At 33.8% G+C, this 72089-nt stretch overlaps 1 protein-coding gene across 3 annotated transcripts; it reads right to left on the reverse strand.

Annotated features, from left to right (window-relative positions):
- Positions 1–26696: 26696 nt before the first annotated feature.
- Positions 26697–33808, reverse strand: LOC139839473 (uncharacterized). 3 transcript variants are annotated; one of them, XM_071829538.1, is made up of 14 exons: positions 33647–33808; positions 32063–32362; positions 31599–31965; positions 29973–30552; positions 29845–29885; positions 29634–29702; positions 29451–29551; positions 28718–28796; positions 28525–28623; positions 28378–28446; positions 27995–28044; positions 27285–27366; positions 27116–27210; positions 26697–27014 (listed from the first exon to the last, which is right to left on the reverse strand). In XM_071829538.1, exons 1-14 carry the CDS (start codon positions 33709–33711, stop codon positions 26927–26929), a joined length of 2085 nt encoding a protein of 694 aa, XP_071685639.1. In that variant the 5' UTR covers positions 33712–33808; the 3' UTR covers positions 26697–26926. The 3 variants fall into 3 exon arrangements, with proteins under 3 accessions (XP_071685639.1, XP_071685640.1, XP_071685641.1); XM_071829539.1 differs by lacking the exon at positions 33647–33808 and having other exon boundaries at positions 32063–32765; XM_071829540.1 differs by lacking the exon at positions 26697–27014 and having other exon boundaries at positions 27111–27210; positions 28378–28442.
- Between the last annotated feature and the right edge of the window lie 38281 nt (positions 33809–72089).

Genomic DNA, 72089 nt, shown 5'->3' on the forward strand with positions numbered 1-72089 from the left:
TTAGCATCACCAGCATAGTCACTGCCGTCAGCATTGTCAGAATTAGCAGCACCTATAACATCACAAGCTCCGTCAGTTCAAGAATCACCGTGGACATCATTACTAATCAACAACGCGTATAATGAAGTATTTATCACAGTAGTGAAATACTCTGTGAAGATTATGTAATCTCTAATGTTAGAGATTATTCATTTCTAACTCCTGCCTAAGATCAAATGAGCTTAATTTAGTATTAATTCATCAAATCTATATTACATCTGAAGAAAATATACACATGTATATTTTCATAAAGACTGTAATAAATTTCTTTTGTACAAAATATTAATTGTGAAATTTTTTTTAACGGGTAGGTAATACTCAAGAGATATATAAAATTCACAATTAATATGTTACATTCTTCGAATCTGATTCAGAAATCATCAACTATACTCTCTATTGTCATAACAATATACCTTCTTTTATAGAAATCAAAATAACCATACTCATTCAAATCCAATTACATATTCTGATTTTGAAATCGTAAAATTTAATTCGAGATATAGCCAAAAATCATCACTCTTAAATCCTTACATCTTGCAAAGCTATACTTTGACTTTAAAACTGTGTTAGAACATCATAGGTATATTAACGATTACAATCTGTGTCTAAACCCTTCGAAATTCCTGAAGATGCTTCAAATAATGAACAATCGAGATGATGATCCAACCACATGTTACCCACAGTAAACACCTGAAAAAATCTCGAAACTAAAGTCATAGTTTAACACGTATCTGTGTCAGACTCTTTGGCATTTATTAGCAAAAATGACCTTTCAATTCCTTACCAAAGTAGACAGTTGTGTCACAGCTCCAAAAGTCAACTTCGACTTTTCAATTAAAACGGTCTTATTATAATCTCGATATATACGATGCCCTTTCGCCATCGTTACCGGAGAACCGTTTATGTCCCACCACATTAGCAATAAACTTACCAACAATTTCACTGATCTTTGATTTTCAGAAAAATCGATATATTCATTAGAACCCTATCATATACTCATCCGCACTTTGTAACAAGAATTGTCATACCAATTATTGAGAATCAGTAATCAGTATTTTGAAATCTTGCAGCATGTCTACATCAACAGTTATATATACATATAACGTCTACCTCCAAGACTTACATACTTTGAATGTGAAGTTTCTGAAAAACGCCTAAACTGCGAACTAGTTCTCGAAATTTTAAAAAATGCTGATGAAGCAGCAGAAGCTGTCAACGATCTTAACAGTAAAAAGTTTGATGATAAAAAATAGTGTGTTGGCAAAACTCAGAAAAAGAGAAGGTTTGGAACTGGAAAACGGATTAAGCAAAGTATGAAGGAGGCTGTGGACAAATCACAAAGACTAAACCTGCCTTCAAAGAATCCAAATAATTCAGTATCATCATTATCAAATACCTTGCTCCTGACTCTAAACCCTTGTGGATAATATTCTTCATCATCCTCTTATCTTAAATATTCTAAGATATCATCATATCTTTCATTATAAATATCCTCCATATTTTTGAAGATATTTTCATAACTCTTCTTAACTGAAATCTTTTATCTCTTCGCGATATCAGTGATACATTATAAAGGAAACTGTATTAGTTTCTAAATTCTGAAAAATTCGAATTTAAATTATGAATGTTTTTGAAGTAGTGTTGGGAACTGAAGCATGAGTTAGTATAATATAATGACACCTGATCAACGTGATTATATTACAGTAAGTCATGCTGAGTTTCTAATGGAAGGTGATGATTCACAGATTATAACATCATCATGTGCCATGTTACACGACTCTTACATTCTACCTAATCTCCAAACATATCGAGAACATATTCTTTCTGATAATTCTATCTTTTCTCTTGAATTTTGGTAATTTGACAAATCAAGATCATGCCATTTCAATTTTACTCTTAGAACATTAACTATGTTCATTCTGAAATTCATATCTACGAAATCTGGACCATTATATATGGTGCTTAATTGCAAGAAGAGGAAATGAAAGAATGAAGCTCTGAAATAGAAATGGGAGTATAAATCGCAGCAAATAGAATGGAGCATTAACTGTAGATGACAATGATTATAGAAGACAGAAGCAGGGACTTGGAAATATAAGGGAAGATATAAAGCCCAATGACAACCCGAAAATTATAAACCATATATATCGATGCATATAGCAATATAAAGACACGGGAGAACTAAAAACACTATAAAACCAAGAGTATAGTAGAAGTAAATAGATTCTTCCGGTGGCAGATGAAAAAGAAGAACGACAGATATGAAAGTGAAGAGTATATCAAGAATCAGCACTGGATGGAGCATATTGACAAATAATTTAAAATATGAGTTGAGGGAGAAAGAATAGAAGGTGTGAGTTGTAAGGAAACGAAGATGGTGGATTTATAGTGAAGTACCAGATAGAACAATCAGGACAGATCATCGCATTTAACCAAAGAGGATTCTAATTTCCTTAATTATCGAAGAACCCAAATCTTATGACGAAGATTTCCTCTAAATCTGAAAATCAACCGTGACTACGTCACTGGTTAAAACGAATCTGCATTTATTCATTTCACTCTTTTGTGATAGCTTCACTTATACTCTTCGCGTAATCAAATTATTTTATCTATATTACTCAATGATTATAAAACTCTATTTATCAACTCATATTCGTCATGAAAACATTTTTATGGTTAGCCATGACAATCTCGATCAAATTTCGGGACGAAATTTATTTAACGGGTAGGTACTGTAACGACCCGAATTTTTCCGATCATTTTATACCTATGAGATTAATATTTACATAAATTAAACCTTACCAACATAATAAGCAATCCAAATTGTTGAGACTTGTGTTTTTGAAAAGAGTTTTACACGACGTTTGACCGTCCAATTTGACCGATGATATCACGAACTATATAACATACGATAATTATACGTTTGTGTATATATATGTATTTATATATGTTTAACATGATTTAAGGATGGTTTAACATCTCATTGTGTACTAATGACAAAGAGTTATAAGTATATTTTGAAAATACTAACTTAAGTTTTCAAAACGATAACTATACGTAACGTTCTTTGACTTAAAACTTATAATGTTTATACATGTATCGTATAGATATGTATTTAATCACTTTTAAAGGGCTTTTATACATAAAATAATATAAGTATATTTACAAAAGATAGCTATATTTGAATCCTCGTTCCGTTTCCTCAAGATTTCTATACGTATATCTAGGGTATATGTACCCGTATCATACCCAGCTTCTATACATATTTACTATTGGTATATACACATCAAATCAACATCCTAATCAACATTATTACTGCCCTAGATATGAGGTAACTAGGATTTGTCAAGTAGCATGAATTATTAGTAAGAAAACAAAATTAGGAATCCTTTTCTTTCTTTATAAACTAAAAACGTTTTTATGAATGAACACCATTTCTTCACTCCCTCTCTCAAAATACTCCTAACTTCATACTTGATCATCTCTAAGCATTTTACCCATCATTTAGCTTCAATTACAAGCCTTAAACACCATAAGAAAACTTTTTCAAGAACATATCAAAATAACCACCCATTTGAAGAAGTATACTTCCAACCTTTTGATCTAACTCCACCACTCTTTGATTCCAAGATTTTTTCTTATCTTTTATAGTAACTTTGTCCAAGTAACTTGAGGTAGTAACCTTGTTCATAATTTTATTCGATTCATATTTACATAGCTATCTTATTTTATGTTGTAAAATTTTAACAACAAGAACATAGTTTGAATGATTTCAAACTTGTTTGCAAACTAAATAGATCCTTCTAACTTAACTTTTAAAACACTTCAAGACCTGTAATATATCATAATGATATGCTAACTTAACAAGATATAACTTGGTTTTACAAAGAACATCTTAAAAACTGAATCTACATCGTCGGAGTGCAACCGGGGGCTGTTTTGGGTTGGATAATTAAAAACCATCTTGAACTTTGAATTGGAAGTTCATGTTCTGGAAAAATGATATTTCTTATGAATATGTTAACACATAAAAATTTCATGGTTTAACTCAAAGTGTAAGTATTTTTAGAAAAATGATCATTAAATGTTGTTTTTATGATGGAAAATGATCACTTTCATAAGTTTCATCAAAGTTTGACCTATAACCTGTGATTTCAAATACAAACTAAGGTATTTTCAGTTCATATTCTTAAAATGTGACTCGATCTAAGGAAGTGGCAAGTTGAACCAACAAAAACGGAGTTGTAATGAAGAAACTACGACTAAAACAAGATTGGGTATCCGAAGCTAGTTTAGCTACGAAAATATTTGGAGAAAAAGTAAATTAATCATATCTTTTCTAATTAATATAATATTTTATATATATAATTACTTATGATTTGATTTTATATATTTCAGGACCACCCGTAAACAACACGAGAAGATTAATCATAAGACCTCATGATTGTACGCAACACGTCATTTGACAACACGGTACTTTATGTACGCAACACGTCATTTGACAACATGGTACCATGGGTCGAGATTAATTCTGATCAATACGAATACGATGGGGTCTTTATTTATTTTATTGAGCAACTAATTGTGGACCACTAACATCGGACTGCTAACTACGGACTAAGAAAACATTAAAAGTATTATAAGTACATATATATATATATATATATATATATATATATATATATATATATATATATATATATATATATATATATATATATATATATATATATATATATGTGTGTGTATATATATATATATATATATATGTATATATATATATATGTATATATATATATGTGTATATATATATATATATATATATATATATATATATATATATATATATATATGTTGATATATTATATATATGGTTAGGTTCGTGATATCTATCGAAGACCAAGTCGTGTTAAATACCTTCAAGGCAAAAGTGAGTTTCATTACTCCCTTTTTATATATATTTTTGGGCTGAGAATACATGCACTGTTTTATAACTGTTTTACGAAATGGACACAAGTACTAAAAACATATTCTACGTTGAGTTGTACCACTTTGCATATTTTTCCCTAATAGCTTGGTAACTACCATTTACATGCGGTATTGTAAACGCGAATCCTATTGATAGATCTATCGGGCCTGACAACCCCAACCGGACTGGACGACCAGTATTCAACGGTTGCACAGTACTTCGTTTTCAGTGACTACACTTGGTACAGTGTAGTGAGATTTCATAATAAAGGGAATATGCGACGTTGATTAAATGTTAAGTATGGTTACCAAGTGCTCAACCACTTAGAATATTTTTATTAAAATGTTTATGTATATGAAATCTTGTGGTCTATTACTATTACGGAAATGATTGATTATGATAAACTAATGAACTCACCAACCTTTTGGTTGACACTTTAAAGCATGTTTATTCTCAAGTATTAAAGAAATCTTCCGCTGTGCATTAGCTCATTTTAAGGATATTACTTGGAGTCATTCATGACCTACTTTGAAAGACGTTGCATTCGAGTCGTTGAGTTCATCAAGATTAATATTAAGTCAATTATAGTTGGATGTAATATGAAATGGAATGCATGCCGTCAATTTTTGATGTAAAGAAAGTTTGTCTTTTAAAAACGAATGCAATGTTTGTAAAATGTATCGTATAGAGGTCAAATACCTCGCGATGTAATCAACTATTGTGAATCGTTTATAATGTATATGAACGGGTCCTTTCAATTTGATGAAAAATGATGAAAAATGGCGAATTTGTGATGATTTTTCGTAGGTTTTTCGGGTGAAAATATGTGTGTGTGTGTTTGGAACTTGTCTGTTCGACCAGATAATCCATTTGGATTTTGTGACCTCCGCGAGTGCGGTCGTGGGCCCGTTTAAATCACCGCGAGTCGCGGTGGTCTGCTGTTTTTTTTTAATAAAAAAAAACCTTATACTATTTAAAACATAAATTAAATTTAAAATTTTGTTTTTCCTTTTATTTAGGACGAGGTTGTTTCGGAACGATGTCCTAGTCCGTCCCTCGACAAAATTTTAAAATTTCGTCATTTCAAAGCGTTGATTTAAAAGCAAAGATTTTTTTGGTTTTTTTAATGTTTTTGGCATACTTTAATTCAATAAGGTTAAAAATAATGATAATAAAAGTTCTCGTCCCTCCCTTGGGTAAAGCAATTTCGGTTCAACGACCTAGTCTTCAACTCACGACGAATTTTAAAAATCATATTTTTAACTTAGCGAAATAAAGTAAATTTTTGTTTTTAAATTCACACCAAACTTAAATTTAAAATGCATAAAATTGAAAATTCATATTAATAATTAAAAATTCACACCAAACTTATATTATATTTTTGTTTTTATACATACAAACTTATATTAAAAATATTAAATTTTTCAAATATTTACAAACTTAAATATATTGATTTTTAAAAAAAATTCACAATATTAATTTAATATTTATATATTAATTTTAAAAACATGGTAAAAATAAAATTAAAAATCTTTTTGGCTTTTATCCCACTTTAATCAATCAAATATTATCAAAAATATGCGCCCCTCTTTTCGGTAAAGTAATTTCGGTTCCATGACCTAATTTAACTCATGACGAATCTTTGAAATATTTTTGGTTGATTCATTAAAGATATTTATACCTTAAGAATAAACGTTAAATTTCGCAGTGATGTAATAAATTTTTGTATGATATCAATAATTTCGGTCGCAAGACCTAATTTTATCGAATACCAATTTAATACTTTATAGCGAACAATTTAGCGTTTATTATCAAAAGGTTAAAAATAAAGATAAAAATAAAAATGAAAACTGTACAAACTTACCTGTGAAAGAGATTACTTAGTGATATGCTCTAGCCCACTCATAAGATAGTCGGACTAATTGGTTTTTCATAGCTACATAGGCGTAACCTCGAGCATTTATCGATTTTTCTTCTAAACATATGAACGGTCTGTCTCTGCATAAAGTAACAAATTCGGTGTTTGAATAGGTTTGATTATTTGAACATTTACCTTTGTGTGACCATTTTCCGCATTTGTGACATCTTTCAAGGTGTCGTGCTCTTCTTTTCGCTGCGGATTTTGATTTTCCTTTACCAAATTGTAACTTATTATTTTTGCATCTGGATTCTTTTCTTACTTCGTCCAATTTGCCTCTGATTAATGATACTATTTCACTTGGAAGGGTGTCATTATTACGTTTAGTAATCAAAGCGTGTAGCATTAGACCATGGTTTAATTCACAAGAAGTCTTCATTTCGTAAAACCTAAAAAAAAAATAAAAATTTAGAATGGGAGGAGAAGACTAGTTCTTTAGGGTCTGCTAGGGAAAGACCATTCGGGTTCCATTTTCGAGAACTACACGAAAACAGAAAATCTAACTCTAACAGAAATACATATTATCCTTAAAAGACTTGATTCTCCCCACACTTAGTTAGCTGTGGTGTTGAAATTGTGATTAACTTCGTTGTCAACTTCCATCGGACTATCTATGTAATGTTTAACTCTGTGACCATTAACTTTAAATTCAATCCCATTTGAATTTATTAATTCTACTGTTCCGTATGGGAAAACTCTTTTGACTATGAATGGTCCAGACCATCTTGATTTCAATTTTCCAGGAAATAGCTTGAATCGTGAATTGAAAAGAAGAACTTTGTCTCCTTCCTTAAATTCTTTTGAACTTCTGATTCTTTTATCATGCCATTTCTTCGTTCTTTCCTTATAGATTAGTGAATTTTCGTATGCTTCTTGTCTTAATTCTTCTAATTCGTTTAGTTGACTTAATCGTAGACGTCCAGCTTCTTGTAAATCAAGATTACATGTCTTCAAAGCCCAAAATGCTTTGTGTTCAATTTCTACTGGAAGATGACATGCTTTTTCGTAAACGAGTTTAAAAGGTGTGGTTCCAATTGGAGTTTTGTAGGCTGTTCTAAAAGCCTAGAGTGCATCCTCCAATTTAATGGACCATTCCTTCGGATTTGATCCTATAGTTTTCTCTAGAATACGTTTTAAAGCTCGGTTGGTATTTTCAACTTGTCCACTTGTCTGTGGATGATAAGCAGTGGAGATTTTATGAGTTACTCCATATCTTTTGAGAACTTTCTCAAGTTGATTATTACAGAAATGAGTACCCCGATCACTTATTAAAGCTTTCGGTGTTCCAAACCTTGCAAAAAGACGTTTTAAAAAGTTGACTACAACTCGTGCATCGTTATTTGGGAGAGCTTGTGCTTTCACCCATTTAGATACATAATCAATGGCTACGAGAATATAGAGATTATTATGAGATTTTGGAAATGGACCCATAAAGTCAATACCCCAAATGTCAAATACTTCACATACTTGAATGACATTTTGTGGCATTTCATCACGTTGACTTATTTTTCCGGCCCTTTGACAAGCATCACAGGATTTTGCAAAGAAGGTGTGCGTCTTTGTAAATTGTAGGCCAATAGAATCCAGCATCGTAAACTTTTCTTGCTGTTAGTTGAGGCCCATAATGCCCTCCTGTTGGTCCTGTGCGACAATGGTTTAAGATTTTACTAGCTTCATCTCCAAATACACATCGGCGTATTATTCCATCGGGACAACTTTTAAACAAATGTGGATCTTCCCAAAAATAGTGTTTTATATCACTAAAGAATTTCTTTCGTTTTTGGTACGATAATCCTTTTTCAAGGAATCCACATACTAAGTAGTTTGCATAGTCTGCAAACCATGAAATTTCATTATAATCTATATTCAATAGATATTCATCAGGAAAGTTGTCTTGTATGGCCGATTCATTTAGAACTTCTAATTCGGGATTTTCAAGACGAGAAAGATGATCAGCGGCAAGATTTTCTGCTCCCTTTTTATCTCGGATTTCAATATCAAACTCTTGTAAGAGTAAGATCCAACGGATTAATCGTGGTTTAGCATCTTGTTTCGAAAATAGGTATCTAAGAGCAGAATGGTCGGTATAGACCACCGTTTTAGCTAGAACGAGATATGAACGAAATTTGTCAAAAGAAAAGACAATAGCAAGGAGTTCTTTTTCAGTAGTTGTGTAATTTGTTTGTGCTCCTTGTAACGTCTTACTAACATAATATATAGGTTGAAATCGTTTTTCAATCCTTTGTCCTAAAACGGCTCCCATTGCAAAATCACTTGCATCGCACATAAGTTCAAATGGTAGATTCCAATTTGGAGTTATCATAATCGGCGCATTAGTGAGTTTTTCTTTAAGAATATTAAAAGATTTGATACATTCATCTGAAAAGATGAATGGAGCATCCTTTTCTAGGAGTTTATTCATAGGACTGGCAATTTTAGAAAAATCTTTTATGAAACGTCGGTGAAAACCGGCATGCCCTAGAAAACTCCTAACTCCTCTAACATTGGTGAGATGTGGAAGTTTAGCAATTACATCTACTTTAGCTCTATCCACTTCAATTCCTTCCTTTGAAATTTTATGTCCAAGAACAATGCCTTCTTTAACCATGAAAAAGCATTTTTCCCAATTAAGAACTAGATTTGATTGTTCACATCTAATAAGCATTCGTTCAAGATTAATTAGACATGATTCAAATGTATCACCGAAGACTGAAAAGTCATCCATGAAAACTTCCATGCATTCTTCTATCATGTCATGAAAAATCGCCATCATGCACCTTTGAAAGGTTGCAGGGGCGTTGCAAAGTCCAAATGGCATGCGTTTGTAAGCAAAAGTACCATAAGGGCACGTGAACGTGGTTTTTTCTTGGTCCTCGGGTGCTATTGGAATTTGAAAATATCCGGAAAAACCATCAAGAAAACAATAGTAACTATTTCCGGCTAATCTTTCCAACATTTGATCAATGAAAGGTAAGGGAAAGTGATCTTTTCTGGTGGCGTCATTTAATTTTCTATAATCAATACATACACGCCATCCTGTTACAGTCCTAGTCGGAATAAGCTCATTTTTCTCATTTGTGATGACAGTCATGCCACCCTTCTTAGGCACGCATTGAACCGGGCTTACCCATGGACTATCAGAAATTGGATAAATTAAACCTGCATCTAGCAGTTTAATAATTTCTTTCTTAACAACATCTTGCATATTAGGATTTAGTCTTCGTTGGCGTTGCACATACGTTTTATGACCTTCTTCCATAAGGATTTTATGTGTGCAATACGAAGAACTTATTCCTTTAATATCATGAATCTTCCATGCAATAGCTGGTTTATGAGCTTTTAGCACAGAAATGAGTTGAGATTTTTCATTTTCGGTAAGAGAAGACGATATTATTACAGGTAATTCAGATTCACCATGTAAATAAGCGTATTCCAAATGGTTTGGAAGTGGCTTTAACTCTAATTTCGGTGGTTCTTCTATCGATGATTTATATCGATATCTGTCTTCTTCTTTTAGCATTTGAATTTCTTCTGTTATTGGTTCATATCCATTAGCCATAAGTGTAGCTAACATTTCAGTTTCATCAATTGGTTCAGTTCCTTCTCCTAAAGAACATTCTCCTGTTCCTTGTAATTCTGGAAATTCTTCTAACAATTCTGCATGTGTTTTTATAGTTTGAATATAATAACATGTATCATCTGTAGATTGCGGTTGTTACATTGCTCTATCAACTGAAAAGGTAACACTCTCGTCCTCTATACTTAGGGTTAGTTTCTTACCAAACACGTCTATCATTGCTTTAGCCGTGTTTAAAAATGGTCTTCCTAATATGAGAGGAACTTGAGAATCTTCTTCCATGTCCAGAACAACAAAATCTACTGGAAATACTAAAGTACCAACTTTAACTAGCATGTTCTCCATTATCCCTCTAGGATATTTTACTGATCTATCGGCTAGTTGTATGCTTATTCGTGTTGGTTTCAATTCTCCAAGGTCTAGTTTAGTGTATAGTGAATACGGCATTAAATTTATACTAGCACCTAAGTCTGCCAATGCTTCTATTGAACTAAGACTACCCAGAAAACATGGAATTGTGAAACTTCCTGGATCAGATAGTTTTTATGGTATCTTATTCAACAGCACTGCTGAACAATTAGCATTCATAGTAACAGCCGAGAGTTCTTCCATTTTCTTTCGATTTGAGATTAGATCTTTCAGAAATTTAGCATATCTAGGCATTCTTGAAATCACATCAATGAAAGGAAGATTTACATTTATCTGTTTAAACATATTCAAGAATTTGGATTGCTCGACTTCAAGTCTCTCTTTTCTCATTTTACTTGGGTAAGGAAGTGGTGGTTGGTATGGTTTAACATAAGGTTTTGCCTTAACTGTGTTATCTTCATTAACCTTTTCAACTACCGGTTCTTTTTCCTTATCTTGTTCAGGTTGTGGTTCTTGTGGAGTAGGAATAGCTTCCTCAGAAATTACAGGTATTTCAGGTGGTTTAAGTGTAATACCACTTCTTGTGGTAATGGCTTTAGCTGTTTCATTCCGGGGGTTAGCATTTGTATCACTAGGTAAACTTCCCGGTTTTCTTTCACCTATTAACCTTGCTAGGTTACTTACTTCTTGTTCCAGATTTTGAATAGAAGCTTGTTAATTTCTAAATGCTTGAGCATTTTGTTCATTTGTTTGTTTCTGAGATGTGAAAAATTGCGTTTGAGATTCAACTAGTTTCGTCATCATATCTTCTAAATTCGGCTTTTTATCATCGGTTTGTGGTGGTTTGTTTTGAAAATTAGGTCTTTGCTGATTGTAAGTATTATTGGATACTTGTTGATTACTAGGACCTTGTTGGTTGTTGTATGGAACATTTCGATTATAATTCTGGTTTTGGTTGTAAATCGGTCTTGGCGGTTGATAATTATTCTGATAATTATTTCTAGGCCTTTGGTTTAGATATGAAACATTCTCTCTTTGTTCCATTGTTAGTTCAATACTGAGACAATATTTTGTCAAATGTGGTCCTCCACACTGCTCACAACTAATTCGTATTAAGTGTATATCCTTAGTCATCTTTTCCATTCGTCTCTCGACAGTATCTATCTTTGCGGAAATGGAATCTAAGTCATGGCTAGAATTGGCTCTAGCTGCTTTAGATGATCTAACGATATCTTTTTCTTGGTGCCACTCATGTGAGTGGGAAGCAGTGTTATCAATAATCTTATAAGCGTCAGTTTCTGTTTTCTTCATAATGGAACCACCAGCTGCTATGTCTATGTCTTTCCTTGTAGTGATGTCGCATCCTTGGTAGAATATTTATACTATTTGACAAGTTTCTAAACCATGTTGTGGACATCCTCTTAATAACTTACCAAATCTTGTCCATGCCTCATATAGAGTTTCATTTGGCTTCTGTATGAACGTAACAATTTCTCCTTGAAGTCTTACGGCTTTAGATGCCGGAAAGAATTGTTTAAGAAATTTTTCAACTAAAACGTCCCATGTATCAATCGCCCCTTCAGGTAACGACTCTAACCAATCTTTGGCTTCTCCCTTTAAAGTCCAGGGAAATAACATGAGATATATCTGTTCATCCTCCACTTCTCTTATTTTAAATAAAGTACAGATCCTATTAAAGGTACGAAGATGTTCATTTGGATCTTCCTTCGGTGCACCACTAAATTGGCATTGATTAGTCACCATGTGTAGAATTTGTCCTTTGATTTCATAATCTGGCGCATTAATGTCAGGTTGAGTAATTGCGTGACCTTGGCCAGTGCGTTTAGCTCTCATTCGGTCTTCCATACTTAAAGGTTCCAGATTCTCCATGACTGAATTTGTTGAATCTGAATCACTAGAGGATTCTGATTTAATGGTCCGTTCCTCAACAATCTCTGTTTGAATGATTGGTGGTTCCAGAGGAAATATTAGTGGTTCAGGATCTCGGAATCGTCCCTGAATATTCTCCGGATTCTCAATTGTGAGGTCGGGTTGAAAAAATGGATTATCGGAAATTTGAATTGGAGTACTTGGTCGACTGGATGACGATTCTAAAGAAAAATCAACGGCGACAATATTTGCTAGATGTCTTGATCGAGTTACAGGTGGTGAACGTACAAAAGGTGGTGAACGTTTTGCTCGGTGCATTCACTGAATATCTTATTAGTTTTTAAAAAGAAAGAAAAATTATATAAGTTATCCAATTAATAGACTTTTCTGATTTTGCCCACGTTTCGAATAGCCAAAAGATACAGCATAGGGGCAGGATTCGTTTGGTCTCAATATAATTGAGTACTGTTTGGCTCCAATAACCCGGTCGACGTACAAATCCAACTATTACTACGAACCAGAAAATTTTGATGTCTATCAATTTAACCGCTTAAAATAATTTTTCGTTGAAATTTAAGAAATTTAGATAAGAAATAGAGAAAATTCTAAGTCCTAAAAACTAGAATGTCGAGAAATAAGAAAGAAAAAGAGCGCGTCGAAAAACGTCGAAAAATAAAAGATTGAAAAATAATAGGCGTCGAAAAATAAAAATAAGAAAGTAGCGCGTCGAAACTTAAAAAGGAACTAAAAACTAAGAATTAAAAGTTGCGTCTAAAAATATTAAAGCTTACAAGGAATTCTATATCCCAAATGGCATTATCTTAAAAAGGTACTAAAAACTTAGAACAGCGTCGCAAAATTCTAAAGCACCTAAATCTTAGTCTAAAGAAAAAGCACTTAAGGGATTTTACGGCAAAGCCTAAAAATCTAAAAATAAAAATAACTATGGCAAATACAATGATTTAAAACTAAATACGAGCGAAAAATACAAATATTACGCTAAAACGAATAAAAAAAAGTACAAAATATAAAAATATACTTAAAGTTGTAAAAAGTACAATTTTTATAAAAATATTATTTTTATATTATTTATTTAATAAAACTATTAATTTTATAAATTAATTAAACTAATTATAACTTAATAATACAAATTAAATAAATAACTAAACTAATTAATTAAATAAAACCCTAAAAACTAAATAATTAAATTAATTAAACCCTAATTTTGTATTAATTGCAGTCCTAGGTTGACCTGTCAGATTGACCTCCGCGAGTGCGGTTAGGTCCAGTTCAAAAGCTCCGCGAGTCGCGGAGGGTCAAATTTAGGCTGAAAAGGGGTTCGTTTTTGCACAGGTTCAGTTTTTTTATTTTTATTTTTTTATGATTTTCTGTTTTATCAAATATATATAAAATATAAATATAACTAAATATTTTTATAAAACAATAAAATACTTATTTTTAAACTCAAAAGTAAAAATACTTTTTTTTTAAACTTTATATATTTTTTAACAAACTCTTTTTGTATTTTTATATTTTTATATTTTAAAAAAAACTTATATTTTTATACAAAGGACTTAATAAAAACTTTTACAAAATTATATTATTATTTTTTTTTATATCATTAGCGTTGCGCTTTCGGCGTTTAAGTTCCCCGGCAGCGGCGCCAAAAATACTTGGTATTTTTGCGAGGTGTATATGAAATAGCTTTATTTTTACTAGGAAATACTATTAAATACGATACAATTTTACACAAGATATTTATTTATTTATAGAATGGATATACCTAAACCTTGCTACAACACTTATAGGTAGTGTACCTAATCGTACAGTAGTGTAGTTTTTAGTAAGTCCGGTTCGTTCCACATGGAATTTTTTAAACAAAGCTTAACGCTATATTAGTTTTAATTTATAAAAATACAAATATATATAAGTAATATTATTATTATAAAAGGGGTTTTTACCATTTAATGACCAGTTTGTCGATTTTAAAACTTTAGTCTCAGTTTAAACCTAATGTAAAATATTAAATAAATAAAAGACTTAATTTAAAGCGTAAAATAAATAACGATAATGAAATTGCGATAAATAAAAGTGCGATAAAATAAACTTGCGATAATTAAAGAGTACGATAATTAAAATTGCAATTAAATACAATGACAATAAATAAAAGTGCGATAATTAAAAGTGCAATTAAATATGAAAATAAAGGAATTATGCTTATTTAAACTTCCGTAATCATGATGTTTGACGTGTTGATTTTAGTTTTATGCCCATGGGTTAATTGTCCTTTGTCCTGGATTATTTAATATGTCCGTCTGGTTTTTGTCCATAACAGTCCATCAGTCATAAATATAAAGTGCGAGTGTCCTCGTCAAATTATCCTTATACCCGAAGTCAAATATTCCAACTAATTGGGGACTTAAACTGTAACAAGATTTTAATACTTTGTTTAATAATTACACCAGGTTATCGACTGCGTGTAACCCAAGGTTTTAACAATTTGTTATCAATTATGCCAAGTGTCCTTGTACATAATTTCACCCCTGTTTTGATAATTCCATAGACTATTAATCCATTCCCGTGTCCGGTTAAATGAACGATTATTCATACATATAAATATCCCGCCCATCGTGTCCGATTGAGTGTATATGGTTATTTATAGGTACGTCCAATTATAAATCTTTATATTAAAATTAACAAACTATCATTTAGTTAAACAAATATAAAGCCCATTAATAGCCTATATTCTAATTTCCACAAGTGTCGTTCTTTTGTCCAAACCCCAATTATGGTACAAAGCCCAATTACCCAAATTTAATATTTAGTCAAACATCACGATTACTTCGGCATTAAATAAGCATAATAATAATTTAGCTACGAGATATTAATGAAAATAACATAAACATAACTTACAGTGGGTATTAATTGCGTAGCGGTACACGGACGGAGTTTCGACTTACAAAACCTTAAAACATTCGACTAATCGAACCTTATTATTATCACTAACTTAAAATTAAAATTACAAATTGTGATTACGATTTGGAGTGACACTTGATACATAAATTGGGTAAAGAAAATATAAATATAAATATATATCTGTCCCTAAAATCGTTGAACTGCATCCCTTTTTATAGGAAATGGGACCTCCGCGAGTGCGGTCCCTTTTGTTCTTCAGACCTCCGCGAGTGCGGTCCCCTCAATTTCAGCTCACCAAACAAAGGATCCAAGGCTGCCGACGGTTTTTATTATAAATATAATATAAATATATAATTTATATAATTAATTATATATTATATTATATTTATATACAAAGTTAATTTATTATTTCCGATCCGTTGCGTCGTACGTTGAAAGTTGGTTCATGTCTCGGTTCCGGATTTTCGAACGTCCTTTCGTATGATTTAATATCTTGTACTTTGCGTTTTGTGGCTTGTACTCTTGTCATTTTTAGGCGTTCCTCATCAATAATTTGAACCTCTTTGCTTGTACTTTGTACTTTTTAGCTTTTTGTTCGTTTGCGTCTTCAATTTGTCAAATCTGCCTTTTGTCTTCACCTTTTAATATTTAAACGAATATTCCTTGTAAATAGGACAACTGCAACTAAAAGTTTGTCTTTCTTGAGGGATAATGCTATGAAATATATATTCATTTTAGCATTATCAGTACTCTATAGAACTATCAAACTAGAAAATTTTGACCTCGTGGTTGAAACAGACTATTTACCGAGGTTGTTGCAACTAGAAGGCTAGTCGAATTCCTCTTACCAACAGTGAATCAATGATGGTGTATGGAGAGAAGATCAATACACCATTGTGTTACATTAAATTGCTCGAAGGTCCAGAAGTACATAAGATAAGGATGTCTCGCAATACTGGCACATGTGAGCAAAGTTGAACCACCAATTAAGGGACCTGAAGATGCCCCAACTGTTAGAAATTTTTCTTAAGGTCCTTCCGGAAGAGTTACCTGGTCTTCTACCTCACCGTGAAGATGAATTTCAGATTGATCTAGTGCCAGGAGTGGCCCCAGTGGCTTGCGCACCGTATAAACTTACACCCCCAGAGCTACAAGAGTTGTTGGATATGAATGCCAAGCTGAGGAGCAAGGCGCTCACATAGAATAGGAACTCTCCATGGTGAAGAACTTCAGAGTTGTAATACTCTGATTCATGTCTGGCACAAAAAGACGGACTTTATGAGACTTTGTATTGATTTCAGAGAACTGAACAAGCTGACTATCAAGAATAGATATCCTTACCGAGAATCGATGATCTGTTTGATCAGGTCCAAGGATCTGGATGTAACTCTAAGATTGACCTGGGGTCAGATGAGAGTAAAAGAGACTGATATACCAAAGACAACGTTCAGAACACGCTACGGACATCATGAATTTACAGTAATGCCGTTTGGTTTGACGAACGCACTGGCAGTGTTCATGAATTTTATGAACCGTGTGTATAAGCCATACCTAGACAAGTTTGTTATTGTGTTCATTGATGATATTCTGGTATATTCAAAGAACGAGAAGTAACATGAACAACATCGCCGTTTGATAATCGAGATGCCTTGGAAAGAGCAGTTGTATGCGAAGTTTTCGAAGTGTGACATTTGGTTACAAGAAGTTCAATTTTTTGGGTCATATTGTAGGTATCAATGGGATTCAAGTTGATCCTGCGAAGATAGAAATGGTCAAGAAATGGGAGACTCGTAAGTCGCCAATGCAGATTCGGCAATTCTTAGGTCTCGCCGGTTATTACAGGAGATTTATTGAGGAATTTTCTATTATTGCTCGACCATTGACAACAATGAATCACAAGGGTAAAAAGTATGAGTGGACTGAGCAACGTGAGTCTGCATTTCAGTTGTTAAAACAGAAATTGACTACTACTCCGATTTTATCTTTACTCGAAGAAAATGAAGAATTTGTGATTTACTGCGATGCTTCATGACAAGGTTTTGGTTGCGTGTTGATGCAACGGAAGAAAGTGATTGCCTAAGGATCACGATAGTTGAAGATCCACGAATAGAATTATATGACACGCGATTTAGAACTTGGTGTTGTGGTCTTTGCACTGAAGATGTGGAGACACTACTTGTATGGTACTAAGTTTACAATCTTCACCAATCACAAGAGCTTGCAACATATCTTTGATCAAAAACAACTCAACATGAGATAGAGATGTTGGGTGGAACTGCTGAACGACTACGGCTGTGAAATTCATTACCATCCTGGCAAGGCTATTGTTGTTGCAGATGCCTTGAGTAGGAAAGAGAAAGCTAAACCTCTCCGAGTTAGAACGCTGAATATGATTATCCGAACGCACCTTACTTCTCAAATTCGCGTTGCACAACTTGAGGCTTTAACACAAGAGAATATTACTACCGAGTCTCTTAAGGGCCTAGATGAACAGTTTGTCATTAGAGATGATGGAACCCACTACTTTGCTAATAGAATCTGGGTGCCGAAATTTGGTGGACTAAGGGAACTAGTGCAAGGTGAGTCACATAAGTCAAGATACTCTATTCACCCAGGATCTGACAAAATGTATCAAGATCTTAGGGTACTATACTGGTGGCCCAATCTGAAGGCCGATATTGCTACCTATGTTGGGTTATTGTTGATCGTCTCACAAAATCAGTTTATTTTCTACCGATTAAGGAGACGGATAAGATGAAAAGGTTGGCACAGGTTTACCTAAAGGAAGTGGTTTCCAAACATGGTGTGCCTATATCGATTATCTCTAACCGCGAAAACAGGTTGGCAAACATTGCAAAAGGCAATAGGAACTCGACTTGATATGAGTACATCGTATCACTCCCAAACAGATGGCCAAAGTGAAAGAACCATCCAAACTTTAGAAAATGTGTTGAGAGCATGTTTTACTGACTTTGGGAACGAATGGGATATACATCTACCACTAGCAGAATTCTCGTACAACAATAGTTATCACACGAACATCAAAACCGCGCCTTTCGAGATGCTATACGGGAGAAAGTGTAGTACGTTTTAGAAACGTGGCAAGTTAAGTCCAAGGTATGTTGGACCATTTGAGATTACTGAATGGATTGGACCCGTAACTTATAGATTGAGTTTACCTCAAGAGCTCAGCGAAATTCATGACATGTTTCATGTGTCGAACTTGAAGAAGAGCTTGACCGATGAGAATCTTAAAATCCTTTAGAAGAAATACAAGTTGATAGTAGACTTCATTTCATGGGGAACCTGTTGAGATCATGGACCGTAAGGTCAAACGCTTAAAGCAGAGCAACATACCGATTGTTAAAGTTCGGAGGAACGCACGTAGAGGACTAGAATTCACGTGGGAACGTGAAGGCCAGATGAAACAAAAGTATCTGCAACTGTTTCCGGATGAAACAACTCCAGCCGACATGCACTAAATTTCGGGACGAAATGTCATTAACGGGGGGATAATGTAATGCTATTCTCGTTAAGCTTCGTTAACTGCCCGTTTAGTTATTTAACGGAACTTACTTGAATTTTGTGTATTTAAGTTAATTAAATGCATACTTGAGTTCATGATGAAGTACTCTATTTAATATATGGTTATATTAGCCGAAAAACCTACTTCATGTTTTGACATATTGAGAAAACGATACGGTTTTGAAAACTACAACAGAGGTCCGGTGAGACTACGAAACGCTCGATTTTTAATAAAATAATTATTTTTAATAATTATTAGCTTTAAGAAAAACTTATTTAATTTATTCTATATTTAATGAATTAAACTTGGTGGGATGCGTTTTAACGACCGATTAACGTTCCGGGAACTCGGTACGGTTAACGGCAAATAGAAACGAACCATACTTAGCGTACTAGCAAGCCAAAACATAATACAATTCACTTTTAATAATTATTTTATATAATTATTATGATTTAAAAATACTTTTGATTTATTAGAATATTTATAGATTAAATACGCGAGAAATTAACGATTAGCTATTCGGTTCGCGTTTTCGGCCAACGACACGTAACGGAGGACCAAGAATTTATCTAGTGACTTAGAGGAGTCCATGGACACTTCATTTCAGCTCCTAATTGGCCACCCCCTTCTAGCCCATTCATTTGGATTATTTTTGTGGCCCAATTTACTAATAAGTGGTCCATTAGGCTCCTAACCTCGCCCTAATCCATCATTTATCAAAATTATACCCTCCTCCACCTAAATCATGACCAAAATCATTCTCTCATTCATCGTCATCATCGACACCTTCATCGTCCTCAAATCACCATCAATTTTTGCTTGTTTGCTCTTGCCTTCTACACGAAATTGATAGCTCTCGTCGTTCTCTACATGATAGTATTAATTGATTTGTTGCTAGAGGTATAAAATCACTAACCCTAATCTTATTATATCTGATTTGGATCAATTATGTAGTGTACAAGGGTCTAGTGCTCAATTGATTGTGATTGCATACGTTATTAGTCGTTATTTTGCTCGATTGATGTGTTTTGATTGAACCACGAATTGATTTTCTATGAATATGATGAGATGAGTTTAGCTACTGTTAATATAAGGTATCTAGATGGATAGATCTCGAAAAATTAATAAATTTAGACTTTGGAATTATATGATTTCATTACCGGATTTGCTAGTTATGATTGATTGAAGTTTTTGCTAGGGTTTTGCATGTAATATGAATTTTCTGGTGTTTGTGCTTTATGAATGATTTATTTATTGGCTAACCATTGGATTCTTTGTTAAAAATCACTCAAGTTAGACTTAAGAATCATGTTAAAAGGTTATGTATAGCTCTCGGTATGATTAAACAAAAAATGGTGACTTGTATGGCTCGAAAACTGTTTTCATATGTACACGAAATGACCCCACATGAACTAGAAATTATTTGAGACTTTGATCTTCTGTAATATTGTCATTTATATGTTCATAAACATATTTCATTTGTATGATAGATTCTGAAACCATTGTTTGCTATGTGTTATATGTGTCACCAAATGACATGTCCTGATGTAGTCTAAAACAGAAGGTCTGTAGAGTTATGCAAAATTGTGCAAAATGGCTACATGAATTTCTTTGATTATTTTACCACTGAAAATTTAGAGTGTCAAGAGTCATCTCCAATTGTCCGTTCGTTAATTAATATTTTCTAAATTAAATGAGAATTTTTCTAAAACTGTTGCGCGAGGTAAACCTTATCTGAACCTTATCGGAAACACGACTTGTAGACATCGTATGAGGGCATGGCTAGGATTTTTGGAAACTTTTATGAGTCTAGTTATGATATGTAGGTTTCCATATTACCATGACTTTTGTGTTATGAATTATGTTCGTTGTTTGCAAGGTGTTCATGAATTTTATGCTATACGATAAACTGTGAACGTGTACTTGACAAACTGTGAGCTAAAACATGTTAGTTGACTTAGGATTGACATGTTGACTAATATTGCATTACCTACTGATATGGTTGACTTTATTTGACCACTTTGACCAAGTTTGACTTTTGTTTTTACTTTGGTTGACTTTTGTTGACTTGCTTGGACTAGTTGACTTTTGCTTCCATGTTGAGTCAGTCTGAGCACTAGGACTACGCGTACACTATGGGTTGACATAGTGTGACTTATGTATTTACTTAAGGTAATCTAATTGATTAGGTTGCATTATACGGTTGTGATCGTCCGGCTACTGTACCGTTCACTAAGCTTTTACTGTGCTTTTCAAGGTGAGTCTACAGTCCTATTTTCTTTAATATTTTTAGGATGACATAACATGCTATTCTAAATTGTTTTACATATTATGCATAAGTAACTTAAACGAATATACATGAGTTCAGATCAAAAATCCCTTAGCTTGATTATATTGATTACTTTACGTAAGCTCGACCTATAGGGACGGTACCGTTAGGTTTGACAAACCTCGCCCCAACACACGGGGGTGCTTATTTAGTTGTAACTTGTACACTTGATCGGTGTATGCTTAGAAAGGTTAAAAGGAATACGTGTAGCGAATGAGCTATCCGCAGGTTAAAGTCTTATAATCAAGTGCTCATGACAAATGTATACTTTTACGAAGCTTTCAAAGAAATCTCGTGGCCTAACTTACGATAAATGTTAACAAAGAATTATTACACTGAATACTGTTTTTCAGACAGTGCTTTATGCTGCTTAAACATGTGGTTTACGAACTAGAAACTAGACATGGTAATGTCTACAAACATTGAAATAAAACTTTTTTTGATGTCACACACAGTTGAAACATGACATCGCTGATTACAAATAGTTTAATACTTGACATTTGATGTATGCAAACTTTTGACATTAAACCTTGGTGGTTTTGTACTGATAAATGTTTACTGATTTCTGAATATTGATTTTCGGATACCGATTACTGATAAACGATTTTGATAATTGATTTTCGATAAACGATTTATGGAAACTGTTTTCTCAAACATATGATGAACTGTTACTTAAACATGTAGATTCACTCAACTTTATGTTGACCCTTTTGCATGTTTTATCTCAGCTATTAATTGCTTCTACTGTAGAAATTTGTTGTTACATAGAATTCAAGCCAAGCACTGGGACCAGAGTTAACATTACCGTTAGTGTGTTCTGACGGGGTGTTATAGTTCAACCAAAGAACCATTGTTGCTAGGTTTGATGTGTTACCCCAATCACATAAGTTGTTGAGCGGTTAACGAGAGTTAATCCGCAATATATGATTTGTTCTTCAACACCTCTGGTGATCTAGACAGTTTCATAAGTATTCCTGAGGGATCGACATGCAAGTGTGATTGGTGATTAGTTGGTATTAAAGCCTTGTAATCGTGTAATCGCAAACGGGAGACCGTTGTAGTTTGTGGTTCTACGAGAGTGGAACTGGGTTGAGTCTCACTGTCATGGAAAGATCAAAAAGAGTTAGTTGACTCTTGCTAGTTTAGGTCGTGTGATAATTGGCTTGTAGTCATAAGACTATGTACCTTATTTAACAAAATAATTGGTTAAACTGTTTTACAATCCACGTCTAGGGGAATTGATTGAGTGAGAACCGCTTTTTTATTATTGTTTACTTGTCATTATCTTATTTAGTTATTCAAATCATTATCTCATTATTGAGAAAAGTTCCCCCCCTTTAAGTTTAATTAATTGTGTTTCAATTGTGTAAGCACACTAGTCCTTGTGGATCGATCAGATTTACATTTAACTAGCTACATATGATTGGGATTCGTTGCCCATTTGTGTGTTAGTAAAGGAATTGTTTTTGTCCCATTATTATAAGTAAAGTAAATGCAAATCAACGATATTTGGATAAAGGTAAAGACTTTGGTGGATACTTATTGGATCAACTGCTCAAGTTGGAATGAATGGCTGATATGGTTCGATGCTTGGAGGTCGACGAAAGAGATTAAGAGCAAGTTTTGCGTGATTGTTACTACCACTCTTTGTCACATTTGGAGGTTTAGAAAAAACATCATTTTTGCAGATTCACAGTTGAAGAAAGAGCTATTGTTTGATTCAATTCGTAATTATTCTTTTAATTGGCATTATAATAGATGCAAATGTAATATTAGATGGAACGATTGACTTGTAAAGTTGTATGTTTTTACTCTTCCTAGTTGCTCGATCGTTAGGAAAGTTGGCTTCTTAATGGGGATGGTTTATTCACGGTAAAGGACACAAGAGAGCATATTGATCGATCGATTCCGTATTCACATCAAGTTCCTACGTCGTGGGTAAAAAATCCCCCGAAGACGGTAAATGTTTTTTGGTGGCAAATCAAGTTAGATGCTCTTCTGTCACATTAGAACTTATCCACAAAAGGTATTACGTTGGATTCAGATAATTTCCCGGTTTGTGACCTGGACGCAGAACGGTTAAACCATCTTTTTTTCGAGTGTACGGTGGCAGCCGACATTTGGAGGTCGGTTCGTATTTGGCTAGATTGTGGTTACCTAGCCTTTCGTGTTAGTTGGATTGAAAATTGGATCGAATACGCAAGGTTACCGACTTCTTCTAAGCTTCGGATCACTTCGATCGTTGTTACTCTTTTGTGGGCTATTTGCCGTTATCTTAATGGTGTAGTTTTTAGTGATATTGTAAATCGTAGATGTAATTTGTTTGATGTCATAATTTTTTTTTCATTTCTTTGGCTTAAAAACCGAGGTCATGAAGTTTCATGTTGAAACTCGTGGCTTCAAATAAAGGCTGTTGTAATTTTCTCTTTTAACACCTTACTAAAAAAAGGGTGAGATTGTGTCATTACTCATTAGTGTGCTCGCGAGGATATGATGAGGACATAGTGAGGGTAGTATCGCTGGTAGTGCTCTTATGCTTCCTATGATATCAACAAGTCCCAATATGTGGGCGTCACTATGTATTTCAAATTAGTAAGCAAGTATCTGAAAGTCAAGGATTGACAATTCTTTATTCTTTTAATGTTCTGAAAAAAGTGTTACTTCCAAATGTTAAGGAAAATATCGCAATAATTTAATAGTATAATATATATATATATATATATATATATATATATATATATATATATATATATATATATATATATTGTTATGAGTTGTATTCCCTTGAAACCAAACATTTGCTTGAAATTCAATGGACCAATCAGAGCGCGACATGTGGCGCGACAATCACATGTGATTGGAAAAAAAATTAAAAATTTTAAAAAAAAAAAAAAATTTTAAATTTAAAAAAAAAAATTTCGAAATTTTTTTTTTTATGAAATTTTTTTTTTTTTTTAAATTTAGCATGTCAAATCCAATCACATGTGATTGTAAAACCCAATCACATGTGATTGTGGAACTCAATCACATGTGATTCTGCATATCAAATCCAATCACATGTGATTAAAAAAATTACAATTTTTTAAAAAAAATTTCAACCGGAAACATACTTTAATTCGGTGATTTGATCAAGTTTGTTAGCGTTTCGTGATCAAAAAAATTAAAAAAAAAATTCGAAAAAAAAAATTTTTGATATTTTTTTTTTTTCGAAATTAATTTTTTTTTTAATTTTTTTTTTCAATCACATGTGATTATCGCGCCACGTGTCGCAATCTGATTGGTCCCTTGAATCTCAACTTAAAGTTTGGTCTCATTTGAATATTCTTAATATTGTTATATGTATATGTAGGTATATCTTCCATAAGCGATAGTATTAAAGATAAGCATAGGCATAGGCATAATATGCAAGTATCACCTCGATCAAGTTGGTCGGTAGGTGCAAGTTGTGTTTAATTTTTTTTTCAGGTATATTTTTCTCCAGTATTGACTTTATCACTATTGTTTGATTGATAATCCTTACACAACTAATATTCATTAATCTATAAACTATCAATTTAAAGCATTTAAAGTATTACATAAAATAACATCTTAAATTCGTAAATATGTTTGATAGTGTACGGATAAAAATTGATAGTATATTCAATCATTCTCAAAAACATGAAATATAGCTTATTTTAAAAAAAAAATTAACAGCAGTTTGGGATCACCAAGGGAGAACTAAACCACCCACCCATTCATTTTCCTCAGTTGCATAACTCGCTCTCAACTGTTGCTCAGAAGGAAACAGACCCAATCCGAGGGCATGGGCGGTAAAACCTCACCCCCCACTGCCCCCGCAACGCGATGTGCGTAATACACCCTTGGGTGGAATTAAGGGGCAACCTTGTGTGCAATGTTGCACCTCACGTGAGTCGAACTCCTGACCTCTCGTTAAGAGAGACATGTCACTACCACATGAGCTACAACAACACAGGTTATTTTAACATGTCTGCAACTCATTTATTTATTAAACATTAATATCAGCATTTTTATTCTTTATATTTATTCTTTTATGTTTATGTTTATTATATTTATTATATATAACTAGAAAAAACTTTGTTAGGCTAATCTTTTTTTGTTAAAAAAATAAACTACATGAAATAATCCTAATAATTAGATGAAACTTTAACTTCTTAATTATAGTAATATTTGTCTCTATTTTCAACTAAAATTTGTAAAATTACTATTTAACCACTGCCACATAGAAACCATGAATAAAAAAGATTTATTAAATTAAATTAAAAATTAACTGTCATAGAAAAAAGATAATAATATGGATATGTTTAGTCTAAGTGCTTTGTTGTATACGTTTATGTTATATTACTTTGTGGTTAATTAAGTTAATTTATGCGATTATATAAGGTGGCCACTTAAAGCGGTTTTAGGAAGAAAAGAAATTTTGTTAGTTAAAAGTACATTTGATAAAACATACTCGTAATAATTATGAACTCAATGGTTCGTTACCTTAATTATTCGTTGATTCTATTAGCCTCATGCTGAATAAAAATAACCTATTTGATAACGTTTAAAAAACACTCAAAATGATATAAAATATCGTATTAACATTTTAAATGAATAAATATAAAAGAATGTAATTGCTTAATAATTACTACGTATTTTAGATATAAATATAAGTTAAAATTAAAAATTAATAATAGGTATTAAACTAAAATGAAATTAATGTTAAAAAATAATTTCAACTTTGAATGGTTTTTCTCAGTTAGCACCACTTGTCATTCAAAACTTACAAATAAGCTCGTTATTCAACATTTTGAATCATTACATTACATTACATTACATTGAGATACAATCAAACACAGACTAAGTCAAGCGGTTAATTAAGAAGTGTTGCAAGTGAGAATATTTAAAGCGCTTACGAGTAAAGTAACTTACATAAAACAGAGAACGCACATTTTTGAAAGGAGAACTTACACACCCACATGTTTGTTTCTACGAATATATACATATCCACCTCTTGACTTAAACCCACAACCTCTGGGTTGAAGGGATCACCTTAATTTGGCTCGACCAGTAGTCCTTTGATAAAACACTGAACGTACTACCTATGCTTTATAAAGCACAGAGTGATAATAGAGTGACATTCTTAGTCATTTTGTTTAACAAATTCATTAAAGTATGTATTTACTTGAGCTAATCACTCAAAATAAATTAGGCAACTCAATTAAACAATGAGTTTGCAAAACACTCAATGAGGTTAAAGAAGCCTATGCAAGTGCGGTACTCCATAACAACATGATTAAACAAAACAATCTTTGCATCTTTTATCACCTATGAAGAAACCAAGTGCACATTTATACATTTTGTTTTGTAAATAGTTCCTTAATTTCCGGCTATTATCTCCTACGCTCAACGGCATACTTCCTATGCAAATCCTTAAGTTTATAAAGTATTTCTTGGAACGTTGGTCGGGATTGTGGCTTGCTGGCGACAAAAATCCAAAGTTTTCAATCAATATTCTATCGTAGATTATAATTATAGATCTTTAAAAAATATACTCATAAATCGTTATCAAAGAGACCAACCTGCACCAACAGCTTTCTATAAGTGAAACCCACATCGAATCCACATCTTTTGGGATCTCTAATCTTTTATTCATGAACCCCACAGCTGCGATAACCTGAAAGTTTAATCTTTATTTATACCGAAGACTAGGAATAACAAGATTGAGCTTAACATTTCAGAATATCATACCTGCATTGCATTAAGATCATCCCAAGGGATCTTTCCTGTTATGATTTCCCATAATACCACACCATAGCTGTACACATCACACCTACAAATTGCCAACAAAACGAATATTGGTTTCACATTATGTAAGCCTCAAACCATTTTTATAGATATATAGGGATAAGTGTCTGCAAATGTATATACCTATGACCCAAAGTGTATTGTCTATATCTAAATTCATTTTGATCTATTGTGTGATTCAAACTTTTCAATTATTGCTATTGCGTGTATCATTCCTCTTATTACTTGTAACATATGATGCAGCACTCCATTTTTGATTACATGGCTATTTAGACAGTTGCCACACTCCATTTTTGATTACATGGCTATTTAGACAGTTGCCACATCACCAAAGAAACCATCTACGGATAACTAAGTCACCGAATACATACAATAGCAATAAATGAAAGTATGATACACAAAACGTTTCTAAGGTTTTTACTCTTCGGATTACTCGGGAGGGCGAGTAATCGAACCCCGTACTCTACTGTACGCAGCCCATCAGATTACTTCCCTAGCTGTTTCCAACCCTTCCCTTGCCACCACAAGATTCAAACCTGAGACCTCTTGCATACATATAATAGACTTTTAATTATATTACGTACATTTACTTATCCCTTTTACATATTAACATGAATAAAAATATAAGATAAAGTATTAAAATAGGGCCTTACTTCTCATCTGCTTGCTCATTACGAAGAACTTCTGGCGCCATCCATTGAGGCTACAAAAAGAGAATAATCCTGAAGATCAATATTGACAGACAAACAAAAGCAAAAGCTTGTCCTTTGAAGTCGATTACATTCACATCTAGCCTGTTTGAGCACAAATTTCTTACCTTTTTTCTTGTTTACAACACCTTTTCATGTCAAATGTATTGTAAAAAAATTACCGGCCATGCCCTCGGATTGGTCCGGGTTTTCTCCAGGGCAGTAGTTGAGTGCTGGTTATGCAACAATGGGAGATGAACATGTGGGTGGTTTAGTCCCCCTGGGTGTTCCCAAAATGATGTCCAAAAAAAAATGTATTGTAAAATCAGAAAAGAAGATTTCAATACCGTTCCTTTCCCCGACTTTGTGTGCAGGTACGTATGATGCTTGATATGAGAGAGACCGAAGTCACCTACCTAAAAGATGGTACTTTAAGAAAAAGACTTACACAAAAGGCACACAAACACAAAGTGAAGACTTCAACAAGAAGATACCTTCACAGTCCAATTCTTATCAACAAGAAGATTTGAAGACTTCAAATCACGGTGAACGATGGGTGGATTGTAACGGTGAAGATAATTCATGCCCCTTGCCTATGGAAAAATCATGAATAATAGATGAATAAACTCGTAGAAATCATAGATGGAATAGATTATAGATCACTAACATTCATGGTAATGTACTTACAATATCCATAGCAAATTGAAGACGACGTCTCCAATCTAACTGATTTGAATTTCGCTGAAGTATCCGAAACAAACTACCGCTACATAACAGAACTTGTTTTTAAACTATACTGATATTGTTATTGCAAATTGAATCTATTCTTTAACCTCTACCACACAAAAAAAAAAAAAATAATAATAATAAAAATAATAAAAATAATAAAAAAAAATAAAAAAATTAAATAAAAAAAAAAGAGACCTTCGAGCAGCGAGTCTTTAGCTGACTGTTGTCACCCATTAACTTTAATATGGGTTGAATTGGTTACTATCCATAACAGGACGAATAGGTACAATATAAAACATAGTGAACCATGAAATGGATTGAAACTAGCCTAAAGTTTATTAAGGACAATACCTCCTAAATCATATCATTGGATAACATTACATTATTATTTGATCAGTATAGTTACCTTGACCTATATAACACATTAACTATCTACTTCTGGATTTAACAGTGTTTATATACAACGTGCACTAGCATTTCGCAAAGCGTTTGGTTATGTTCTACTCGTACAGCAGTACTGTAAACTGAAAGAAAGATAAGTACTACCCTTTCAATTATTTGTCATTTGTGACACTTTCAAGAGCTTTATTAGTTTAAATGACCCGAAATTAAAAGAGCCCAAAAAATCTCCATTACTGAAAATTATTTACACACTAAGAAAATAGATCCAAATAGTGTTTGTAAGACCCACCGAGGAAGAAACTCGGAGACAATGCATAGATGCTGAGGTGAAGTTACCGCGCCCATGAAGAGCAATATATTTGGATGGCGAAGCCTTTTCATAAGAGATACCTTAAAAAACCGGGAAAAATTCAAAAAGATTATTAAAGTGAACACTCAAACGGTTGAACTGAAACGTTGATGAAAAAGTTACCTCCTTTTTAAATGATATCATCACATCATCCGAATAATCTTGATATGTAAATAGCTTGACCGCAACATCCTACATGAATTCACATTATATATTTTTAGCCTCTGTTCCTAGATAACATGAACATTGGTGCACAATTACATCCTTTTTGTTTAAAACTATCAAACCATACACCTTACGAAAAACAATAACGAGCGTGAGATGTAGAACATACTGATCCATACCATAGTCCATGATATACAGTTCCACATGAACCTGCCCACATATAAGTGAAATTATAGAGTATCAAAAGATTTTAATAAATAAGCTAATGTCTAAATTAAATTAATACCCTTTTGATACCTTGCCCAATCTGTTCTTTAGTTACTAAATCTGCCCACATGATTTCATAATCCATACTATCGATTTCCTTTTCGACTTTGATAATGGCATTACTATTTTTGCTACTTGTGCTTTTAGTTCGAGATGCAGAAAGTGACATTCCTGAAGGTTCCATCTTATTGCTACCAAAGTTTATATTTCCAGAACTTATATGAGGACCCAGCTCGTGTTCATGATTGGCTTCTAAACGTTGCCAACCAAAATAACCGAGTTTAGCGTTAAGAGACTCCACTTCTCTTTCGTTTCCTTTCCATGGCCACACGGTTCTCTTCTTACCTATCCATGCCGCCTCTGATTTTGGAGACAAAAGCTTGGAGATCGCAGGTTTGTTTTCACTTTTGTGAGCAGATTTTGATGTAAAATTTCTGGTAACCATATGCTCCTTGGTAGTTATAGAAGTAAATACTCCGTATATTGACGGACCAAAATGCCCCCTCGGGGTGCTTGATTCACCTTCGAATGCAGTCTCAGAATGAATCGATGTAACATCATCACTCCGACCTTGATGATATATTTTCATCTTCAACTTCATCTTTGAAGCCTGTTTTAGTTTTCTCATTGTAAAATAATAGAACGTTCATTTGGTACACGGGGTCTCTTATATCAGTGTAGTACTCATTTAACAAAGGCTAAATTTACCAAATTTTAACCAAAGTTGATATATTTAAGTTAATTTAGTTAGTGAATCAACACATAGTTTATTGTTGGTTTTGAATCTATTTGGATGAATGTAAAGTGATCATATTCTTATAACATTGGTTGTCTCGGATTTTTGTTTAAAAATGGCTAAGACTGCGTTTGATAAAACATAATGATTGTGTCGAATGATTCAAAATCTAATTGATTTAAATGTTCTGGATAAACTGGGTCTTGATAAACTGGGTCTTGAATGGCAATAACATGTTTGGTAATTATTTGTGAATGATGTAAAATTTTGTATTAACCTTTACATAGATTAATAAAAGAATATAGTTGTTTGATAATTGCCGTTCTGGATATAATTTAAAGAAGGATATTAAAGGAAAATGGAAGTGCCGAATGGTTAAAAGAGTAGTGCGACTCTGAACCGCAGGCATTTTTTGTATTTCATCATCGTCATCTGTCATTCAGAGGTTACAAACAAATGCATGGAATACTAAATAGTTTACCATTCAGTGTTGAATCTTTTGAATAAGAGGCACTCAAACACAACTTAAAAGTGCATTTCATTACCTTTTAATTGTATGGTTCATCACTGAATGGTGAACTGTTTAGCATTCAACGCGTTTGTTAGTGACATCTGACTCACAAATGATTTTGTCAATAAAATACTCTCTTAACCATTCAACACCTCAATTTCCTTAATATACTCATTAAATTAAATGCAGAACACTTAGCAAACAATTATAAACTTTTATGTATAATAAAAGGTTAATACATTAATTTTACATTGTTCATAGTTTTCATTCAAAATGATTATCAAACATATTATTGTAGTTCAAAACAAAGTTCAAACAGAATTTTGAATCATTCAGATTTTGAACCATTTTAGCGCTTTATTATTATGTTTCATCAAACGTACCCTACGTCTAAAAAATAAATACTAACCAAATTTGATATCTTTGAGACTACGGAAGTCTTCATAGGTTGTTGTCGAGACTCGATCCTCGTCGGCAGACTAACGCTCAGGCCAGGCTTCATTATTGTATATGGACGTGAATCACTTGATATACATATACCACCAATTAATCTTCTATTTTCATCGCGAAATGGTGAGTTGGTACAAATAACCACAAACCGTTCTCCTCTCTTGTTCGTTATAGGAAACTCCCCTGACCAAGTCTCTCCCCTAACAGTCCGTTCCAACAAATAATCAGCAAATACAGCGTCTTTAGGATCCACTAGTATCTCTGTTGGAGTTTTCCCATAAACTTCATCAGGTGTAAGACCATAAACTTCTTCTGCAGCTCTGCTCCTGGGCGCATGATTCAGGTATTGTATTAACCAAATAATTTAATAAAAATAATAAAAACTATGTGTATATATATGAATGACTAACATGATTGGCTCACCAAAAGAATATACGATGTTGGAGATCAAATATATGTATAGCCTGTCCCAATGACTGCACCATATTCAGATACTGCATTTCTGTTAGCTTTGTAGCTAAAGGCTCCATGACCTCACCATCGTTACTCGGTTCACCAATGGCTCGTCGTAGGTAATGAGATGCTGACTTTGAGCTTTGGTGGTCAGGTTTTGGCCGATTATTGGAGATTTTAATTTGTGATATGTCTTGTTTGATTTGAGCATGTCGTGCTTCGAGATCCAAGATCTTTCTTAACAGCTCATCAGCTGTTGGGTTCTGTTTGCTTTTATCCATGTTTACACCACGGAAACACACACACACACACACACACTCTGATTAATGGATCAAAAAATGGTTCCTTAAAGTTCAAACCCCGAGACACGATTTTGGAAGATTCCTTAATCGGTAAACCAACAAAACCTCAAATTTGTCACAGTAAAATAAACACCGTGATGATTTGAGCAATCAATTCATCATCATCATCCAACTAATTTACGCCAAAAAGTTGACATTTCATAAAATGGGCACATATATGTAGATATATAGAAGTATCTAATCACATCACAAATACTCTATAAAAAAAAAAAAAAAAAAAGAACTTACTACTTTACTGTTTCTATAAATCAATAAGTGAATTCCTCTTCATAAAATAAATAATCTTCATATTCAGGGAAATACCAAATCAAGAAAGTAACATAAAGCCAAAGTATAATATTAAAAAAAAAAAAAAAAAAAAAAAAAAAAAAAAAACTCAAATTGTTGAATTATCGTTTATCCCTTCGCCCATCAATAAAGAATCAAGAATCAAGAATTTAACTTAAAAGAACTCGCATAAAAATTAACTATTGTTTGAAAGAAAGTCAAAAGTAGACTTAAAAAGCAAATACTAGTATATTTTTAGGCTTTCATACACATTTTTCTATAGAATTAACTAGTGTTCGAACCCTCGCTTCGCGCCGGGGGTTCGGTTTTCAATGTATTTTATTGCGTTTAGTTTGTAAATTATTTCATGGCGAACGATGATGTCGTTGAAGCGCAACTCGAGTCGAACTAAAAGGTATAACCCGTGAAAAATTTAAATGTTATTTTAAATTAACAATATATGTGCATCTCCGCGTTTCGCTATGGAATTGCCGATTTTTATAAATATAACGCAAAATAAACGTGTATGAAAAGTACCCCAAATATTTAGCGTTTTTTAAAAAGCGTCCGTTTTGCATATAGCTAGTGACATTGTGCTCCTAAAATTATTTTGAGTTTAACGATGGTGTCGGAAAAATTTGACTCGATTCGAGCGAGAAGATATGGCCCATTGTATATTTGGGTGGAGTTTATTTAAGATTTTTTATGAAAATAATAGTTTGACACTTTACCCCCCTCTATGGGGGTCGATTTGATTTTTTGAGAAAAGTGTGAGGGGCTTTGTTGTGCAAATGAAAAAAAATATTGAAAAGGCAAAAATGCTCTTACTATTCATTTCCACTATCTCTTTTAGAGTATAGGTATAATAAATACCAAATCAAGAAAGTACATAAAAAGAGTGAAAGTCTTATACGGAGTAACTTACTGAAAGACACGTGTTTGATCTACGTGTTCAGATATATTTGATGTCGATGATCGTTGGAATAACATGCAAACAAAGGCTGATTATGATGGATCGAAATAAAAAATTGTGTGCGCGTCTATTCGTGTGACTGGAAACACATCCCCAAAACCTGTTGTTCTTCAATTTTACTGAATACGAGTATATTTTAGGTTCCCACCTTTTAAGTTAATAACAAGACCACTTGTTTAAGGTTTTTACGGTGACGAGTTGAATTCTCCACTTTTTTGAGGATGTGGCGGTGTTAAATTTTAAAGATGCATTATGATATGTTCAGTCACTCAAATTATGAGTAAATTTTTTCCTTTGTTTAACTTATCAAATTTGGCTATCAAATTATATAGGTCCCATAATTTTCAATTTAATTTTCTTTTATTTTAAAAATAAGTAAAATAAATAATTAAATTACAAACTATATAAATCATAAAAATTACATAAATTAAAATTCTTGAACATAAAAATTACATAAATGTGGAGTCTTACAAAAATAAAAATTACATTTTTGGCGGAAGATGCCAGATATGCTCGGCAAGATCATCTCTAAGTCGATCGTGCACATGTTTGTCTCGTATTTTCCGTGTAGTTGCATCCCAGTCTCTTCCTCTGTCTATAATACGTCTTAACATATTTGATGGCTCATTAAGCAGTTCTTACTCGATCGAACTAACATCAAAACTTTATCTTATGTATCATATTGTGTAATATAACATAAATGTCTATTACCCTTCTCATCTTGTTTACACTCATTGCTCAAGAAGGTGTCTTCAAAATTGCAAACCGACCTTGGATGTGTAGTTAGACTGGTGTTGCTAGTTAATATTGTATGACATGTTTGTTTGTGGTCAATTGCTTGTACCTTTATTATTTATTCTATCGTTTTGAGTTCATACATATCGCATGATCTGTCACAATTGTAACTCAACCTCATCATCAGATCATTATATATATATATATATATATATATATATATATATATATATATATATATATATATATATATATATATATATATATATATATGTGTGTGTGTGTGTGTGTGTGTGTGTGTGTGTGTGTGTGTGTGTGTGTGTGTGTGTGTGTGTGTAATCAAGATGGAAGTCAATGTTTTAGAAGGGAAGGGGGAAGTAAATTTTTACTTTTATTTATTAATTTTTATAAAAAAAAAGTTTATTATAAATGTCAAGATCCGGTGAAAATATGAACACCTAAAAAAGACACTTTGTGATGAATGTTATTATTTTGATCAGAAAATGCTCGAAGAATAACATTTATCACGATGAATGTTATAGCTGGACGTCATCAGGAATAACATTCATCGTGATGAATGTTATCTTCGAGTGTTTTATGATCAAAATAATAACATTCATCACAAAGTGTCTTTTTAAATGTTTATATTTTTACTTGATCTTAATATTTGAAAAAAAGAACTAAAAATAAAAAAAATTAAAATTACTTTCCCTTCACTCTTAAAATTACTTTTCTCTTGATTAAAACACTATATATATATATATATATATATATATATATATATATATATATATATATATATATTAGTTATTTTTTGAAATTGAACAATTATTTTGAGAAAAATATAAATAGTAAGATGAACACTTATTTTGAAACGGATGGAGTATATAAACTAGGATGAAATTTCACTCTAAAATCAGTTGCTGACAAAAGGGTAGCTCATGAATTTATTACATGCTCTGATTTTTTTTCCGATGTGATATAAATTCGTAGCGAACGTTGTGCTAATATTATTAATCTATCTATCTATATCTGTAACAACCCAAACCAACCCGCGAACAAACCACGTGAAAATACAAAATAAAAATAAAAAAATTTTGCTGCACAGTGAACTGGCGCGGCGCGCCAGGATGGCCGCGCAGCGCGCCATTCGGGTCTGTCCGGAAAGTCTCAAAATGCGAAAAAGATTGACTAGTTCCCGACACTTTTAGACGAAACGCTTTTAACCCCATGTTCCATATATAAAAACTAGCACGTTCTATTAATAAAATTATGTTTACGAAGCGGGGCCCACATCGACCTAAATTACCCTTTAAGTATCAAAATACAATTTTCGACCATAAGACTTTTAATACAAAACAAAGCCGAGCATGGCGATTGGGGATACGCTACCCAATCCTAATAAATCCAAAAGCAAGCCTTCTACGCAAGCTATGCAAGTCCTCTAATCCTCGCGCTTACCCGAGCCACCATCCGCATGCAATCTATAAAAAGAGTCAACAACGAGAGGGTAAGCTAACGCTTAGTGAATGATAATATACTACATACATATATATGTATAAAATGGACACGCCACAAAATAACAAATACCGCATACCGATGCATCCATATGAGGCACTACACTAAGCATACCGTACGATCTCTAAGCAACGAGCTAAAGATACAACAACAATATAAGTTCACCAACGACGATGTGAACAACGCCAAATAGCTACACCCGGAGGGTTAGCTACAACACAACAATACATTAATATATAACAATATAAACGAACAAGGTTAACGCCTTAACCCAATACCGAGAACCAAATACCACAATGAAGATTGGCCGAACTACACGAGCCTTATTATCCGAAACCACACGAGATTACTATCTTCACAACATCGAGGTTGGCCGAACTACACGAGCCTTAGTAATTCGAAACCACACGAGATTACTACCTCAATAAGATGACCGAACTACACGAGTCACCATGAATCCGAACTACACGAGATTCATTTCCACAATACAATAAGATGACCGAAACCACACGCGTCATCGTGAATCCGGATACACACGCGATTCACTTCTCAACATTATACCCTTCGCCATTGGGGTTATATCAACCACATCACAACCACGTGTGATAATGTACACGCGAACGCGTACCTCGCCAAAGATGGTCAACCAAAACGCACAACCGTACCAATTGGACTCATACAAAAGTCCATCAAATCCATCTATATGTGAAGTGAGCTCTATAGCCGAGAATCACTTCACCCGACCCGCACCTATCCTACACATACATATGCACATAGGATATTATCACTCACCTTGAAGTCTTGAAGAGTGCTTCCAAGTAATTCGCAACTCGCCAATGGAAAGTACCTATTCCATTATCACAATTACAACAATACACTTAGAGTGGATTTACAAATCAACCCAATTCGTCACTTAGTGCAATTTCGACCCAAATGCACTTCCAAGCACAAACCGTGCCCAAAACTAACCAATAATCACTAACACATGTGAGAATGGTCCTAATACGCCAATTAAACCCGAACTCAAGTGTTAAACACGCGTCATACCCATTTTGACACTAAAACCCTAGTTTTGACCCATTAAGTCAAAATCTCACCATTTACAAGTTTTAACACCAAAACACATTTAACTCGGTTTAATACTTCAGCTTAATCCATTTTAAGTTTATAAACCTCATTAAATCGCCAATTGGGTCATAATCACCACCAAACTCTAATTTGACCCAAAGTCAAAGTTAGTCAACAAAATAACCTTAAATGGGTTTCAATACTTCCATAATCACTAACTTAAGTGATTAAACCCAATTTCAAGCTCTCAACATGGCCAATTAGTTCACCAACCCACAATCCACCAACCATTAACAATAAACCCAATTACTAGCATCACTAAACCCATTTCATCATCTAAAAGGGTTTTACAACAAACTAACTCAAAACCCTAACTTGAATAACAAATCCAATAAATGAAATTCGGAGTTTGAGCTTACCAATACTATCACCGCGTAGCCAAGAACGAGAGGAACAACTTTAGAACCCGAGCTTTTGATCCAAACGGCCTCCTTCTTCTCCAAAACCCCAAATCTCTCTCTAGAATCTCTCTCTCTCTCTCTAGATAGTTGGGAGTGATGAATGGATGTGAAAAGGATCCAAAACTGATCCAAACCAGCTAATATGGCTCACAAATCCGGCCCCAAGTGAAATTACCCAAATACCCTTCATTTAAACCAATTAAAACAAAGGATTCTGTCAGCGCCAAATGGCGCGGCGCGCCCCAAACCCGCGCGGCGCGCGATCCTACTGAAACAGTTTCTTTTGCATTTTAATTTATATACAATAAAACCCACACCCTTGAACACCATAATACACAAGTAAGTAAGATAATTATTCGGGTCTTACAACTCTCCCCCACTTAAACTCGATCACGTCCTCGTGATCCTCGTCACTTAACCAAACGGACAACACTCCACGGTCCTCAAACATACGTCCCAATCCAACTTTCCTAGGCAACTCTTCCCAATGAATCACCTCTAACAACCAAAATCGTCACACGCGATTTAACAAATCACAATCCGAGCACTAAAACCATGCTCAATCCCTCACATAGGGAAACTCAACCAATCTCGAACCGAGATATCAACCCTCTAGCGTAACATTACCAAGTACAATGCTAAAAGCAACCAAGTTTAAATCCTAAAGTCAACAATCCGAAACGATGAAGACCGAACCAAACGAACCCTTACGGATTACACCAATCACTAAACATCCTTTGTAGTGCGCCATACGACCAATACGCAACCACCGTAACATCATAATCCAACGGCTAGAACCGATAGCGCCCAAAATGACTATAGAAACGCAAAACCCAAGGTGTACGAAATCAACCATCGTCACACCCGTAACAAACATGTGAGCGAAACACGGCTATCGCCTCACTAATCCCACAACATGGTCCTCATAACCCCACCATCGACGTATAAAACGACCGATAGTTCCCGCAACATGGTCCTTACGACCCTACCATTGGTGTATCAAACAACCAATAGATCACACGACACGAAGGCTGGCCGAAAACACACGCGCCCTAGTGAATCCGAACTACACGCGACTCACTACCTTCACCACAACAACAATCGGGAATGGCCGAACTACACGCGCCATAGTGAATCCGAACTACACGAGAGTCACTATCCCGGAGGAATGACCGAACTACACGAGTCAATTGTGAATCCGAACTACACGAGACTCACTCCTCAATACAATGACCGAAACCACACGAGTCATTTGTGAATCCGAACTACACGAGATTCACTTCCACAACATCGAGGTTGGCCGAACTACACGAGCCTTAGTAATCCGAAACCACACGAGATTACTACCTCAATAAGATGACCGAACTACACGAGTCACCATGAATCCGAACTACACGAGATTCATTTAGTTAAGATGACCGAAACCACACGCGTCATCGTGAATCCGAAACCACACGCGATTCACAATCTCAACATAGGAATGGTACTCACATTTCCCACCGGTACTCGCATTTCCCGATAGTGTTACACCATACCGACATAACACTACTCCCTTGATGAAGTCAGCGGACCCCGAAGGTCATGCTCCACCAATCTCAACACCGGATGAAGTCAGCAGACCCGAAGATCATGCTTCACCGATATAACACCACGCTCATGATGAAGTCAGCGGACCCCGAAAGTCATGCTCCACCAATCACGTATTCCCATAATGAAGTCAGCGGACCCTAAAGATCATGCTTCATCAAACAACCATACCATAATCGAGCAAGAACCACCTATACCAAACATAGGTACCAAACAATAATTCTCCACAAGAGAACCCGACACACACCTCCCTTAACCGGAGGATTTCACCTTGCTCGCCAAACACGTCCATTATCTCTCAGCGAGATTTACCACATTACCACCTCGGTGATGATTCAAATCCAAACCATAAGTACAATTTATCCTAAATTGTACTCTACCACAAATCGACCAAACCAGGTCTCGACAACATTTTCCGGATCTACCAAAAGCATCATCCGAAATCTCACACTAAAACTTCCTCGTGCGGGAGTGTAACTCCCCCACTTAGAACCACGTTCCATATCCACAACTCGTACAACCGCACAATGCTACCACAGGTAGACTTTACCAACAATTGGGCTCACACGACCCATTACCACATCTTGCTCCAACCTTGAGCACACGAAGGATTTTAACCAACCCTTAAACACTTTGTACGAAAAGTGTACCGCAACACAATCGGAGTCGAACACCACGCTAGTAGGTATAAAAGAGGCACCTAATGTCGCGTCATAAATACTCCATTACCAACACACATCGAGATTTAAAACACTCGATCTCAAGGGTTCCAACCAACCGACGAACCTCATGATTCGTCACTTCAACATCAAAGCGAACACGCGCTTAACAACCAAACACCAAAACCATTTCCGTGGCTTGGTAGAAACGTTTCCCAAATACTAAGGAATGCTTGGTTGCACCAAGTCTTACGCCCTTCGCCCGTCAATCAATCATCAACATAGGATACTTCCATTAGGAACGTCACCCATAGCATAACACGCACAACAAAGGTACGCAACTCAAACTCAAACGGCATTTAATAAATAATCAAAAGACATATTTATCAAAATTAAACGTACCTTAACGTCTCCTGGCCGCACCCGTCCCCGCTAACTTGGGACATTCCGACTTACGATGTCCTTCTTTTTGGCAATTGAAGCACACCATACCATCACCCTTTGGTACCGAACATTCCCAAGACTTGTGACCCCTCACGCCACAATTGTAACATCTAGCCGCACTAGAATCCGACATACCCGTTCGCGTACCACCCGTGCTCACACTCGGACCCTTAGCCCTCTTACTCGGAGCACCATAAGAAACGACCCTTCGCTCACTTGAAGATTTACCCTTTTTCGATCGTGAATACGACTCGAAACCTCTAGCCAAGTCGAATAATTCCGAAAATGATTTCGCTTGACCCCGGCTAATTTTACTTTTCAAGTCATCGTTCAAGGTCCGATAGAAATCTCCCATCAACAAACGATCATTCCGCAAATACTCCGGACAAAAACGAGCCTTCGCCATAAAGGTCGTCTTGAGAGTACTCAAATCCATAGATCCTTGTCGCAAATTTCGCAACTCATTACGCAATTCCCACAAATCGTCCGAAGTCCGGAACTCCTCGAAGAATTCCTCCTTAAAGTCATCCCACGATAAAGCCATAAACGTCTCGCCACCGACAAGATCAATCTTACCATCCAACCAATCCCTTGCCCTACCCCGCAACAAACTCGTAGCGAGTCTCGTCTTTCTCTCGGGAGGGCAAGCAATAGTACGGAAACACCCTTCGACGTCCGAAATCCAAGTTGTGCTTACCAAAGGATCCTGCTTTCCGTCATACATCGGGGGTTTAGTCCTCATGAAGCTCTTAAGATAACGCTCCATTTCACCACTACTTTGAAGTTCGGAATACCTCCTTTCCATTCTTTCTTCTAACGCACCCATTTGCTCCGCAACGGCGGCCGCAACCCTAGTGTTAAACTCCGCGTCATTCGCCTCGGTCTCGTTTCGCGTCGTCATTCTAAAGAATGCAAAACGATTAGTCCACGAACGTGTAAAACCGTACGCACGACACATCCCCATCTTGCTAAACACTCATCGTACATCACTTGTTAGACACGATTTGCACCCGTAATAAGGTTTACAAGTTCTTATTACGCACACATGCCGCATCGACTCGTTAGTACAACGACCGTCTCGCTCGATGATATACACAAACACAACCAAAATTCTATGTGGTACAAACACACGCGAGAATTATTATCACAACACAACAACATATTAATAATATCCGCATTACTAATATAAACGTTAGTCAACCTATAGCCAAGGCACTAACCAAACCCATTTCGACCCGTAATCCTACAAGTCCCGCAACAATTTAAGCACACACAAGTCTAAGTCTAGGCACCTATCTCAAGTCACCTAAATCCCTTAGACCATGCTCTGATACCACTTGTAACAACCCAAACCAACCCGCGAACAAACCACGTGAAAATACAAAATAAAAAAAATAAAAAATTGCTGCACAGTGAACTGGCGCGGCGCGCCAGGATGGCCGCGCGGCGCGCCATTCGGGTCTGTCCGGAAAGTCTCAAAATGCGAAAAAGATTGACTAGTTCCCGACACTTTTAGACGAAACGCTTTTAACCCCATGTTCCATATATAAAAACTAGCACGTTCTATTAATAAAATTATGTTTACGAAGCGGGGCCCACATCGACCCAAATTACCCTTTAAGTATCAAAATACAATTTTCGACCATAAGACTTTTAATACAAAACAAAGCCGAGCATGGCGATTGGGGATACGCTACCCAATCCTAATAAATCCAAAAGCAAGCCTTCTACGCAAACTATGCAAGTCCTCTAATCCTCGCGCTTACCCGAGCCACCATCCGCATGCAATCTATAAAAAGAGTCAACAACGAGAGGGTAAGCTAACGCTTAGTGAATGATAATATACTACATACATATATATGTATAAAATGGACACGCCACAAAATAACAAATACCGCATACCGAGGCATCTATATAAGGCACTACACTAAGCATACCGTACGATCTCTACGCAACGAGCTAAAGATACAACAACAATATAAGTTCACCAACGACGATGTGAACAACGCCAAATAGCTACACCCGGAGGGTTAGCTACAACACAACAATACATTAATATATAACAATATAAACGAACAAGGTTAACGCCTTAACCCAATACCGAGAACCAAATACCACAATGAAGATTGGCCGAACTACACGAGCCTTAGTAATCCGAAACCACACGAGATTACTATCTTCACAACATCGAGGTTGGCCGAACTACACGAGCCTTAGTAATCCGAAACCACACGAGATTACTACCTCAATAAGATGGCCGAACTACACGAGTCACCATGAATCCGAACTACACGAGATTCATTTCCACAATACAATAAGATGACCGAAACCACACGCGTCACCGTGAATCCGGATACACACGCGATTCACTTCTCAACATTATACCCTTCGCCATTGGGGTTATATCAACCACATCACAACCACGTGTGATAATGTACACGCGAACGCGTACCTCGCCAAAGATGGTCAACCAAAACGCACAACCGTACCAATTGGACTCATACAAAAGTCCATCAAATCCATCTATATGTGAAGTGAGCTCTATAGCCGAGAATCACTTCACCCGACCCGCACCCATCCTACACATACATATACACATAGGATATTATCACTCACCTTGAAGTCTTGAAGAATGCTTCCAAGTAATCCGCAACTCGCCAATGGAAAGTACCTATTCCATTATCACAATTACAACAATACACTTAGAGTGGATTTACAAATCAACCCAATTCGTCACTTAGTGCAATTTCGACCCAAATGCACTTCCAAGCACAAACCGTGCCCAAAACTAACCAATAATCACTAACACATGTGAGAATGGTCCTAATACGCCAATTAAACCCGAACTCAAGTGTTAAACACGCGTCATACCCATTTTGACACTAAAACCCTAGTTTTGACCCATTAAGTCAAAATCTCACCATTTACAAGTTTTAACACCAAAACACATTTAACTCGGTTTAATACTTCAACTTAATCCATTTTAAGTTTATAAACCTCATTAAATCGCCAATTGGGTCATAATCACCACCAAACCCTAATTTGACCCAAAGTCAAAGTTAGTCAACAAAATAACCTTAAATGGGCTTCAATACTTCCATAATCACTAACTTAAGTGATTAAACCCAATTTCAAGCTCTCAACATGGCCAATTAGTTCACCAACCCACAATCCACCAACCATTAACAATAAACCCAATTACTAGCATCACTAAACCCATTTCATCATCTAAAAGGGTTTTACAACAAACTAACTCAAAACCCTAACTTGAATAACAAATCCAATAAATGAAATTCAGAGTTTGAGCTTACCAATACTATCACCGCGTAGCCAAGAACGAGAGGAACAACTTTAGAACCCGAGCTTTTGATCCAAACGGCCTCCTTCTTCTCCAAAACCCCAAATCTCTCTCTAGAATCTCTCTCTCTCTCTCTCTAGATAGTTGGGAGTGATGAATGGATGTGAAAAGGATCCAAAACTGATCCAAACCAGCTAATATGGCTCACAAATCCGGACCCAAGTGAAATTACCCAAATACCCTTCATTTAAACCAATTAAAACAAAGTATTCTGTCAGCGCCAAATGGCTCGGCGCGCCCCAAACCCGCGCGGCGCGCGATCCTACTGAAACAGTTTCTTTTGCATTTTAATTTATATACAATAAAACCCACACCCTTGAACACCATAATACACAAGTAAGTAAGATAATTATTCGGGTCTTACAATATCTATATATCTATATCTATATCTATCTATCTATATCTATATCTATCTTATATATATATATATATATATATATATATATATATATATATATATATATATATATATATATATATATATATATATATATATATATATATATAGTAATTGAGTCCTAGAATCGTAAGTATGGTGTATTAAATAAGTTTAATTCAATAAATTTACACACGTAATTTAATAGACTGATAAAAAAGGTTAAAATTATTATGATAAAAATGTAAAAAAATAAAAACCATATTAAATAAAAATATCATAAATAAATTTTAAGCAATTAATAATCAATAAATATAAAACCTTTCATTTTCTAAGTAACGTAAGTTATTTTTTTAGCCTATAAATATGTCTATATATATATATATATATATATATATATATATATATATATATATATATATATATATATATACACACACACACTCCAAATGTCATAAATATGCTCATTAACCTAACTCAATTATTATTATTTTTTACTCAATATAACCACTTAACAACATGGTAAAAATTTATAATTTTATTATCTCTCTATATATATATATATATATATATATATATATATATATATATATATATATATATATATATATATATATATAGTCTTAGAAAATTAAGTATGTTATAATAAATAGAATTAACTAAATAAAAAAATATAAAATAGTAAAGTAAAGAATTATGAATTATTTATGAATATAATGATTATTAGATTATTAAATACGTATCATTTATGAATAACTTAGCTCTTGATTTTCATAAGTATGAATTACCTATTGCATTTATCATCATAGTAAAAAAGTTAAAAATAAAATCTACCCATACTAATAAATTTATAGATTTATAGATAAATTTATATTATCATAGTTAAAAAGTTTTAAAACTAATCTATCAATTTTAATAAATATATTTAAATATATAGACTTAAAGAGAGATTTATATCAACATTCATAGCATATTACCGTTTATAATTGGGTAATTAAGTAGATATAACCCTAAAACTAAAGAATTGGTATAGGTGACTATTGTAGAGTTTTATAGAATTGGTATAGGTGACTAAAGTTAGTCATACTTTGCAATTGAAGTAATTGATAGAGTTTTATAGACGTTAGTTATTCGTCATCGTCATCATGAATGATTTGTTCTTTCAATGTCAAACATCCATCCATCGCATTATATATATATATATATATATATATATATATATATATATATATATATATATATATATATATATATATATCATTTAAATATAATTGGTGTGGAATGAATTTTTATCTTATTTCACGTAATTTTTATATTCTTTGATAATTGTTTAGAATTCACTTAAAGATGTACATTTGATTTGTGTGTAGTTTTATTAATATATGTATATATGTGTGCACTTTCTTTGATAGTTGTTTTTATCTTTTTTGATGGTTGCCAACTCTTCCTCACTAACGATTCGATACATAAATTTTAAAACATTAAAATTTGAAGCAAGTCGTGCAACGCACAGGAATTGCTCACTAGTATATTTAATAAAAAAGTGCATGAACATTAAATTGAAATTGATTTTGCAAGTGATTTTAAACCCAATTTTTTAAAGTATATAAATAATAAATGTCCTAATTATAAAACAAAAGGTAAGTCTTTGATAAAGTAGATAAGTAGTAAAATTTCCAAAGTAGTGGAAACAAACAATCTTGGAGGAGTGGATGGGGATCCTTATCAAGCTAATGGTTGCGGGATTGAAACGCGACAGCTTTTTTTGGGCTAAAAACCCGAATTTTTTTAAGGCATAAATAATAAATGTCCTAACTATATAACAAAAGAAATTTTGAAGGAGTGGTCATGGATTCGCTCATCAAGCTAATGGTCGCGGTTCGAAACCCGACAGCCTTTTTTTAGGCCAAAGAAACTTAAAATTCAATGTATTATACTATAATACTAATTGGCATGAACACGGTACCATTCACAAAGGCAACTTTGTCATTTCCCTTTTTTATTTACACATAATAACAACTTTGGTTCCAGTGATATGTACCAAATTGCATGTTTACCCTTAAACTTATTTTGACGTCGTTGGTCTTCATGGTTTGTACAAGTTACGTGGTTGGTCTTGGAGGCTGACAACCGTTAAGTTATATAAATATACTAATTTTCATGAGCTGTTACTGTTCGCAGTTGCATCCTCGTAAATACCCTCAACTTCGGGGATATTTTTTCGTTTTCTTTACAACCTTTTTTTCACTTCCTTTTTCATTCAATTATTTTTCAAACGTCCAATTAACCGATCAAAACCACCGACTTTTAACCGACGAAGTCATCCCACAACGAAGCGTGAGTTTGTTCTCCTTATTCAGATCATAAATAAATAATATCGTATTTAAAACACAAAAGCATTGATGGCTAGGCGTCTTGCATGGCTATTAAATGATAATGGGTTCGAGTCACAACATCTTTTTTTTTTTTTTTTTCAAATTGTTTTTTTTTCCTTCACAAAAATCGCCTAGTTCTTAGAAGGTAAATTGCATTTTGACCGCAACGAAATGCGGTTAACTTCAAAATTTGTTTGCTTCAAATTTCTAAATTTTTTTTTTTGGTAAACGTGTTTTCTTCCATACTTGAGCAAAACACATTCATTTTTAAAGTTGGGTGATTTGGAGGGAATAATTAGATATGCATATTTTGGGGACGAAAAAGTGTATATAGACAGGCTTTTAGCATAAGTATATGTTACACCGCTGATATACAACCATTATTTTCACTTTGTATATATTCTTTTTGAACAACGATTTTTTGGCATCAGTAGATTATTTATTTCAACGACCCTCATCATTTGCACGTAACACACGTTCGGGCGAAAACTCGAACCAAATCGACGGTACCCGGGAACACATCCATTCGGGCAGTGTTCCGGGTAGAGGTCCGTGAACGAATCCGGTAAAACCTCCCTATAGGGTCAATATATACCACCATTATTGGTGTTCAATTGGTTTAAAGAAAATCATGTCATCCCTAACGATTGATCACATGACCTCTCCCTATCTCATGACTCAAACAACATGGGGAAACCGTTGAACTATGCCAGCAAATTTTTTCACTTTGTATATTAGAGAATATTAGAAGGGATGTTTATAATAAAGAGTCCATGTCTTAATTAATATAGCTGAAATTTGTAGTTATCACATCATATCGCTACAATCATTACTTTGCTAGCGACGTTTGGTTGAAATTGCGGGTTTGGTTAAATTGTGATATGTCGGTGATCTCTTCATGGGATATGTTTATTGTTTGGCTAGAGGGTGTTCGATTATCAACGATCAATAAGAGTCGAGTTATTGCTACAATCATAACTTTGCTTTGGGCGATTTGGAGATTCGGAAACGAAATTGTTTTTTATAATTCTTTTTGTTATAGAAGTAGCTTATTTGACGTTATTAGAATTTTTTCTTTATGTTAGATTAAAAATAGAGGTCATTTAGTTTCAAATTGGAACTCATAACTTGCTATCCCTTTGTAATTTCTCTTTTAGCGTCTTGCTAAAGAGAGTGTATATTATATATATTTTCTAGCCGTTAAAAAAAACATCATATCGCTTACCGACAAGTAAACACTATCAAACATTAATTAAACAATACTCAGAAAGCTATAAATGCCCCACTTTAAATACATAAGGAAGGATAATGGTCAAAAACTTTGATACATGAGCATAAGGCCTTTATAACTCAAGTCGTAGCATTTCCGTGCTTGTAAATTGATACCCATTGCGGAAAGAAAAGATATATAACAGACTCACTATCTGGATCTCAAATAGGGATGGCATCGTGCTGAATTTTGGCCGGGTCTAAGTTATCCCGAACCTGAACCTGATTAAGAAAATCCGTCTCTACTCATGCACGTCAGGTCTCCATCTACTTACTCACTATCAAGTTAACGAATTTCTCCATGGGTATACGGGTCCCAATTTAGGTGTGTTCTGGTATAATTTAAAAAGCATTAAATTTAGTTGTTTAATAGTAAAGAGATATTTCAGCTCTGAATACTGAACCATTCAACACTATCTGTCATTCAGATGTCAGAAACAAATGCTCTGAATGCTGAATGATTCAGCATTCAACGCTGAATTATTCAATTAAAAGATAAACAAACGCACTGAAGAGTAGTCAACGTTGACAAACTAAAAACTAAATCGTGTTTCATATAAAGGTCACGACCAATTGCTCTATTAGATCATTTGTATCGGTGCATAGTGACGTCTGTCACTTGCCAACATGGAAATCAAGAAACGCCATTTTGGTTGTATCCATATGTCTCTTTTTGTGTCACTTTTCCATCTGTTCGATTCCAACGGGAAAAGAAGCCCTCGTTTCTTGTTTTTTTATTAATTTAAAAATATTATTTTTATTCCCCTTTAATACTTAACACAATTATATTTTAACACATCATCACAATACTCCTAACCAACACCAAAAAGAAACATCATTACCACTCTACCCAAAAAAGAAACATGTCCCTAAACACCACAAAGAAACGCCCACCCACCGTTACAGATGGTCTTAGCACTTTACATAATATAATAATTATATTCGTGACTTTTAAACCCGTCACTCGTGTAATAGTAACGCGTGGATACTTATCTTTAAAGTCCCTAAACTCAAATTCCGTCACTCGTTATGTGTGGATGCTTATCTTTCAAATTCCGTCACTTGTAAAGTCGCTAAACTCAAAAGTTACAAAGAAAAGGATCGAAAGAGAATATTTGGTCAATACAGTTGTTTCGAAAATTGTGATGGCATAGAAGTGAGATGAATTTAACCACAAATCAAGGGCATCGAAAATTGTTTCCCAAAAACCTTTTTACCAAAAATAGCACCCACTTGTCTTGCCATTATTAAACCCCATTTTATTTTTTGATCTTATGTAATTATTTGAAAAAAATTTCGCCGTTGGTACCTGTGGTTTATAACTATTTTCATCACAACACCTAAAGTTTCAAATTTGCATCGTTGATACCTAAGTTTTGTGTGACTTTCATGGTTAGTATTCACACCAAACGTCTGTCTACATTTAACAGTTACCACCTCACATGTGCCACGCATGTGAGGGTATATTCGTCCGGCGGCGGTGGCAGCGGCGACGGCAACGAGGACGACACGCGGACGCGGAGGAGGAGGAGGAGGACGACCATCATTATCATCATTTATCATGATTAATCATTATTATCATTATTATTATTTTTATTTTTGCAACTTTGGGGTTTTTTAACCAGTTCAATTAATGTCCTCTAAATCTATTTTTTCCATTCTTTTTTTTTTTCAATCGAACGCCGCAAAGCGAAGGTACTCAACTCGTTGGAGCTATTAAAGAGAATGTTTGATTGATGATTATGGAGTTGTGATGTGGGTTTAAAGTTTATATTTGAATTTACACTTTTTTGTTTTACCAGTTGAAACGCATTTGTACACTTAGAAAATAGATATAGATGTTTACATTTTGCAGCCTATAAGTGGGTGTACTGCTTTTTTTTTTTTTATCAAGTTGTTATGATCTGTAGTATATATGTAAATTATGTAAAATGTTCGTAATACATACAAGTTGTCACTTGGTATAACTTTTATCATGCTTAGAGCAATGAACTATCAACTATGCATGTTATCGAGTGAAGCCTGAATGGAGAGTATAATTTAATGGTTTATAGTTTGGAGTCTATCCTTATGACTACATTTTTGGGTTGTTAATTTTAATGTAGAACAAACTTGGTAATATGTCTGTAAATGCTTGCTTTGAGTTTAGGGTTAGAAGCTAGGTTTAAAAATGATTGTGTCACCTGTTCACACTTGCACTACAACAAATTTGCTATTTCGTCACATATATTTTTACACGTTTTTTAAATGTGTGAACTTTTTATTAAGTTCTACACACTTATATATGTGTCTAATTGTATTGCATTTATAAGTGTGAAATATCGTCATACTTTCAAACATAAAATTGTAAGGAAAAAAGTCAACACTTATTGGCGTGTACAATCATAAACATAATCACATTTCAGAGTGTTAAGTAAAATTTGTCGCATTAAATTTATTCACGCCTCCCCTTGTGTGAAAAAATGAGGTGTAGCAAATTTACTCACACATTTAAATGTGATTAAATTTGCTTTGTTACACTCTCATAATTGTGAACATTTGTTTGCAACAATTTTATGTGTGAAACTATAACTATATTCAACACTTAAATATGTAACAAATTTACACACATTTATAAGTGTGACAAATTTAATAAAAAGTTCACGCCTTTAGAAAAGCATGTAAAAATATGTGTGACGAATCGGTTAATTTGTTGTAGTGTTGGTTAACAACCTAAAACTGCATAGGCTATTGAACACCATGCGTTAAACCCGGTTAAGATTTGAGTGCTGTCAAGTTCACTAAATGTGGCACTACTTTGTGTGAGGAGGATAAGTGTAGGATTAATGTGCAAGGTACAACATACAACTATATGGCTAAATTTATGCGAGCCCTCGGAGTCACACACATATACACCTAGACGTCAATTAATAATATATATATATATATATATATATATATATATATATATATATATATATATATATATATATATATATATATATATAATTCAAGTAATTAAATAAAAGTAATTAATTAATTAATGATTAATTAATATACGTATGTATGGAACAAGAAAAATAAGATTTGGATTGATGTCAAATCTTAAAAGTAGTGCTAAAGTAAAAGGAATATATCATTAATGTGTTATTCACCAACTTTGGTAAATACGTTTTTTTGTTTAACCGGATAGTTATTGTTCAATAATATAAGTATGGAACTTTGGTCTTTGAAAAAGATAACCCGAAAAAAAACACACAATATTATTGAATCTCTGCTTTTTGTCTTTCCTCTCTAGCCCCACATAGTCAAACACATCATATCATATTATCTTTCAAAAGGCAATTCAATCTTTCAAAAGGCAATTCAGGCAATTCGGAGTATTATTTGTTTTAGTAATATAATTAGATTATATATTAATAACTTACTTGGGTTTGGACTAGCATCCATTGACGTTGTTTAAAGTGTAGTGTGAACTATCCAAAGAGACGGTCATATTTTTGATTGTAGGTTTCTCTCTGTTCATCAGTTTCTTCAAGAAAGGTATATCGCTAACTCATCTTATGATTTAATATTCATGACAGTTATTATGGTGTAACTGGATCTCATTGGGATAGATTAATCGCGTGCATGTTTCATTAAATATATGAATATTTAATCTTGTAAAGTTTTATATAATAATAAAGGATTATTATTTAACTATCCGCTACGTTAATCTGACTAAAAGTACACACGATTTTCCAACAGTGGTATCCGAGCCGCTTTTACACCATCTTAATTGTCGCGTGATTTTCTTTAGATTTAGCTTTGTGGTGAATTGGTAAGAGTCAAAACCTTTATGATTTTGAAAGTCAACTTTGTTGATTACCTCATGACGCACGAATAAGATCTGAAAAAATCACTGTTATAAATTTTGAATTTATTAATTATGGCTTGAATAATTGTTGTTTAATTCATTCCATGGTTGTACACATGCATTGTAACCATGAACAAGCCATATGTAGGTTTTAATAATGTAGTTATTAAAATTGTGATTGCACACTAGCCCATAACACCCCGACCTATGTATGATTGTTGTAATTGTTGATTACGGCAATATTATGTCATATTGATTATTTATTAGAAAAGGCCATTTTGAAGCCAAAGTTGTATTATATTTTTTTTTTTATTTTCATAGTATTGTATTTAAGTTTATTCTAAATTGTAAAAGTACTAGATTAGTTGTATTTTTCAATTTTAAATATATGTAATAAGATGAAGATTAAAGATAAAGATGCAACGTGGAGTTTGACTTAGAAGATGGCAAACAGGTCAAGTTTACAACAATGGCGTTTGTCAAGTTTTCACTTGATTCTTGAATTAAGTGGGAGCTATGATATTACCCTTAGTTTGACCTCTTGATCCCATGTCGGCTCATGGGATCAAGCATAGGATTTTGGGGCTAGGCTATGTGTGTGTGATGCATGGTATGGTTGTGTTTTATTTTTACGCATTTATATTTAATTATTAATTATAATGTATGCTAAATGTTTTTGATGAAAACATCAAATAAAACTAGTAACGAGTTTCAAAGGTTAAAATTGATGATTTTAAAAAGTTAAACTCTAACGAGTTTAAAGTTAAATATTTTTGAAACTCAAATAATATATATGGGCGGCATCTTTTAAAAATGTTTTAAAATGATACACAATGTGTATTTGTTATTTTTTATATAAAATAAAATAACAAACTAGACGCATAAACACGATCGACATATATAGAATTGGTTAAAATGATTTTTAATAAATAGTGTAGCGAATCTTGTGTGTATGCATTATTCGTTAACACAAATATTTTCAAAATACCCGTCAAATTTAAGTCATGCCATCCAATGAGCTTGCAAACACTCCTCGTTATTTTTTGATTACGGTGAGACCTAATCGAATTATAGCCACGAGGTGGATTTTCAGTTACGAGTGAGACTAGGCTGAATTTCCATTGTTTCCAAATTGAACGCCTTAATCGTATTCACGGTGAGACCTGAGTTCGAGGTAAGGATGGGACAAACATGCCAATAGATAATAGTGGTTTGTTAGACTACACATATCTCAAGGTTCCATAAAGATCTAAGAGTTGCACCTGTGATGCAATTGGTACTCGCTACCTACCAGTAGACTCTATAACTGCTAGCTAATCAACAGATGTAGTTATAGAACCTCTATGTGGATCTTAGGCTTTCGTAAATTAATTATTTTTAAATATATTAAAACTTGGATAATTAATTTATTAAAGTATTATATCGAAGATACTAAAATTGAACCTTGTTCTTTTGTAGATGTCAAACAATCAAAATGTAAACCAAAACACCCTCCGTTCTTTGTTGGAGAAGGAGAAACTCAATGGTTCAAACTTCCTCGATTGGTACCGCAACCTGATAATTGTTCTCAAATATGAAGGGAAGTTGAACAAAATTGAAGAACCCTTACCCGAAGCTCCTCCTGTGACAGCTACTACTGCTCAAAAGAATGCTTATCAGAAGTTGTTTGATGAGCAAGAGAAGATAGCTTTAATCATGCTTGCTAGTATGACTTCTGACCTCCAAAAGGAAATGGAAGATCATACAGCATATGATATGATGAATGAGCTGAAAAATATGTTTTAGAAACAGGCTAGTCAAGAGTTATATGAAACTTATAAGCTTCTTCAAACATGCAAAATGGAGGAGGGTCAATCAGTGAGCTCTCATGTATTAAAAATGAAAAGCTACATTGACCGATTGGAAAAACTTGGAACTACTTTGCCGCCTAACTTAGCTGTGAACACGGTTTTAGTTTCACTACCAAAATCGTATCACCAATTTGTGATGAATTACAATATGCAAGGTTGGGAGAAATCTCTGGCAGAGGTGCACTTGATGCTCAAAACTGCTGAACAAAATATTTCATATAAGGTTTTCAATCCAAGTGTCCTGATGATTAGGGATGGTAAGGTGAAAAAGAATAAGCCGAAAACTTGGAAAAAAGGAAAAGACAAGTCAATTGCTAAGAAGAAAATTCCACCACCTCCCAAGAAAGAAAACCCAGCGAAAGATGCCGAATGTTTTCACTGTGGAAAAGTTGGCCACTGGAGGAGGAATTGTCCTTCCTACCTATCTGAGTTGAGAAAAGGCAAAGCTGGCCAGACTAGCAAATTAGGTATATTTCATATACAATTATATACTTTTTCTAGTGATTCCTGGATTTTTGATACTGGTTGTGGTACTCACAACTGTAACAATATGCAGGGAATGAGAAGAAGTAAGAGACTGAAAAAAGACACACTAGACTTAAGAGTGGGCAATGGGGCTCGAGTTGCTGTTAAAGCTATTGACACATATGAGCTTACTTTACATAGTGGTCTTATTGTTTTGTTGGAACAATGTCATTATGCTCCTAGTATTACGAGCAATGTAATTTCAGTTTCTCTTTTAAAAAATGTTGGTTTTGAACTTACATTTACGCACTTTGGTATTTCAGTTTCTAAGAATAATGTATTTTATTTTAATGCTATTCCACGTGATGGTATTTTTGAAATTGATATGTTTAACGAACCTTCAAAGTACACTTGACGACCATCGTTATCCTGGTCCCACAGCTTGATCATAACTCTATATGAATTTAATAAATAACCTTGCATTCTTTATTTAAAAATGATTTCCTATAAAGGAAACCTATCAAAATATGTAAGTTTAGAAAAACCATACATTATTACTTAACCAAAAGTTGACCAAAACAAAGTCAACATCATCCACTATTAAATGTATCAAAATAGAATGCAAGTTATTGTTTAACAAAAGCTGCCATCATAAATATGCAGACTCTTTAAGCACAGCGGAAGCAATCAATCATGAACCTGAGAATAAAACATGCGAGTAACTGTCAACAAAAATGTTGAGTGAATTATAGGTTTAATATTGCAAACAATATTTAATTTAAACCGTAAAAATTTATGTTTGAAAACATAAAAACTCCTTTTTGGACCACAAAATTATATGCTAGAAAACATATAAAAATATTATTCCATTTACCGTGAGCCACCTGGTAACCACTTAGCCATTTATTTACCCTTGTCAAACACAATAAATAATATACACCGAACAAGTGTATCTACAACAAATTACAAAGTACTAAACATTCCGATTATAAATTGCTAGCGCGACTAGCTCGAAATGGGGTTGTCAAACCCGATAGATCTATCCGTAGGATTCGCGTTCACTAGTAGAAACCAGTGATTACAGTTACCAGACTAGGGAATATTTTTGTTCAACTCACAATGAATAATTTAAACCAACTTCCACTTGTGTCCAAAATATAAAATAAATTGCATGTATTCTCATCCCAAAAAATTTAAAATAGAAAATGGGACTATAACTCACCTTAATAGCAAACGAAGTAATCATACAAATAAGCGAACAGTAATCGAAGTAAAGTGATCAGGAATGATCACAACGCCGACCTATAAATAAAGCAGGTCGATATAAATAACTAACTTAGGTCAAGTCTTAGTATGATAGCTATTGTACATGTTGCAAGTAGTCATAGAACAATACTCAACATGCATCGGTTTGATCGAAACAGCGTACGGACACACTTTCTATTTTTTAGAAAGTTTCTATTTTTAGCAGGTTTCCATTTTTGGAAAGTTTCTATTTTTGAAAAGTTTCTATTTTTGGAAAGTTTCCAAATTTAGAAAGTTTCTATTTTTAGAAAGTTTTAAGTTAGGAAAGTTTCCTTATTTAGAAAGTCAACTGAAAGTCAAAGTCAACCGAAAGTCAACTCAAAAGTCAACCTTGGTCAAACATAGTCAACGTTAATTTTAAAAGTGTAAGTTGTAATAATAATGTAAGTTATAATGTTTATTAAAGTTAAATATGTCTAATTATGTCATAACATAAGTTTAATTAAATTAAAATGAATTATTAAAGTTAATATAAGTTTAAATGATATAATTAATATAACATAAGTATTTAATTAATTAATTAAATATTAGTCATAATATAAGTATTATTAATTAATAATAAATTTTAAATCATATCATAAGTATTATTAATTAATAATGGATTATTAATCATATCATAAGTTTCTAATTATAATTATCAAATCATAAGTATTTAATAATTAAATTATAATTAAATAATAACTAAGCCTTATAATAATTAAATAATTAATTAATCTTTACTATAAGTCTTATAATAATAATCTTATAATATAATTTTAATACTTATCATAAGTATTTTCCATTAATAACAAAAGTATTATTATTCATAAGTTTAATTAAAATGTTAATTAAATCATAAGTAATAATTAAATGATATAATAAATATATATCATAAGTCTTAAATTATAATAATTACTTTTTATATCATAAGTAATTAAATGATAATGAAATTCATTATTTATATCATACGTTTAATAATTAATCACAAGTTTTAAATCAAAAGTTCATCGGGTCGTATCTTGAGCCCCGTGTGTCGGTTTTCGGCGAGCCTTACATATATCTCCGCCTAATCAAACCACCCGACACTTTGGTACACTCAAGAACACACCAAGAACATCCCACAAGTTGTGGTGATCAGCCAAGACATCACTTGAAACTTTAATTCAATCAAAATCGTGTTTTAGACGCAACGGGTGATTCGTGGCTCGGATTTAGATGACCCGAACATGAAAGTTCATCCCATCATTGATCCTAACACACTAACACACCCTAAACTCACCAAATATGGTCACAAAGTCGGACCAAACCTGGTTCATACCAATATCACATTTCAATCTTAACAAAATACCACTTTGATCATATCTAGGGCTCCGGGAATTGAAACGACATGAATCCGGAGTCTAAAATTAATGTCTTGATGAGAGGAACTCATCTAGATACTTTATTTTAACTTTTATAACAGTCACAATATCAGAAATACACGAAATAGCTGCTGTCCCAATTTTATCAAATCGAAAACATGTATAATCGAGCAATTCTACGCATACAATCATCAATACAATAACATGTAATCATCATACTATCAATATAACATCAAAATACAGAAAAATAAAGAAAAATTAAAAATAATCTAGGGTTAGGGTTTATACCCTAATCAAGAATCGAATGGTATGAGTGTGTAGAGATCGAAGAGAGGAATCCGTTGATGATTAAAGCTTCTTGATCCAATTAATATTTGATTTTAGGATGATGATGATGATGATGATAGTGGCGATGGCTAGGAGAGCAAGGAGAGGAGAAACACGAAAAAAAAAAATTAGAATGTGAAATGAGGAGTGAAAACTAGGTTTTGTTCCATAAAATCACTAGTTTGGAAAAATGGCACAAACACCCCCTCCCGATGGGGTGATGGCCGGCTCTAGAAAGAGGGTGGGCCCCTTTTATGGCCCAAAATTGATAAATGACTAATTTCTTGTGGCTCGAACGCCCGATCGAAGCCCGAAACGCGAAAACGCTACTACTCGATTGATTTTTCGGAGAGATAACAACTACGCGACGGATAAAATATATAAACACTATATATGATCATATGACATTAAAATATCATATTTAAAATAATTAGGACTTAAAAATCCCAAAAGCTCGACCGTTGGTTTGAAAACTGAAAAGATTCGCCGGATAGAAATCCGCGACACGTAGAAACGTACAATTAAAGATATGAATACAAATATTCATATAACACATAATAATTAATATATTATTACAAAAATAATAATATAGGTCATAGAAATGACGTGGCATGAATAACAGTTAACGGTCGTTAAATAATTAACGGTAAAAGATAACGGAAAAAGTAGGGTCGTTACAGTACCTTCCCGTTACGGAAATTTCGTCCCGAAATTTAAGCAGGTGCAGGGGTTGTCTCGGCATCTGAGAACAAATGTGGGTACTTATGCTTCATCTGATCTTCACGTTCTCAAGTGAACTCGGGTCCGTGTCTGGCATTCCATCTCACTCGGACGATAGGAATTCTACTTTGCTTGAGAGTCTTAACCTCTCGATCCATAATTTCAACAGGTTCCTCAATAAATTGGAGTTGTTTATCAACATGAAGTTCATCTAGAGGAATGGTTTCATCGGCCTCGGCCAAACACTTCTTTAAATTCGATACATGAAAAACGTCATGAACAGCACCGAGTTCTTGTGGCAATCTCAAACGATAAGCCAAGGTCCAACTCTCTCAATAATCTCAAATGGTCCTACAAAACGAGGATTCAACTTTCCCCTTTTTCCAAAACGTACCACGCCTTTTCAAGGTGATACCTTCAACATTACACAGTCACCGACCTGAAATTCAATATCGTTCCTTCTCTTATTGGCATGACTCTTTTGCCTACTTCTGGTGGTTCTCAAACTTTCCTTAATCTGTACGATCTTCTCGGTAGTCTCATGAATAATTTATGGACCTGTGAGTTGAGCATCCCCAATCTCATTCCAGCAGATAGGAGACCTACACTTTCTACCATACAGATCTTCAAACGGTGCGGCTTTAATACTTGCATGATAACTGTTATTATAAGAAAATTCAGCCAACGGCAAGTACCTATCCCACCCATTACCAAAATCAATGATGCATGCTTGTAACATGTCTTCCAACGTTTGAATGGTCCTTTCACTCTGACCATCTGGCTGTGGATGATAAGAAGTGTTCATATACAATTTAGTTCCCAAAGCATCTTGTAAGGATTGCCAAAACCTCGATGTGAATCGACTATCTCGGTCTGAAATAATAAATACAGGGACACCATGCCTCAAAACAATCTCCTTCAAATACAAACGAGTAAGTTTCTCCATCGAATCTGTTTTCTTAATTAGCAAGGAACGAGCTGACTTTGTGACTCGGTCAACAATAACCCAAAAATATCATAACCACCCACAACTCTCGGTAACTTCGTAATAAAATCCATTGTAATGCTTTCCCACTTCCACTCGGGAATTTCAAGTTGCACCAAAAGTCCTGACGGTTCTGATGTTCAGCTTTAACCTTAGCACAGGTCAAACACTTAGCCACATACGTAGCCACATCAGCCTTCAAATGAGGCCACCAATACAGCTCCTTAAGATCGTGATACATCTTTCCTGAATCAGGATGAATAGAGTACCTAGACTTACGAGCCTCCTCTAGAACAAGTTGTCGCAGATCACCAAACTTCGAAACCCAAAGGCGTCCCGCAAAATACCGAGTACCATCGGTTCGTACCTCTAACTGTTTACTCAAGCCTCGGACCTTCCCATTACAAAATTCTCCTCCTTCAAGGCTTCTTATTGAGCTGCAAGAATCTGCCTTGCGAGGTTTGTTCGAATGGTCATATTTAAGGCCCTAAACCTATGAGGTTCAGTCCTCTCTTTATGACTTAATGTATCAGCCACAACATTAGCCTTCCCCGGATGATATAAAAGTTCACAATCATAATCGTTCAATGTCTCAATCCATCTTCGTTGCCTCATATTCGACTGTTTCTGATCAAGGATATGTTGAAGACTTTTGTGATTAGTGTACACAGTACATTTGACCCTATATAAGTAATGTCTCAAATCTTGAGTGCGAACACAACAGCTCCCAATTCAAAATCATGGGTTGTATAATTCTGTTCATGAATCTTTAACCGTCATGCCGCGTAGGCAATGACTTTCTTTCACTGCATCAAAACACAACCCAAGTCTCGGCACGAAGCATCACTATAGATAACAAAATCATCATTACTCTCAGGTAGTGATAATATCAGTGCAGAAGTTAACTTCTTCTTCAGAGTCTGGAAAGCAGACTCTTGTTCACTCTTCCACTCGTACTTCTTCCCCTTATGCGTTAAAGCAGTCAGAGGTTTCGCTACTCATGAAAACTCTTGAGTGAACCTTCTAAAATAGCCTGCCAAACCTAGGAACTGACGAATCTGAGTAGGAGTTTTCGGAATTTCTCACTTCTCAATTGCCTCAATCTTGGCAGGATCAACTTGAATTCCCTGGTTACTAACAATATGTCCAAGGAATTGAACTTCTCTTAATCAGAAAGCACACTTAGAGAACTTAGCGTACAACTCTTCTTCTCTCAATAAATCAAGCACCAACTTCAAATGTTCTTCGTGCTCTTCATCACTCTTAGAATAAATAAGGATGTCGTTGATGAAAACAATAATGAATTTGTCCAGATAGGGTCTGCACACACGGTTCATGAGGTCCATGAACACAGCAGGTGCATTTGTTAATCTGAACGGCATAACAAGGAATTTGAAGTGACCATAACGGGTGCGAAAAGCGGTTTTTGGAACATTAGATTCTTTAACGCGCAATTGGTGATAACCAGAACGAAGATCAATCTTAGAATAAATGGACGAACCTTGAAGTTGATCGAACAGATCATCAATTCTCGGAAAAGGGTAACGATTCTTAATAGTACGCTTGTTTAACTCGCGATAATCAATACACAATCGGAACGAACCATCTTTCTTCTTGACAAACAAAATAGGAGCTCCCCAAGGGGACGAACTGGGACGAATGAAATATAGTTGCAACAGTGAAGGAAGAAATATATGGAGTAGTCACATCGGCGGCATAGATATTTAAGGCAATTCTCTCAAAGGAGATAACGAGGATCATGGACTTCAAAGTAAATTTTCATTACATTTTCGAAAGGAAGACTTACGAAAAGTGTGATATTTCAACGAGAGTGAACTTCCTTGTACAATGAGCGAGGAAATCTAGGATTCATCCAGATTCTTAAATTTATGTGCGGATGAAAAGAACGCGAATCATGGGTTATAAAGAATGGCCGACTTCAGGTGAGATGAATCGCCAAAAATAATTTCGTGCACCTCACAGTATTGGATCATAGGATTGATGTTTTCGAGGGTGTTGCGGTTGACAGCGAATATTGAGAGCAGAAACTCCTCAAACGGTCTAGTGTAATATATATCCATGATACTCACTATAACAACAGTTGGGGTAGAAACCCACATAGCGCCTTTTCTACAATAGGGTGACCACCGAGTGTACCCCAGAAAATTGATTTATCGGTCCGCGTTTCGGCCATGTCCAAACATAAGAGGAAAATTTTACGAGCGCAAAGACTTTCCAACAAATTTTATAAAACTGGAATCCAAAGTGGTGTAAGAGTTTCTATCAACGAACTTAATGGTAAGTTTCATCCTTAAACGGAGAATAAGAAGAACCATGATCCAAACACTCTGTAGAGTAATGCAAAAATTTGATAAGATCAATCAAAAGGGGTTTTGAAAAACCTTTAAACGTTTGATGCGACATCATAAACGGAGCGAAGTTCTTAGTAATTTAGAAGTATGTACAACGTGTACCATTTTATATAAAACAATTTGACTTAATCAAACAGCTCAATAAATGAGTGGTTTAAAATAATTTTTGAAGGTATGATTTAGTATATACTAGCCAAAATAGGTAAGGGTAAATTTATTCATTTGAATCCATACGTACATATATGATTTTATAATTTGTATACATGACAAAATATTTCATTACTTCTATTCGCCCATAAATCCCGTGAGAACCGCCCAATTAAACGAATGTGTAAAACTCCCGATGATAAACAGAGTATCTGTATTCAGAGGTTACAAGTTGAAGTAAGATAGTGGAAGATCGAGTAAAGGACTTGAATCGTCGTGCGACATAATGTTACGAGGTCATGAAAACCAATGAGTTAAATGTTGTTTTGACTATTATCAGGACATAAGTCCTTGGGCCAAAACTGTTCCCGAGCGAAGCTGTTGCTAACAAGCGAGTTATGAAATGGTAGAGCATGAGATAGATAATCGAGTTAAGACGAGCTCCTCGTATATCAACAAATAAGATAATGAATATTTACCCTACCCATGTAATACATCGGAATTTCTAAATGAGTAGTGTAAAAATTTTCTTTGACTCGCTTTCTATTCCTCATGTCACAATATTGGGAATTCTTTATGAATTAACGTAATATAATCACATTGGCCTGACACCATTATATTTCACTAATTCATAGTTCCATTCCAATAGCACTACATGAGGTCAGAACACACGATCAACCTCGAATTTCCACACACTTTCTCTAAAACAATTTCTTAAACAGTGTGCTAAGGATAGCACAAGAGACAAAAATATCAAAAGTAATGAATAGGAATAACGATGACATAAAAATATCTTCGAAGTACCAAGAATATCTAAAAGTCAAGAATGACGTTTTTCGGTTCAAAAACCAAAGCACATAGGCACAACGGCACAAAGGCACGTAATATAACAAGAATGTTATATACCTAAACATAATAGCTGACATTGAAATGTCGAGCACTTATAAGTCAAGAATGACATCTCGCGTAATATAACTCAAACGTTATATACATAACCATAATCGATGACATAGAAATGTCGAGAATTTCAGAAGTCAAGAATGACATTCCTCGGTTTCACTACCCGAGGTGTTCTTTTAAGGATAAGTTCGCATGAGTCAGAGAATACGTTTAAATCGGAATGGGAGTTCCTCTCGAATTCAGAACATAATAGAGATGTATGTATGATAACAATATACATGCCAATACGATACAAATAGTCACATATAATAATATTTTATAGGTCGGGCTGTAGACTAGACTCACTAATGCACCCTATTGACTCGGGTAACGACATCAATGCAGCCTAATTTCCTACAACCTGGCTCTGATACCAACTTTAACGACCCGTCAAAGTACACTTGACGACCATCGTTATCTTGGTCCCACAGCTTGATCATAACTCTATATGAATTTAATAAATAACCTTGCATTCTTTATTTAAAAATGATTTCCTATAAAGGAAACCTATCAAAATATGTAAGTTTAGAAAAACCATACATTATTACTTAACCAAAAGTTGACCAAAACAAAGTCAACAGCATCCACTATTAAATGTATCAAAATAGAATGCAAGTTATTGTTTAACAAAAGCTACCATCATAAATATGCAGACTCTCTAAGCATAGCGGAAGCAATCAATCATGAACCTGAGAATAAAACATGCGAGTAACTGTCAACAAAAATGTTGAGTGAATTATAGGTTTAATATTGCAAATAATATTTAATTTAAACCGTAAAAATTTATGTTTGAAAACATAAAAACTCCTTTTTGGACCACAAAATTATATGCTAGAAAACATATAAAAACATTATTCCATTTACCGTGAGCCACCTGGTAACCACTTAACCATTTATTTACCCTTGCCAAACACAATAAATAATATACACCGAACAAGTGTATCTACAACAAATTACGAAGTACTAAACATTCCGATTATAAATTGCTAGCGCGACTAGCTCGAAATGGGGTTGTCAAACCCGATAGATCTATCCGTAGGATTCGCGTTCACTAGTAGAAACCAGTGATTATAGTTACCAGACTAGGGAATATTTTTGTTCAACTCACAATGAATAATTTAAACCAACTTCCACTTGTGTCCAAAATATAAAATAAATTGCATGTATTCTCATCCCAAAAGATTTAAAATAGAAAATGGGACTATAACTCACCTTAATAGCAAACGAAGTAATCATACAAATAAGCGAACAGCAATCGAAGTAAAGTGATCAGGAATGATCACAACGCCGACCTATAAATAAAGCAGGTCGATATAAATAACTAACTTAGGTCAAGTCTTAGTATGATAGCTATTGTACATGTTGCAAGTAGTCATAGAACAATACTCAACATGCATCGGTTTGATCGGAACAGCGTACGGACACACTTTCTATTTTTAGAAAGTTTCTATTTTTAGCAGGTTTTCATTTTTGGAAAGTTTCTATTTTTGGAAAGTTTCTATTTTTGGAAAGTTTTTATTTTTGGAAAGTTTCTATTTTTGGAAAGTTTCCAAATTTAGAAAGTTTCTATTTTTAGAAAGTTTTAAGTTAGGAAACTTTCCTTATTTAGAAAGTCAACAAAAGTCAAAGTCAACCGGAAGTCAACTCAAAAGTCAACCTTGGTCAAACATAGTCAACGTTAATTTTAAAAGTGTAAGTTGTAATAATAATGTAAGTTATAATGTTTATTAAAGTTAAATATGTCTAATTATGTCATAACATAAGTTTAATTAAATTAAAATGAATTATTAAAGTTAATATAAGTTTAAATGATATAATTAATATAACATAAGTATTTAATTAATTAATTAAATATTAGTCATAATATAAGTATTATTAATTAATAATAAATTTTAAATCATATCATAAGTATTATTAATTAATAATGGATTATTAATCATATCATAAGTTTCTAATTATAATTATTAAATCATAAGTATTTAATAATTAAATTATAATTAAATAATAACTAAGCCTTATAATAATTAAATAATTAATTAATCTTTATTATAAGTCTTATAATAATAATCTTATAATATAATTTTAATACTTATCATAAGTATTTTCCATTAATAACAAAAGTATTATTAATCATAAGTTTAATTAAAATGTTAATTAAATCATAAGTAATAATTAAATGATATAATAAATATATATCATAAGTCTTAAATTATAATAATTACTTTTCATATCATAAGTAATTAAATGATAATAAAATTCATTATTTATATCATACTTTTAATAATTAATCACAAGTTTTAAATCAAAAGTTCATCGGGTCGTATCTTGAGCCCCGTGTGTCGGTTTTCGGTGAGCCTTACATATATCTCCGCCTAATCAAACCACCCGACACTTTGGTACACTCAAGAACACACCAAGAACATCCCACAAGTCATGGTGATCAGCCAAGACATCACTTGAAACTTTAATTCAATCAAAATCGTGTTTTAGACGCAACGGGTGATTCGTGGCTCGGATTTAGATGACCCGAACATGAAAGTTCGTCCCATAATTGATCCTAACACACTAACACACCCTAAAGTCACCAAATATGGTCACAAAGTCGGACCAAACCTGGTTCATACCAATATCACATTTCAATCTTAACAAAATACCACTTTGATCATATCTAGGGCTCCGGGAATCGAAACGACATGAATCCGGAGTCTAAAATTAATGTCTTGATGAGAGGAACTCATCTAGATACTTTATTTTAACTTTTATAACAGTCACAATATCAGAAATACACGAAATAGCTGCTGTCCCAATTTTATCAAATCGAAAATATGTATAATCGAGCAATTCTACGCATACAATCATCAATACAATAACATGTAATCATCATACTATCAATATAACATCAAAATACAGAAAAATAAAGAAAAATTAAAAATAATCTAGGGTTAGGGTTTATACCCTAATCAAGAATCGAATGGTATGAGTGTGTAGAGATCGAATAGAGGAATCCGTTGATGATTAAAGCTTCTTGATCCAATTAATATTTGATTGAAGGATGATGATGATGATGATGCTAGTGGCGACGGCTAGGAGAGCAAGGAGAGGAGAAACACGAAAAAAAAAAATTAGAATGTGAAATGAGGAGTGAAAACTAGGTTTTGTTCCATAAAATCACTAGTTTGGAAAAACGGCACAAACACCCCCTCCCCATGGGGTGATGGCCGGCTCTAGCAAGAGGGTGGGCCCCTTTTATGGCCCAAAATTGATAAATGACTAATTGCTTGTGGCCCGAACGCCCGATCGAATCCCGAAACGCGAAAACGCTACTACTCGATTGATTTTTCGGAGAGATAACAACTACGCGACGGATAAAATATATAAACACTATATATGATCATATGACATTAAAATATCATATTTAAAATAATTAGGACTTAAAAATCCCAAAAGCTCGACCGTTGGTTTGAAAACCGAAAAGATTCGCCGGATAGAAATCCGCGACACGTAGAAACGTACAATTAAAGATATGAATACAAATATTCATATAACACATAATAATTAATATATTATTACAAAAATAATAATATAGGTCATAGAAATGACGTGGCACGAATAACAGTTAACGGTCGTTAAATAATTAACGGTAAAAGATAACGGAAAAAGTAGGGTCGTTACAGTACCTTCCCGTTACGGAAATTTCGTCCCGAAATTTAAGCAAGTGCAGGGGTTGTCTCGGCATCTGAGAACAAATGTGGGTACTTCTGCTTCATCTGATCTTCACGTTCCCAAGTGAACTCGGGTCCGTGTCTGGCATTCCATCTCACTCGGACGATAGGAATTCTACTTTGCTTTAGAGTCTTAACCTCTCGATCCATAATTTCAACAGGTTCCTCAATAAATTGGAGTTGTTTATCAACATGAAGTTCATCTAGAGGAATGGTTTCATCGGCCTCGGCCAAACACTTCTTCAAATTCGATACATGAAAAACGTCATGAACAGCACCGAGTTCTTGTGGCAATCTCAAACGATAAGCCACGGTCCAACTCTCTCAATAATCTCAAATGGTCCAACAAAACAAGGATTCAACTTTCCCCTTTTTCCAAAACGTACCACGCCTTTCCAAGGTGATACCTTCAACATAACACGGTCACCGACCTGAAATTCAATATCGTTCCTTCTCTTATTGGCATGACTCTTTTGCCTACTTCTGGTGGTTCTCAAACTTTCCTTAATCTGTACGATCTTCTCGGTAGTCTCATGAATAATTTATGGACCTGTGAGTTGAGCATCCCCAACCTTATTCCAACAGATAGGAGACCTACACTTTCTACCATACAGATCTTCAAACGGTGCGGCTTTAATACTTGCATGATAACTGTTATTATAAGAAAATTCAGCCAACGGCAAGTACCTATCCCACCCATTACCAAAATCAATGATTCATGCTTGTAACATGTCTTCCAACGTTTGAATGGTCCTTTCACTCTGACCATCTGGCTGTGGATGATAAGCAGTGTTCATATACAATTTAGTTCCCAATGCATCTTGTAAGGATTGCCAAAACCTCGATGTGAATCGACTATCTCGGTCTGAAATAATAAATACAGGGACACCATGCCTCAAAACAATCTCCTTCAAATACAAACGAGTAAGTTTCTCCATCGAATCTGTTTTCTTAATTAGCAAGGAACGAGCTGACTTTGTGAGTCGGTCAACAATAACCCAAAATGTATCATAACCACCCACAACTCTCGGTAACTTCGTAATAAAATCCATTGTAATGCTTTCCCACTTCCACTCGGGAATTTCAAGTTGCACCAAAAGTCCTGACGGTTCTGATGTTCAGCTTTAACCTTAGCAAGACTTGAATAATATCTATATATGGCATTGTCGTCTTGGTCATATAAACAAACAATGCATTTCAAAACTCCAATCTGATGGGCTTTTGGAATCAACTGGCTCTGAGTCATTTGATGTATGCGAGTCATGTTTATGTGAAAAGATGACAAAGGCTCATTTCTCCGGTTTAGGTGAAAGAGCTAAAGATCTTTTAGGACTAATACATATTGATGTGTGTGGCCCTTTTAGAACTATGTCTAGAAATGGTGGATCATACTTCGTTACATTTACTGATGATTATAGTAGATATGGTTATGTTTACTTGCTGAAACATAAACATGAAGTTTTTGAAACATTCAAAATCTTCCAAAATGAAGTAGAGAATCAACTTAGAAAGACCATTAAAGCCCTTCGCTCTGAACGGGGAGGGAAATATATGAGTCAAGAGTTTTTGGACCACCTGAAGAATTGTGGGATTGTCTCACAGTTCACTCCACCTTACATACCACAGCACAATGGTATGTCGAAACGGAGGAATCGAACTTTACTTGATATGGTTCGATCTATGATGAGTCTAACTACTCTACCGATGTCTTTTTGGGGTTATGCATTAGAGTCTGCTACACGCATACTCAATATGGTTCCAACCAAGAAGGTAGAAAAGACACCATATGAGTTATGGCATGAAAAGAGTCCTAAGTTGTCTTATTTGAAAGTTTGGGGTTGTGAAGCGTATGTGAAACGTGACACTTCAAACAAGTTAGAACCCAGAGGTATCAAATGTCACTTTGTGGGATACCCAAAGGAAACAATGGGTTACTACTTTTACTACCAAGCTGAAAACAAAGTGTTGTGCTATTTTAAGTTGTAATCGTTTATATTAAATAAGTGCAAAGACAAAAGGCGAAAATGACGATTTGAAGACGCAAATGACCAAAAAGCTCAAATGTACAAAATACAATCCAAGTGGTTCAATTTATTGATGAGAAACATCTAAAAATGACAAGAGTACAAGTTTCGGAACGCAAAGTACAAGATATTAAATTATACAAAAGGACGTTCGAAAATCCGGAACCGGGACCTGAGCCAACTATCAACGCCTGACGCAACGGACCAAAAATTATGAGTCTACTATGCACAAGAATATAATATAATATTTAAATAATTATATAAATTATTTATTTATTATATATTTAATTAAATATAACGTCGACAAGCTAGCAAACAAAGCAATTGGGCATGACCAGGCTGGCCATGCGATCGCATGAGATTAACACTGAGAACTCATGCGATCATATGAGCCTCAGGATCAGACCACGTCTATAAAAGGCAACGAGTTTTGGCCAGAAAAAAAGATATATATATCAATATCCCTCTGTAATATATAATAAATATATATATATATATAATATATATATATATATATATATATATATATATATATATATATATATATATATATATATATATATATATATATATATATAGTATAGGGTAGTTTTATATTAGATTAGTTTGGGTTATGTAAAAGTTATTTTACGGGTTTTAAAGTAGGAGCTCTGTCCGTGTAACACTACGCGATAAATAATCAATGTAAGCTATGTTCTCCTTTTTAAATTAATGTCTCGTACTTAAGTTATTATTATGCTTATTTAAGCCGAAGTAATTGTGATGTTGGGCTAAAATATTAAGACGGGGTAATTGGGCTTTGTACCATAATTGGGGTTTGGACAAAAGAACGACACTTGTGAAAATTAGACTATGGGCTATTAATGGGCTTTATATTTGTTTAATTAAATGATAGTTTGTTAATTTAATATAAAGATTTACAATTGGACGTACCTATAAATAACCATATACACTCGATCGGACACGATGGGCGGGATATTTATATGTACGAATAATCGTTCATTTAACCGGACACGGGAATGGATTAATAGTTAATAGATTTATTAAAACAGGGGTGAAATTATGTACAAGGACACTTGGCGTAATTGTTAACAAAGTATTAAAACCTTGGGTTACACGCAGTCGATCTCCTGTTGTAATTATTAAACAAAGTATTAAGACCTTGTTACAGTTTAAATCCCCAATTAGTTGGAATATTTGACTTCGGATATAAGGATAATTTGACGAGGACACTCGCACTTTAAATTTATGACAGATGGACTGTTATGGACAAAAACCAGACGGACATATTAAATAATCCAGAACAAAGGACAATTAACCCATGGGAATAAACTAAAAATCAACACGTCAAACATCATGATTACGGAAGTTTAAATAAGCATAATTCCTTTATTTTCATATTTAATTGCACTTCTAATTATCGCATTTTTATTTATTGTCATTGTATTTAATTGCACTTTTAATTATTGTACTTTTTAATTATCGCAATTTCATTATCGTCATTTACTTTACGCTTTAAATTAAGTTATATTTATTAGGTTTTAACTGCGACTAAAGTTTTAAAATCGACAAACCGGTCATTAAACGGTAAAAACTCCCTTTTTATAATAATAATATTACTTATATATATATATATATATATATATATATATATATATATATATATATATATATATATATATATATATATATATATATATATATATATATATATATATATTTTTGTATTTTTACAATTAAACTAATATAGCGTTAAGCTTGTTTAAAGATCCCTGTGGAAGGAACCGGACTTACTAAAAACTACACTACTGTACGATTAGGTACACTACCTATAAGTATTGTAGCAAGGTTTAGGTATATCCATTCTATAAATAAATAAATATCTTGTGTAAAATTGTATCATATTTAATAGTATTTCGTTGTAAAAATAAAGCTATTTCATATACACCTCGCATAACATCAAGTATTTTTGGCGCCGCTGCCGGGGATCATTCTTGCTTAAACGCCGGAAGCGCAACGCTAATTTAAAAAAAAAAGATTTTTATTTTACTTTTATAAAAATACGTTTTTGTAAAAATACGTTTTAAAAATTCAAAAATATAAAAAGAAAAACAAAAATTATATATTTTTAATAGTTTGTGAAATATATATATATTTAAGTTTTATAAATTTTCTTTATTTTTATTTTAGTTTGTAAAAATTTAAGTTTTATTTAATTTATATAAATATATTATAAATATATAAATCAGAAAAAAAAAAAAAACTCTCGGCCCGGTACTGTAGCAGCCCAAGGCCTGGCCCGTAACCCTAGCTCATGCGATCGCATGAGCCCGAAGGTAAATTCTTATGCGATCGCATGAGTATCTCTGACACGCCACAGGAAACCCTAAAACAGCATTAATTACGGAGTTTATTATTATTATTATTATTTAAACCCTAAATAGGTTTTATTTATTTAATTAGTTAATTTAGTTTTTATTTAATTTGTATATTTAGTTTATTTAGTTTTATTAAATTATAAAATTAACACTTTTATAAAATAAATAATATAAAAATAGTATTTTTATAAAAATTGTACTTTTTACAACTTTCAGATTATTTTTATATTTTGTACCTTTTTATTTGTTTTAGCGTAATTTTTGTATTTTTCGCTCGTATTTAGTTTTAAGATATAGTTTTTGCCGTAGTTATTTTTATTTCTAGAGTTTTAGGCTTTGCCGTAAAATCACTTAAGTGCTTTTTCTTTAGACTAAGATTTAGGTGCTTTAGAATTTTGCGACGCCGTTTTTATATTTTAGTACCTTTTTAAGTTATTGCCATTTGGGATATAGTTTTTCTTTTAAGCTTTAATATTTTTAGACGCAACTTTTAATTCTTAGTTTTTAGTTCCTTTTTAAGTTTCGATGCGCTACTTTCTTATTTTTATTTTTCGACGCCTATTATTTTTCGACATTTTTATTTTTCGACCTTTTTCGACGCACTCTTTTTCTTTCTTATTTCTCGACGATCTAGTTTTTAGGACATAGAATTTTCTATTTCTTCTCTAAAATTTCAAAAACGAAAAATTATTTTAAGAAGTTAAATTGATAGACATCCAAATTTTCTGCTTCGTAGTAATAGTTGGATTTGTTAGTGGCTGAGTTGTGAGCTTCCGATTTAAAGGGTTCTGGCTCCCTGCTGCATCTATTGGCTATTCGAAACGTGGGCAAAAGCAGAAAAGTTTATTAATTTGATAACTTATATAATTTTTATTTTTATAACTAATAGGATAATTAAGTAAATGCACCACATTGTAGCTAAAATTTGGTAATAAGCGCATTATGGAAAATCTCGAGAATATTTTGGAAACTCTTTATGACATCCGAAATCAATTTAATCAATACTCTCAAACGGATGTTGATGACAATTCGTTCGGTCAATCTTGGATCACGAATGACGAAACAATAACTGGTTGTGAAATCTGTGGAGATTATCACTCAACATGGGAATGTTATTATTACGTTCCTATGGAAAATTACGCACCCACGGAACCTGAATGGAACGATTATGAAGAATACAATTCAAATTGGGATTATTCCCAAGAATATATCCAAACTCAACAACCAGAAGGCGAGAAAAATTATGTGTCTGAAAATCTTTTAGACAATATGAAAATCAAACTCGAAGAACTCGATGCTCAAAATGAACAAATGAGAGAGTTTGTAAATCAGCAAGCTGAAACTCTATCAGATTACACACCTGTTGATCTGAGGAGTATTGTGCAAGAAAATCTCATATCATCGAATTTTGATGAATTCGAGAGCTCCGAAATCACCAATTATCCCGATGATACTTTTTATTCAGCTTTACCAATTTCACAACATATCGACACATTAGCCTCTACCGACAAAATCAACAATCCATCAATGGATGAAGAAGAATAAGTAAGGGTGACAAATTGGTACTCTTGGAAAAATGATAACGTTGAAAATTTTACCCCCGAGACCAAAATGGTGGGACCGATTAATGAAGAAGAATTTGCTTTGATCCCGAAATTCACCATTCCATAACCTTCCAACCCAATATTATCAATAGACGAGTCATCTACCAAAGATGAACTACAAGCTGTAATAGATATTGACACCTCGAATTTCACCCAATTGGGTAATAGAGGTGAAAACTTTGATCCCGAGAATAAACGGAAGGAAATGTTAGGAATTATCCACCCTATAGAAATATGTATGTCGGTGTATATCGATCCATTTGACCAAGAACCAGAAAAGAGACATATCCATTTACTAAAAGTTACACTTAAAAAAGAATTAAGTAGTGACGATCGGGTGGGTCTAAACTTTAAACCCATTGATATATTTTATACCACCCGAGATGTAAATAACTGGCTCACTATTTTAATTCGTGGAGCTTATTCTACCGACTTCACATGTTGTCAGCTAAGTATGGGGAAGTCTAACCCCAATTAACGTTAAATTCGGGGTTCGGGTTAGTGCATAACTCGTTAATAAACATGCATAATA

The sequence above is a fragment of the Rutidosis leptorrhynchoides genome, chromosome 4, assembly GCF_046630445.1.
Source record: "Rutidosis leptorrhynchoides isolate AG116_Rl617_1_P2 chromosome 4, CSIRO_AGI_Rlap_v1, whole genome shotgun sequence".
Taxonomy (NCBI): Eukaryota; Viridiplantae; Streptophyta; class Magnoliopsida; order Asterales; family Asteraceae; genus Rutidosis; species Rutidosis leptorrhynchoides.

What these genes read in the sequence shown, in the direction of transcription:
- LOC139839473 (XM_071829538.1), bottom strand. Translation starts at nt 33,711, where the DNA reads ATGTTATTCCAACGATCATCGACATCAAATATATCTGAACACGTAGAT. An exon ending in CAACATCGTATATTCTTTTG is followed by an intron (nt 31,966 to 32,062) that starts GTGAGCCAATCA and finishes TCATGCGCCCAG; the next exon opens with GAGCAGAGCTGCAGAAGAAG. An exon ending in ATGGACTATGGTATGGATCA is followed by an intron (nt 29,703 to 29,844) that starts GTATGTTCTACA and finishes GAATTCATGTAG; the next exon opens with GATGTTGCGGTCAAGCTATT.